Source organism: Arachis ipaensis, chromosome B8 (assembly GCF_059453495.1).
Source record: "Arachis ipaensis isolate K30076 ecotype BB chromosome B8, ASM5945349v1, whole genome shotgun sequence".
Taxonomy (NCBI): Eukaryota; Viridiplantae; Streptophyta; class Magnoliopsida; order Fabales; family Fabaceae; genus Arachis; species Arachis ipaensis.
The window spans coordinates 28,415,927-28,488,015 of NC_142443.1; the positions used below are offsets into that span (position 1 = coordinate 28,415,927).

Below are 72,089 nucleotides of genomic sequence, written 5' to 3' on the forward strand. Positions count from 1 at the left end.
TCCGATGGGATGATACATTGTCCATGTCCTTTGTGTGGGTTTCAATTTTTCCAAACTAGAGAGGATGCGTACGATCATCTTCTGATGAAACCCTTTCTCCCTAACTATACTTTTTGGTTACATCATGGTGAGAGGATCGTAGACGAGAGCTCCAGCAGTAGAGAAGAACTAGAACCTATTGGAAATACAGTAGATCAAATGCGTGACATGGTAAATGAGGCATTCAACTTCCCGAGACTGCAAGGTGATGATGAAGACTCGATGGATGAACATGTCGGAGATGGTGTGGAGGGGTTGCCGTACTTATCCGACGAACCTAGCCGCGAGGCTCGTGCCTTACATGAATTGCTTGAGGATGGCGAGCAGGAACTATATCCAGGATGCTCAAGATTCTCGAAGCTGTCTTTCTTGGTGAGGCTGTACCATATAAAGTGCATGTGCGGAGTGAGCGACATGGCTTTCGGGTTAATTCTAGAGCTATTGGGGGACGCCTTTGAGCATGCAAAGATTCCGAAGACCTTGCATGATGCCAAGAAGATCATAAAGAAGCTCGGTATTGAATACAAGAAGATAGATCCATGTCCAAATGACTACATGCTATACCAGGGCTGCGATAAAGACCTGTCTAGATGCAAATGGTGTGGAGCATCCAGGTGGAAGCTAAAGACTAGAAAGAATTCTTTAGTAAGGATCACCACCGTTGTCAAGAAGAATGGGAAACCTCAGGCGACGAAAATTCTTCGTTATTTTCCTCTGATTCCACGGTTGCAGCAATTATTCATGTCCAGCAAGACATCCGTAGACATGTTGTGGCACAAGAGAGAAAATAACCCTGATGGTTCCTTGAGGCATCCCAGGGATGGCGAGGCCTGGAAATAATTTGACAGGAGATTGATAAACCACTATTTTATAGTTTATATTGTGTTTAATTGTGTGGTTTTGTCATGATCCTTACCCACTTATTCATCAATTTAGCATGCATTTAAATTTCCTTCCTAATTTCAGTACATGTTTGAAAATTGCTTCCTAGAGACTTTAATTATTTATTTTTAATTCTCCTTTATTCCATTCGATGCCGTGATTTGTGTGTCAAGTGTTTCAGGCTTTATAGGGCATGAATGAGATGGAGATTGGAGAGGAAGCTAGCAAAAATGGAAGGAACACAAGAATTTGAGGAGATAACCAGCGAGAAGTGACGCGGTCGCATGGCTCACGCGACCGCGCGAAGGAGCACAAATCGCAGTGACGCAGCCGCATGGCTTGCGCGGCCACGTGGATTGGAAAGTGCAAGCGACGCGGTAGCGTGGACGACGCGAACGCGTGGAGAGGAAAAAGCGCAAGCGACGCGTCCGCATGGACGACGCTATCGCGTGACATGTGCGATCTGCATAATCTGCAGAATCCGCTGGGGGCGATTTTGGACCTTATTTCGGCCCAGTTTTCGGCCCGGAACAGCAGACTAGAGTCAGAGAATGTGCAGAAATAACACACACATTCATTGAGTAGTTTTTTCAGATCTAGTTTTTCACTCTCTTAGGTTTCTCTCTCTAGTTTTCAGAATTTTAATTTTCAATTGGTCTTAGCATTGGAACAGTGAGAAGAGTTATTTCCTCATCAAGACTTCATCATTCTAGTTTGTTCTCTTAACTTGGTTCTATTCTTCCATGTTCTTTGTTATGTTCAATTTTGTCATTCAGATACTTTTATGATTATTTAACGCAAGGATTATTTCTTTTTAATTCAATTTCAATTCCAATAATCATGTCTTCTTTTAATTCCCTTTCATGCGCTATGGATTCTTTATTTACAATGCGTGAGTAGTTTCCTTACTTGATGGGGAGTTGATTAAAAGGAACTCTTGAGTTGGAAGGATTGAAAGAAAATTTGTAATTGGGTTAAATGTTGGATTGCTATCCTGTCACCGACGCCAATCCCTTTGAACTAAGTGGGTTGCAACTTGTGAACAGATCTGGCATTCCCACTTGTTTGACTTTCCCTTACCTAGTAAAGGATAACCAAACAGAACAACCATTAATTACAAATTAATCTTACAATCACACCATCAATGATAGAGATTCTAACCAATCAATTCCCGGTCAAGGCTTTTATTTATATTATTTAAAAATCCCCAATTTAAATTCCAATTTACTTAGCTCAACTTCTTGGAACATCTGATTAATAAAACAGCACACTTTTCTGCAACTCGTTGGGAGACGACCTGGGACTTAAAACTCCCAGTAATTTTAATTTAAAATCTCTGTGACATATTTCTAAATTGATAAGCAGGTTCTCGGTGAGTTAAGAACTATACTTGCAACGTAACCATTTTAATAAATTTTTAATTCACTAGCTTCTGCTTCCCATTAGAGATATACTGACTTTTCTGGCGATCCGCGTAGTGTTCGCTTAGCCTTGGCCAGTGATGGCTTCAATCCTTTTGGAAACATGAGTTCAAAGTACTCAATATGGCTAGTGATTCTTATTCTGTACAACTTACCCCCTTGGATTTGCATTAAACAAACCAACTTTATTCTCTCCATGATTATTCCCGGTCCTAAAATGCCCGGCAATGACATAAATGTCTACCTACAGCCCCTGATCGATGAGTTGAAGCAGTTGTGGGCCGGTGTTGATATATACGACGCGTGAGAAGAAAACATTCAAGATGCATGCTGTGTTGATGTGGACTATCTGCGATTTTCCTGTCTTGGGCAATTTATCTGGCTAGAATACGTACGGTGGGAGAGCTTTCCCCACGTGCAATTTGGACGCTGAGACTAGGCGACTCACCTTCAGTTAGAAATGGTGTTTCATGGGTCATCGTCACTTCTTGAATCACGATCATAGATATAGATAGGACCGGAGTAGATTTGATGGCAAGGTAGAAGATAGATCCCCACCTGTCAAATTGACTGGTAGGGATATCTTGAGACAGTTCGAGGGTGTGCCCGTCTCACAGGGCAAGGTGCAAGCGGTGGGTGGTAAAAGAAGGCGCGGACAGCAGACCGTGGTGCAAGACGAGTCTCCCTGGGAAAAGAGGAGTATATTCTTTGATCTCCCATACTAGGAGGACAATGAATTACGTCACAACCTTGACGTGATGCACATAGAGAAGAATGTGTGCGACAACATTATTTTCACCATGTTGAACGAGAGTGGTAAATCCAAAGACCACCTAAAAGCTTGAAAAGATCTCCAGTTGATGGGAATCAGGCATGATATGTGGGCACTTGAAGGTGGAAAGTATCCCTCTGCAGTATTTACCATGTCGAATCCACAGAAGGATGTCTTTCTTAAGACCATCAAGAATGTAGTCTTTCCAGACGGGTACTCTAGCAACATCTCTCGCTGTGTTGATTTAAAACAGCACAAGTTATCGAGCTTGAAGAGTCACGACTACCACATTCTAATGGAACATCTATTTCCAATTGCGTCAAAACATCTATTTCCCACCCCAGTATCCGCCGTCATAGCTGAGTTATCAGCCTTTTTCCAACTAACATGTAGTAAATCAATAGATCCTCAGCAACTTCCTCTCCTTCAGGATCGTTTGGTCCATACCCTGTGTCACATGGAGATGATATTTCCACCTTCCTTCTTCACAGTCATGGTCCATCTAACAGTGCATTTGGTCAAGGAGTTACACCTCGGTGGCCTAGTGCATCACCAGTGGATGTACCCAATTGAGAGGTTAAAATCTAAATAAGCCTTCTCGACCTTTTTTATTAAGATAGTTTTCATCTAGTAATTTACCTGTTATGTTTTTGAAGGTACCTATGTCGTCTCAAGCAGTACGTGTTCCCAGAGGTTGGAAAGACAGTCGGGGCTGCTTCATATTTTACTCTAATAGTAACCGAAAACCTTCAAGCACATCGTTATGTACTGGTCAATTGCCTTGCTGTGGAGAAATTGTTAGAGTAAGTATAGAGCCTGAGGTCTATAATTATACATTGAGCCAATATGGTATTGATAGTATTGAACTTGAACAAACTTTCTGTATGTATAGTGAGTTCAGAGCCTTCACGAAGAGAAAACTGTGAAATAAAACAAGGTCCCAATCTCACATAGATAGTGTTGTGCATAGAGAATTTCCCAACTGGTTCAGGCACGAGGTAATCCTTTATATCTTAGGATCCTACTACCCTTTCATGCTATGTTGCCTCTAAGGGTTCAATGCCAGGTCCCATTTGGAAGCACCAGTCATTCAAACGAGTTGCAGTGGCTTGCCTGTGGTCCCCTTACTCGGGCTAGACGCTTTCAGGCTTACAACGTCAATTGATTTAAATTTAGAACCATGTCGAGGGAGGAAGGGATGAAAACATAGAATAGCGGGGTTTATGTTACTTCAGATACTAGAAGTTATGCAAGCAAACGAGATGTCAACGTTGCTGTTGGCGGTGTTGATGCGCGAGCATCTTTCCTATCTTTTCCTAGTGAATTTGCATTTAAATTGTTGAGTTTAATCAAGAATTAATTATCTTTTAGTCACTATGGATGCTAATTTGAGTCTTGTGCAATTCTATTTATTTTAGGTAGCATTCAGTTGGATTTGATGGAGTTTCTGGAGAAGAAGAGATGAAGGCGAATGATGCTGTCAACCCTGACCTCTCTGCACTCAAACCTGAATAACTCGAGCTACAGAGGTCTAATGGATGTGATTCCAGTGGCGTTGGAAAGCGAACTTCCAGAGCTTTCCAACGATATATAATAGTCCATACTTCTTCTCCGAACTCACTGCCAAGGCTGCGCCTAACTTGAGATTTCTCAAGTTAGGCGCAAGACACAACAACAATACGCGAGATTGGTCCTGCCCACTTCAAGTTAGGCGCACTAAAGCCCAAGTTAGGCGCAGCTTTACTCAACTAAACTCCAATTCATGCTGCCAAGCCCAAGTTAGGCGTGGATCCTAGTGAAGCCAAGTGGTCCCCATCCATCAATTGAAGATTTGCTGATTGCTATAATTAATTCTAATTTAAATTCAAATATTATTTTTAGGAAAAGATATTATTTTTAGTTTTAGATATTTTGATTTTAAATTTATTAGGATTAGTTATAAAAGGGAGAAACTTTCCTTCCCTAGGGATTCAGATCCATCAGATTGGAACTCAGTACATTTTACCTGAATCCTTATTTTCTCTTTACCATGAGCAACTAAACCTCCACTGTTAAGGTTAGGAGCTCTATCTATTTCTATGGATTAATTTAATTGATTTTTCTATTTTAATTCATGTATGGATTTATGATTTAAGAATTGTTTTCGCTTTTTATTTTATTAATTTGGGTGGAACGGAAGTATGATCATCTTTCTATTTGAGTTCTTGTATAACTTGGAAAGGCTCTTTACTTGAACAACAGCTTGAAAACATGTTCTCCTAAATTTTAATTATCTGGATTTAACGGGATACGTGACATATAATCCTTTTATTTTTGGGTAGTTAGAGTTTTTGTGGAATATAAACTGGAATTTGATCATCACCCTCTAATTGGAATTAATTGACCAAGGAATTGGCTGTTGATGAGTTTTAGAGGAGACTAGGAAGGTCTAAGGAATTAGGGTCTAGTCACATATAGTTTGCCATAAATTAAATCCTACATGATTAAAATAGTTAGTAAGAAAAATTAATCCAGAAAAATAGATAACTCTGAAGCCTTGACTATCTTCTCCATATTTTCTTCCCAAAGTATTTACTTGCCTTTCTTCAATATTCTTGATATTGTTTAATATCTTTTATATTGCATCTTAACACCAATTTTTGTTTGTCTAACTAAGCCTATCAAATACTATTGTTGCTTAATCCATCAATCCTCGTGGAATCGACCCTTACTCACGTAAGGTATTACTTGGTACGACCCGGTGCACTTGCCGGTAAGTTTGTGGGTTATAAATTCCGCACCAGGTGTCTCATATTACAGGAGATTAGTAAACATCATCAAGCTAAATTACAGTGGTCAATTCACTGTAGTCTTGTTCAAATGTCTTTGGGCAGACATCACGTCGGGCAGAGGCATACGACAAGATGTTTTGGGCCACACCTGTGTCAATTTTACCTCTGAGATTCACACCAGTGATTGACAAGATGATGAGCCATACATCTTAGCCTCCGAGGCGCGTCTTGTGTTCTACGTGGAGGATGAGGCTGACAACGGATGGAGTGTAGTAGTCCATATAAAGCCAAGAGATTTATTTGACATTGGTGAAGATTATGAACATTTTGAGGTCGACTTTCATCCCCAGTCTTGTATGACTAGCTTGCTTGGATTTGATGTTGAAGCCCTACGGTTGACATGAAACGGCGACTTAGAAGAATCCAGTAATGACGGCGTTGAAGATTGTGATGAGGCCGTCGAATCCTAATATACATTTCTCTATCATGCATGTAGATCATATTCATAGGAGATTCTGTATATACATTACTGGCATGATTCACCTATGATAGATAATGGATTGTATTTTAGTCTTATCCTTAGACAATAGATGTGAATTGGTCAATATATTTTAGTTTTTTTAATACCTTTTCCATACAGAAAAAGCCCTTTTATCCAACTGATTTTTCACAATGTTGTAACCTCTCATACAAGTCGTCTAGCAATCACATTTTTTTATTGTCCTTGTACATTCTTTTGATATCTGTTGCCTACCAGGGAAATTGGAGAGAAGAGGCTTCTTTTTAGTTTGCAGAAGCAGCTGGTTCGTAGAGAAGTTGATAGATGCATCTCAATTATCTTTGTTGGACCACGCAACATCCTTTGCAAGGTAGTTGTGGTTTAAAGAGTCCCGTATACAATCATGGATGGATGCCTTCTCTAGAAACAAATACCTCACTGTGGCCATTGGTCATGCGCCTGCTTCAATCATGAAGGTTTGGTTGCTGCTGCCCATAGAAATTTTGTCAGTCTCTTCTTATTTTTGGATGAAACCCGACAAAGATTTCAAGTGGTTATGTTAAAATTGTAGGAATTGCTTCAATGGGTTCGAAGGTACAAGGCTAAGTTTGGATTTGAGTTTATAACAAGTACGGAGACATGGTTCCTACAGAAAATACTCGATGAGGTAAAGGTAAATACTCATGTGTTTACTCCTGTATTTAACTATGTCTGACGTATATCAAACTTCTTCATTAGCAATAAGGAGCATATAGTATATACTTTTTATTAAATACGTTTTATGAAAAGGAAAATAACACATAAAATTTGACTTTGTTTTAAAGTTGGGAGCAATTTGTTATGCATAAGACAGGGAATGAAGTGTGGATGGGCTTATATATGTTGGCTGTGTCCGTTCCTAGTAGTGTTTTAACCTTGGTTTGTCTCACGTGTCACTGGAAGTGTATGTAGGGCATATCCCTAGTATGCGACAACTAGATAGGCCTTTTTTCAATAGGCATGGTTGCCTTCGAAAGCTGACTATAATCTTAGAAGAAATTATTGAAATTAATTTAAATATATAATGGATTAAATACATGTGTGATTTATTCTAGCTGCACTGGACTCTACCTAGTGACAAAATGATTTGTAGTTGTTTTATTCCTCTGGAGTTTGGTAAACTGGAAATGAAGTATTGCAAGCTCATGAAAGAAAATGTCTATTGGAATCCTATTACTTGAATAGCATAATAGATTGCCCTGTTTTTTAAAAAGGGTGAATATTGTAGCAAACTAACAAAAATGTTCCAATTAACCACAGGTTCTATTAGAACTCATTAAGTACATTCAACCTCTCTTGTATTTTGGATCTTTTTTTTGTTCAAAATAAAAATCTGATAATAGTATTGGTTTCATTTGTTTCTGTTTCTTCTATTTTAGTGGTCTGACCTTAGCACATAATGTTGAATTGCACTAAAATCTGCTTGATCAATGTGATGCTGTATCAAACCTTTAACTTTGTGTATAACAAGTCAATCCAGCACCAGTCATTTGCATGAGCATGCTTATAATTCAACTGCCAAATTATTTAACAAAATAAGTATATATAACAAAATAGTAACCAACATTAACCAAGAAAATAAGTATATATTTATAGTCAACCCCTCGTTAGCTTGTTTTAAATTTTAATGCTTTAATACCTTAATTGGTGATCAAGAAGAAGAAAAAAATTGCTACATAAAGTATGAGGTAAGGTCCTAAAACATGTAAAGTCACTTACATGGCCTATGCTTTTATATTACTATTATTGCTCAATTGCTAGTCTTTTTTTTGTACAAGTTTTGATGTTGGTAACGGTGAAGGTTACAAAATAGTTTACATCTCCTTAGTGCTAGTATTAATGTTACTATTTTGTGCAGGAACGCTATGAAAATACTCTTGTCATTGAACTGGATATTGCAGCATGGGAGGAATTCAAACTCATAGAACATGGACTTGAACGACTATGGGAACGTAAGAAAGACACGACATCTACGATGTTAATTTATCTAGATTATGTTCACACACTAATTCTTCATATTTTGGGTGTGTTTGGCTATGATGCAACTCTCAGGGTTATCTCGATCCAATATTCAAAAGGCATCCAAAGAACCGGGGGAGGTGGTTCCAGATTCAATGGAGGAAGAGGACGTTGTCTCCTCCGATGGTTCTCATGAGTAGGGGTGGCAAGCGGGGAAGCCCGCCCCGCCCCGCCTAGTGAGGTGATCCCAAAATCCCAGCCCGCCCCGCCTAACGGCGGGCTGGCGGGCCGGCGGGCTAAGCCCGCCAAATATCTTCTTTTTTTTACCTTTAACTATTAAATAATATATATAAAAGCATAAAAAAATCTCTTCTATTTTTCACTTTTAACTATTATAATTTCTAAAAGTATAAACAAATTATAATTTTTATATTCACAAACATTAATGTATTTGTAATTATAAATATCTAATAAACATAATTATAAACCAAGTTTTCATCCAAAACATGATTATAAATATTGTTCCCAAAGCAAAATAAACATAATTATAAATAGTCTCTAAAACAAAATAAACATAATCCAAAACACTCAATTTTCATCTTCATTCTCTTGTAAGTTGGGTTGGGAGAAGTTGGGTTTTGGCAAAAAATTATAAAAATACCCCTTAATAAAAAAAATACTAAGCCCGGCGGGAAAGCCCGCCCCACCCCGCCAAAGTCCGCGGTTTAAGCGGTGCGGGTTAGGTGGGCTTTTGCTATTTGGTGGTCCTAATTTCCCAGTCCAGCCCGCCTTTTTTAGCGGGTTACGCGGGCCGGCCCGGCGGGTTTAGGTCCGTTTGCCACCCCTACTCATGAGGCTGATTCTGCTGGACGAAAGGCTTCCGTGCTGTCCTATGACCTCAATAAAACGCTAGAAGAGAATGAATATCCTTATAGTAAAATGTCTCTTGGAAAGAAGAATGCATAGCACCTGGCTATATAGGCAACACGATACTTGAATCCTTGAGGACAGTGCTTTAAATATTTGAAGAATCTCGATTCACATTGTATAGGATAGCCGAGACTTGTTTGTTGATTTTGTCGTGACCTTATAACTATTCAAATTGTTATCAGAGATTGTTCTTATTGGACATTTTAGCATATAAGAGAACTAAGGAAATTTGATATTTAGTCAAGATTGGTACATTTGTTATTTTTTTGAGATGAAAGAGTTTTCAATTGGGTTTATCAAACAGAATTGTTGAAGATGAAAAAGTAACATAGTTTGTAGTAGCCATGGCAAGAAATCAACAAGAATTACATAAGTTTTCGGTCCATTAAAATTAATAGTTTATAGTTTTGACTTATTGAAGATGAAGGTAGAGACCAATTTTATGAGATTTATGTTATTAATAATTTTTTTTATTAAATTTCAATGACAATTTTTTTTGTTACATTTAATTTAATATCAAAATTAAAAATAAATAAAATATATGAAAAATTAATCTAACAGATATCAAAATTAAATTAAAAAATATTTAAAAATTAATTATTTCAAAAAAAAAAGAGAGAAAAATAATTGCATAAATAAGTTTTTATGTTTTGATATAAAGATATTTTTCATATATAGGTTTTTATTATTTGATATAAACATATTATTTGATATAGTCTGTTATTATTAAATGTATATAAAAATACATAAAAATAAAATTAGTTATGAGGACAAGTTATTTATAATTTAATTAAAATGTTTTAAGTTTAAATTTTAGAAATAATAAATAGTATTTTAAGAATGAAAGTGTTCACTAACTCTTTTTAAATTTTAAATCTCTATTATATTTTTAATATAATTAACAATGTTCAATGAAATTTATTTTAAGATATATATTTTTGTCCTTACTCTAAAAATTTTCGGGATCCGTCACTGCACTGATGTTATAACTTTTTGCTATAACTTTTTTCAATATATATGTTGTATTACTTTAATTATAATAATAATGATAATAATAATAACAATTAAGCTAATTATTAATTATTATTATTATTATTATTATTATTATTATTATTATTATTATTATTATTATTAGAGAAAAATCCAAAACAGCCCCTGAAAATTATCTCGAAAGACAACTACCTCGAAAGACAACGAGGCCCTTGACAAAAAAAAAACCAACCCAACCCCGACAATTACCTCGAAAGGACAACGAGACTCCTGTGCCAAAAAAAGTCAATGTTGTTTTTTTTGGCACAAGGGCTAATCAGTCCCAAAAAAAAGATCAGAGGCCGATTTGGGTGTTTTTTTTCTTGGGGCCTCGTTGTTCTTTCGAGGTAATTGTCAGGGGTCGAGTGGGGTATTCACTCTTTTTCATTATTACTATTATTATTATTATATACACTAAAGCACTAACAAACTTAATAACAACAGCCCTATATATATATTGCAATTCATATTTTGAATCGAGCCCGGTGCGCCCAAATCCTTCTCCCCCAATCCTTATACATCATCCACCACTCTAGCACTAACTCACAGCCGTGCACCCATTGAAGCAACCCCTCATCCAGAGAGGCTCTCACCTACCCCGCCAGTGCATGTCCTTGCTGTCGCCGACGAGGACCCCTCACTCGCGTCGCCGTCTTGGTAAGCACCAATATATCTTTCGACTCTAGATGTTAAAATGCGATTATGCAAGCATACTATTATGCCCTTTCAAACATTATTATCTCCTAATTCCTAAGTAATGTGGGCTTTCACACTGCCCAAAAAATGGGAAAGCTCTGTGTTAGTTGGCTTTCTCATCCGTCCTCTTACTAATTATTAATACTATCCATCATACAATCTGAATAGATTATTATAATGGTATCATTATTATATTAACTTCTCCAGATATAGCTCTTACTTTTTTATGGTCCTATATATATATATATTTTTTTTTCCTTTTATTGAATTTTATTTGGTTAAAATAAAAATAGCTAGTAGGTGGTATGGTATCAATTGAAGTGTTTGAATGTATTGTATTATCAAATGTACAGGGAATCAGCCTCTTTATAGAGGAATTACAGAAATAGAAATAACTAGAAAATAGGAAAAAAAGGAAAAATACTAGCCTAAAATAAAGGAAAGATTTCTAATCATAAAATCCCTAAAATTAAGCTAAACCCAAAAGGGAAAAGATTTATAATTAATTCTATTTACATAAAAGATTCAAGAAAGGAATTAGGAATCTGATTTTGATTTGATTTAGTCAACACTCCCCCTCAAGCTGGCTTGAAGATATCATTCATTGACAGCTTGCTTATTATGCTATCAAAAGTCTTCTTGGGTAATCCTTTAGTTAGAATATCTGCTAATTGTTCCGTGGTTGGAACATATGAGATGCAAATCTGTCCTCTCTCAATCTTTTTCCTAATAAAATGCTTGTCAACTTCAACATGTTTAGTTCTATCATGCAACACTGGATTATGAGAAATGGAAATTGCAGATTTGTTGTCACAATACAACCTCATTGGTGGAGAAATGGAAACTTTTAGTTCTTGTAGGATTTTCTCTACCCATATTGCTTCACATATTCCATGAGCCACTGCTCTAAACTCAGCTTCTGCACTACTTCGTGCCACAACACTCTGTTTTTTACTCTTCCAACTAACCAGGTTTCCGCCAACAAAAGTACAATACCCAGATGTTGACCTTCTATCCATGACATTCCCAGCCCAATCTGCATCTGTATAAGCTTCTACTTAAAGATGTCCATACTTTTTATAGAGTAACCCTTTCCCAGGCGACCCTTTTAAGTACCTTAGGATTCTAAAGACAGCATCCATGTGTTCTTGACCAGGTGAATGCATAAACTGGCTTACCATGCTCACAGCAAAGGCTATATCCGGGCGTGTATGGGATAAATAGATTAGCCTCCCTACCAACCGCTGATATCTCCCTTTGTCCATTACATTTTCTGGTTCAGCTGGCTTCAATTTTAAGTTAGGCTCTATAGGTGTTTCAGCAGCTTTACAACCAAGTAATCCCGTCTCTTTTAAAAGATCTAGGATGTACTTTCGTTGGTTCATAAAAATGCCTTCCTTAGACCTTGCAAATTCAATTCCAAGGAAGTATTTTAATGAGCCAAGGTCTTTGATTTCAAATGCTTTAGCAAGCTTCTCCTTCAAGTCTTTTAGCTCCAAAAAGTCATCACCTGTCAGAATAATGTCATCCACATATACAATTAAGATGGCAGTTTTATTAGCTGCTGAATGCTTATAGAAAAGTGTATGGTCAGCTTGGCTTTGAGTATAACCAAGTCCCTTCACCACCATTCCAAGTCGTTCAAACCAAGCTCTTGGGGATTGTTTCAATCCATAGAGAGATTTCTTTAGTTTGCACACTTTATTCCTCCCTAGTTCAGCTTCAAATCCAGGTGGAAGTTTCATGAACACCTCTTCCTCTAGTTCCCCATTCAGGAAAGCATTCTTTATATCCAATTGGTGTAAAGGCCAATTGTAATTCGCAGCAAGAGATAAGAGAATCCGCACAGAACTGAGTTTGGCAACTGGAGCAAAAGTCTCTCGATAGTCTACTCCATAGGTTTATGTATATCCCCTAGCTACTAACCTAGCCTTATACCTCTCTATGCTTCCATCAGCATTGCACTTGATGGTAAAAACCCACCTGCAGCCAACCAATTTTGTATTCTGTGGCAGATCTACAATCTCCCAAGTTTCATTTTTCTTGAGTGCATGCCACTCTTCCATCACTGCTAATTTCCAGTTGGGATCATCTAGTGCTTCCTCTATGTTCCTAGGCTCAAACAGATTTGTAATTTTAGAAGTAAAAGCTCGATGTTTTTTAGAGAGATTTTGGTAAGAGACATAATTGGAAATAGGATGGTTGGTGCTGGTTTTAAGTACCTTTTTTGTGCAGGTTCTGGTTTCTTTCCTAAGGGCTATTGGCAAATTATTATTAGAAGTGACAATTTCAGATTTACCTGGAAGTTCCTAAAGTACTACAGTTGGGCTGTCTTCCGGGTTTTCAGATTGGGTTGGTACAGAGATGATGGGCTGGTCTCTAGTCTTCTTGGGATATTTCCGAACATAACACCGAAGCTCCTTTTCTTGTGGTATTTCTTTTCCTGTTTGGATTCCAACTAATTCTGGCACAATTTCAGAATTGGTTTTTACATCTTGTTTTGCAATTGTTTCAGAATTTACTTGATTAGTGAAAGTTGTATCCTCAATATGTAAGATAGGAGTGGGTAAAGGTTCATGCAAAAAATTTTCTTCCCTTAGACTCTCTCCCTGAAGAGAATTTTTTTGAAAAAAGGTTTCATGTTCCAAAAAAGTAACATCCATACTTACATGAAATTTCTTGGTGTGTGGATTGAAACATTTATAACCCTTTTGACTTGGGGAATAGCCAATAAAAATGCATTTTTCTGCCCTTGGATCAAGTTTACTTCGATATGAAGGTGTATGTAAAAACACAGTGCAACCAAATACTTTTAAAGGTAAGTCAGAATGCAACTTGCATGCTGGAAAATTCTTTTTGAAAGTATCCAACGGTGTGCAGTAATTTAACACACGTGTGGGCATTCGATTTATGAGATAGGCTGCTGTTAGAACAGCATCTCCCCATAAATACTTTGGAACATTACCCTCAAACATAATGGCACGTGCTACTTCAAGAAGGTGTTTATTCTTCCTTTCAGCAATGCCATTTTGTTGGGGTGTATTGGGGCATGTAGATTGATGTTGAATACCTTTCTTTTGAAGAAATTCACCAAGATTTTTATTAAAGTATTCAGTGCCATTATCACTTCTTAATATTGAAATTTTTGTGTCAAATTATGTTTCTACCATTGTTGAAAAATACTGAAAAATTTTAGAAACCTCAGATTTTTCATGCATGAGATAGATCCAACATAGTCGTGTGTGGTCATCAATAAAAGTTACAAACCATTTTTTTTCAAATTGAGTTGTTATTTTTGATGGACCCCATACATCACTATGAATCAAGTGGAAGGGTTTAGATGCATGATAAGGTTGAGAGTAATAAGGAGCTCTATGGCTCTTTGAACGAATACAACTTTCACATTTAAGTAAGGAAGAATCAATATTTTTAAACAAACTTGGAAACAAGTGTTTGAGATATGGAAAACTAGGGTGTCCTAGTCTATTGTGCCAGAGAATTATTTGGTCCTTTATAGGCATAGAACTTATACCACTAAATCCTTGAGCTATTTTATCCTCCGAAATATCCTCAAAGTGATAAAGCCCATCCATCATCTTAGCACTGCCAATCATCTTCCCCGAAGTCCGGTCCTGAAAAATACCATGAGTGTCAAAGAATGTCACAGCACAATTGGAATCCTTGCAGATTTTACTAATAGAGAGAAGATTACAAGAAAGCTTTGGTACATGTAGGACATTTCTTAGGTCAATGTTTTTGGACAGTTTAATTGTACCTTTTCCAGCAATAGATGAAAAACTACCATCAGCAACTCTAATTTTTTCATTTTCAAAGCAAGGAGAATAAGTTTTAAATAAAGGGGAGAGGCTGGTCATATGGTCAGATGCACCTGAATCAACAATCCATGGTGCATTCAAGTTTGAGGAGGTGCAGTTAAGGGACATAGGAATACTAAAATTACCTGTTTGAGCCAAAGAACCACTAGGAGTACTAGACACAGAACTGGAATTTAACAGCCTTATGAGCTGCTCAACCTGTTCCTTACTCAATGATGATTTTTCAGCCTCATGAGCAGTGGGAGTAGGAGTGGTGTTCTCCTTCTGTTCAGGATTAATGACTGAGGAACTGTCAGCCATAGCTATAAATCAGAGGCACAGTGCAGAGATCCTGCTCTGATACCAAATTGAAGTGTTTGAATGTATTGTATTATCAAATGTACAGGGAATCAGCCTCTTTATAGAGGAATTACAGAAATAGAAATAACTAGAAAATAGGAAAGAAAGGAAAAATACTAGCCTAAAATAAAGGAAAGATTTCTAATCATAAAATCCCTAAAATTAAGCTAAACCCAAAAGGGAAAAGATTTATAATTAATTCTATTTACATAAAAGATTCAAGAAAGGAATTAGGAATCTGATTTTGATTTGATTTAGTCAACAGTATCCAAACACAGATACCAACACATTAGAATATAATTCCATGGCTAATTGCTTGTCTGAGTGAATACTTGAGTGTTATTTGTTGTATTTGATATTAGGGTAATTCACCTTTTTATTGTTATCATGAACTAAATTTTTTATTATTATTATTATTATTATTATTATTATTATTATTATTATTATTATTATTATTATTATTATACTTTAGTTCATGATAACAATAAAAAAATTTTACGATTTATAAATTTAATTCAGTAGAATAGTTATAATTTTAGTTTATATATTTTAATTTCATTTTTATAATTTTTCAATAAAAAATACATAACAATATTTTTTATTTTTGTATATTTTCTATGTACTCTTTACGTACTATTTTAATTTTATTATTGTATGATAATTGACTTCATGAAAAATTTTCGTTTTTCAGCAGCTAATTCTTTAATTATGAATTACGAAACTATACATCATGATTTGACTTTCATTCATTGTGATTCGTTTTAGCTGAAAAATAGGTGTCATTTATCTTTTAAGATGGCTTAGAAAGGTCGTTACACGAAAAAAACAAAATTAGGACCAGGATGTCAGCAACCTCACACGGCTCCATCTCCGGCTTCGGCTGCCCACCGCGATGACTCTGAAATGCTCCCAGACAGCGGTGATAGTGTCCCTGCAAATGCACGCCCATTCCATCTGCCACGCAGTGTACCAAGGTCTGCTCCACAAACGAGCACAACTAATATTCAGAATTCGGAGCCAGGCCACGTAAACTTGGTAGCTAATACAAATTATGTAGATTCACTTGATCAAGAAGCTTATGACCCCATTGTTGATTCTAGTGCTCAGCGTCGCAAAAAACACAAGACTACAGAGTTTTGGGCAGTTAAGATAATCGGTAACGTATTTAATAATTTTTCTTTATCTATCAGATTTAAACTCTATGCTATATATTAATTTCTTCGCATGCTGTCCACAATGGATACACATATGACGTATTATATTTGGCTTATAGATTCTGACGGCACAATCAAGCCGGCAAGACTAAGCGTGAGGGAGGCTATGGAATGGCCTAACGGTAGGAAGATCGTGCTCAGGTTCAACAACGCAAAGCAAGCAATTGGAGACGAAGCTGGACTGTTGAGTGGCATGCTTGGTCTGCTAGGATCTAACTATGGAAAATTTTCTACCTGTGAGTAAAGTTGATGTAAGATTACCACTAAAGACAAGGTTTATAACGAATGCATCAAAGGTAATCTAGTAACTCATTGGTACACAACATTACAATTTATTTAGCATTGAGTCTTTTTAAATCAGTTTCTAATTGCCCTTTGTCTCTGATGGACCAACAGGAGAAGTGCAGGAAAAGCGCGTCTAATCGATCAAAGCAACTATATACCCACACTGGTGGTTCGAAAAGCTTTGCATGGCGGATGGAAGAAGAGGTACTTTACTTTTTTATTCACTCACCTTAAAACTATTTCTATGACTTAAGTTCTCTTGATTGTGTGGAATATGGTGATGGTATAAACTTTGTTGATACAGTCAGAAGAACAAGGGAGAAGAGTCGGTAGAGGAGAGTTATGGATCAAAGTGCACAAAAAAATATGGCTCTTATATCAATGATGAAGCAAGAGTAATTGGTATAAGTACTACTTTTTATAATTGATCGATGAAATTATGATCTCTATTTTGGTTGTTTTATGTAAATAAACTTTTGAGACCAATTTTTTCATTTATAGTTGTGTGTTATTATAATGAAAGTGATACCATTAATCATCTTGTTTAGCGTGTTCTTGACATGAGATGGATCCATGATCCAAATGATTGTATTTGCTAATTTGTTTCTGTAGGAAAGAATTGAGGAGATTGAGCAACAGGATGAGTCTTCTAGATTGTTGTCTCAAAATGATTGCATTGCTCAGGTTTTCGAAAAAGAGAAACCTGGTAGAGTACGTGGTGTGGGTGTTGGACCGAATTCACGTGCGCCTATCAACGGAGTCCAAGTAGAGGAGACCTAGAGGAAGCTGTTAGAACTGCAGGCAGAGCTGGAATGCTAGAAGTTGAAGAGGAAGGCGATGGAGAATGCTCTGATTTATCTGTACCAACGGCAGGGTGAAGAGCTCCCACCAGACATCGCTGCAGGGATGAGTTCCATGAAATGATAGAGTGAAGAATAATGTATTAGGATTAGTTTTATTTTGGTTTGAAGTAAACTTTTTTTGAATTAGATTATACAACTCTTTGTAGAAAATTTGTCTTCTTCGTACTTTCATGAATATATTATTTTGTTTTGTAGATAATTTTTTGTTTTTGATACAAGTTTGGATTCTGAGGTTGAAAATATTAACTCTTAAAATAATAAAAAATTAAAAATGCCAAAAAAAATAGTTCTATAGTATTTAAAAAAAATTGTACGATTTATTTAAAAAAAATCCAAATTTTCTTTTTTTTTTTTAATTTTTCTTTATTTAGTGGCGGTTTTGAACCGCTGAAGAGTGTGAATTTATCTTATTGGTATTGCGGCAGTTTACAACCGCCGATAACTGTGCCGAAAACCTTATTTCCGTTTCGGGGCAGTTTTAGAATCGCCGCGAAAACCGCGTCCACTCGAAAACAACTAGGAAAATAGCGGCGGTTTTAGAACCGCCGGTAAACATGACAGAAATCGTGTCACTCGCATTTGCCGGCGATTTTTTGTACGATGGCCGCGAAATATTGATCTAGTGGCGGTCATACCGCCAATTACTAAAAACTGCGACCAAACCTAGTGCCGGCGCCAATATCCTTGGCGGTATGATGAACCGTCGGCCATTGATTTTGTGGTAGTTTAAAACAGCCGCTAATCAAGAAAAAAACCGCCGCCATTACGCGCCTCCCTTTTAGTGTTGAATATTGCTTTGATTGCTTGAGTTAATGAATTTTGTAGAAAATGATAAAAAAGAAGCAATAAAAGCACTAATAGAGGAAGCACACTCCCAAGGTGACAAAAGAGTTGGAAACAAACTCAAAGAGAAGCAAAGAGGATTTACAATCCTGACCTCTTCACACTCCAACAAGTATAACTCAAGCTACAAAGCTCTAAATGAGGTTATTCTAGCTTCATTGGAAAGTAGACTTCCAGAGCTTTCCAACCATATATAACATTTTATAGTGGACACTAGATTTGAGGGTTCAAATCGCAATTCATTCAGCGCTACATACCCGGTGTGTGGCTAGGCATGTCTGGGCGTGGCACGCCGGGCCAAATTTTCAGCAAACATGCCAGACTGACCTCTTCACCTTTAAAAGATCATAACTTGGGTTAGAGAAGTCCAAATAACATGCTTCCAGCGGCGTTAGAAAGCTGAGATCCAAGTCTTTTCAATGATATATAACAGTTTATAGTGGGCATTTAATTGGGGGACCCAAATAGATCAATATTTCAGCGAGTAAGGTTTCCCAAACCTTCAAAAGCCCAAAATGCCACTTCAATGACACTCCACATTGGGCCACTTCCAAATACTCAAATTCCTTCATTTATTCTTCAATGTTTCAAGCTTCCATGAAGAGAATTAAAATTTCATAAGCCCAAGTGAAGCCACAATTAACAATCAATCAAGGCCACAAGAATCATCTAGAAGTAATTAGGAAATTTGCATTTGATTGTAATTTCATTTGAATTTGTAATTTAGGTAGCTTATAAATGGGGCTTTAGATTCATCATTTTACACACACCATGGAGGGGTGGAGGTGACTCCACTCTCCTTTCACTCTCATCCTCTTCTCTTCTTCCATTTCTTTCATATACACTTTTGTAAATATTTAGTTATGAGCTTCTAATTTCCAACATTGGGAAAGAGAGTTCTATTGCTATTTGATAGATTAATTTATTTTTATTCTTCTTCTTCTCTTCATCTCTCTTTGATTTACTTGAAGGATTTTCGTTCTTCATTTAAGCATTCAATTATCTTGGGAAAGAGATTGAATGTACATGAATTCTATGTGAACCTTGGGAAAGGAATCATAGAATGATGCTTGAAAATCCTTCTCACACTTGAGTAGATTTGGGTATGGATGGGATATTATGACATTTAATCTATCCATTATTTGGGTCTAAAAAAGTGTGTGGTATAATTAGGGACCATTCTTCATCTTTTCTCATGAGCAATTAGACCAAGAAATTGGCTATTGATCAAGATTGGGGAGATTGAATTACCAAGACATTGGGATTCAATCACTCATGATTGCCAAGAGGTCAATGAGTTGCATGATTGAAGAGGAGATGAAAACTATTGATCCTAAGAATGCAATATCTCTTGATCTCAATGTTAATTTCATTCTTAATTCTTGTTATTTACTTCTTGTCTTTAATTCTTGTCATTTACTTATGCACATTTATAGCTTTATTTACTTTTACACATTTGTGCCTTCCAAGTGTTTGTAGAAATGCTTCACTTAGTTTTACTTTCTAGTTATTTACTTTCTTGCACTTTACTTTCTTATACTTTCCATTCCTTACAATTTACATTCTTGCACTTTAATTTTCAGCACTTTACATTCTTATCATTTACTTTTTTGTTCTTTATTGCTTTCATTTAATTTCAAGTCATTTACATTCCTTGTTTGCTTATCACTCAAAATTGAATCGTCTAACTAGAATAATTAATCAACTATTGCTTGCTTAATCCATTAATCCTCGTGGGATCGACCACACTCTTGTGAGTTTTATTACTTGATACGATCTGGTGCACTTGCCGATAATTAATTACGGAAGATACATTAATTTCGTCATCACCTTGCCATGCGAGATGCAATAAAGAATGTTCTTCCTGATGCGACCCATCGGTTATGCGGATCGCATCTTCAGAGAAATGCATGTGAAAATATAAAGAATCTTAATTTCCTAGGGATTTTAAGGGTCTTATATACGACAACAACGACAGCATAGACTTTGATCGAAGATGGGAAGCCATTTTGGATAAGCACAACCTTGTTGGGAATACGTGGATGAAAAAGACTTACGAAACTCGTGCGATGTAGTCCTATTATTTCTTAAGGGAAAAGTTTTTTGGGTACATAAGGATGACGTCACAGTGTGAAGGTATAAACTCTCTCATCAAATTTGACGTTAATTGCAAGAATACATTCATCAACTTCATGCATAACCTGGATAGGGCCTTAAAGGAGTATCAAAACAATGAATTAGTAGCTGACTTTAAGTCTCAGTGCTCTAAGCCAGTCATGATTACTTCGTTGGAGGCATATGAAAGATTTGCATCATGTTATTTCACTCGCAACATTTTTAAGGAAATTCGTAATGAGATTCAGAGGGCAGAGGCTTTGAATATCAAGGTATTAAGCATGGTCTCGGACAAGGTCGAGTTCAATGTGACTGCTCTCGGAGACCCAACCAAAGATCGACGGGTGGAATTCGACAGAAGTAAAAATCAGTTCGCGTGCTAGTGCAAGCTGTTTGAATCATGTGGCATTCCTTGTAGTCACATTTTCTGTGCCATGAAGTTTGAAAACCTCCTTGTGTTTCCGGAGTCTGATATACAAAAGGTGGACTATGAATGCAAAGAATGAATTTATTAGCCCAATAATACCTGTGAACGAGAACGTTGAAAGGGTCTTAAAGTTTTGAGTTGGTGCATTGGCATCCAATTGCAAAAAGCTGTGTGATAATGCTTGTAAAAACGTTACTGATTTTATGAAGTCTAGACTGAGTTTGTGAAGCTAATTATTCGCTTGCAGTCACGCAAACATGGCACATCCACTCCAGAACCGAATGTGGAAGGCATCAATGATCTGTTTGTTGTCAAATGTAAAGGTGCCCCTTTCAAGAGGTCTTCTTGGAGGAAGAAGAGAGCATGCTTTTATTTCCACAAGTACGGTCATTACTACAAGCGCTGTCCAGATCTGATGCATGATAGTGAGCAAGGTATCCCTTGCGAGCAATCAAATAGGAATGCATCAGCCAAGGTTGATTTCAGCCAACAAAGGTATGCTAATTCTTCGAAGTTGAATTCAGTTAAGTCTGAAGACCTATCACGACCTAAGACGAAGGTATGATTTTCTTATTACAATTGAGTTGATGCTGGTGAAAACTATTTGGTAGGTGTCCATTTCAAAAACATGAAATTATGTGATGGTTAACGTCTATGTACGCATGTTTTTAAAAAGGGTGGAGCTAGTAAATTTATGGCCAAGGATTTGAGGAAATGGAATGGTAAACACAACACGTTTTATGAGGTTATTGCTTGAATCTCAACCTGTTCTATTCTTCCAATTAATTGGGTACATAAATGTACATCATGTTTTATGAAACTTTTTTGTTTATTTTTTAAAATAGTTGAATCTCCATGAAAACAGGGTATCCATGGATGGGATGTCCCACAATGGAGTAGACTCCCGAAACTTACACTATGCAAAATAGGTGTGTACAACTCCTTTTAAACAATACGCGGGGTCTACCATGATGCGTTTATGCCAGATTATGATTTGTGTATTAAGTACTTTATGAAATCAAGAGGTCAATCTATCACACCAACAGCAAGGACACTCATTCACAAACAATGAATGCAATAAACATGACATGGACGAAACAAAAGCCACAACACACGTACAGGATGATGTCGGATTTCCGTTACCTTTGTCAATGCTTTATGGATAAAGTATCCTACATGGCGTTGTTCGAGGCTATGCATAAGAGAAGTTGATTACATTGGAACAACCGTTTTCAAACTTTCGTGCAATACTAATATAGGGTCAATATGTATGGTTTAATGTAGTAAACTAACGGCACGAGTTATAGAAAATATGTTTGGATTTGGTTGGGAATGACTCATGTCTTATTTTACAATGTATGAACAAATCCAGACCACCAAAGGAATTGTATACGGCGGGGAAAGTTCAACCTGGTCCTTCTAGGATCAACATTGAAGATATCAAACATTGGATAATTAGGCTTGATTCATTTGGGGTTTAGTGTTTACAATTGTTTAGTGTAAAAAAATTTTGTGGAATCCTCTAATAAGTGGTGGTGATGAGTATAAAGAGTTTGATGACAATAATGACAAAAAGGAAATAGTAAAGGTAGAGGGGTTTTCAGGGAAGAGGGGTTTGAACGCAAGGTTCTGAGTTCGGTTTATTTGTATTTAGCCATTTCCTAAATCCGTTCTAATGTAACCTTTTTGCTTGAAATCATTATTTTATTTTATTTTTTTGAAAAATATAGTCACAAAACAACACAACAAATAGGTAAAAAATTTAAAAATAATTCTAGTAACTTAACGACCTGGAAATTCTTTCAACATGCTCAGTAACATCATAAAATTGGTAAAAGTAACGAAAGACGATCATTGAAGATGGAGGTGTGCAATAGTACGCAATCACTAGTTAAAAACTAATTTGTCTGAAAGCCATAAGTGTATTAATCCCCAATACTGCACAAACAAGTAGAAGTACCAAAAAGGATAGTAATGTTACTAAATTATCACCTACTACATACTGAAAGTCTTAGCAAAATATACGCAAAGATATTGTAAATTCAGGGACAGGAGACAATAAGCCCTTGATCTTGGAGCATCCTATCTGCATCGAACCTAGATGATTGTGAGCGGATCAATGGAGATGACCTCAAAGACCCCTACACCGCTTGGCTTGAAGTTGCACAAGGAAGCAAAAGTTTTCCATGCTCCAGAAATAACCCCGAAGCTACCATTTCTTTTTCCACTGTATCTTGTGTATGTAGCTTCAACCTCTATGTGGTCGTGGATAAGTAGGAGAGGGTGCCTCTGAGCAGTGAAGTGACTAAGATGCGGGACATTGGGCTGATGATAGCACATGATAAATTAGTAACAATTAGTGCGTGTAATGATTAAGGTGGAATATATCATTAACACAAGAGGTTGCACATAGTATAAGCTTACCAACAATCAAGAAGACAACATTGGCCCAGTTAGTTCCATAACAAAGAAGGGCCACTTGGAGGATACCCTTGCAGCAACATCTTTAGCCTTCTCTAAAGAAGGATTGTTGACACATTTTGCAGCTTCGAAGTTACCTTTTCTTTCATATGGCTGTTCTTCCAGAGGTCGGGTTGGTATGAATTCTCAATGCCACCAAAATCAAAGATTTAGACCTGGAATTCTGAGTTTTTTTGTGTTTGAAATTGAGCATAGAGTCCAGATTGATTTGGCACCTTTTGTAGAACTCCAGCTAGCCACGCGTCAATACAATTTTTCTATTTTGATTTGGTGTCCAGAAGCACCGAAATGGGCGTTCATACCATCAGAGACCACAAGGTTCATGTATGGGGTACGGTTTGGAAGTTGATCCTATTTTGGGACCATCAAAGAATGTGTCACGTCACAGTGAAGGAATTGTGTCAGCATCTTAATGGTAGTTCGATCAATGCCATGAAACATGTCCAAACATTTAGTGGTCATGCCTGCGGACTTCCTTCGACTATCCATGTTGCATGCGACAAAGTATGGAATGTTATGAATTATAGTATTATGGTCACTCGACCCAGTCGAGGCCTCGTTTTTGTACGCATGCAATATGGTCACTAATTTATGGTAATATGTTGTTGCTCGTTGTCCTAGACTAACCATCACCTACCATGGAATATTAATTAATGGCCTTCATATTATGTGGCCTATGGATACCACTTGGTACGATTTAGAGTTGATTAATCTAATAGAAGAAACTTGATTAACCTAATTATAATAGGGAAAAAAATAAGTTAAATTGATTAATATTAGTTAAAATCAGGTAAATACATAATTAGTTAAATTACTAAAAAAATATAATATGACATTAAAAATAACATATAAAATAACATATTTTAGTACTCTTTTTAAATACTTTCAATAATTTTATTTTTATTATTGTTTTAGGTTTGGGGGATGAGGGTTTAGGGATCTGTGTACGGGATTTAGGGTTTAGGGTTTAGGTTATATGGTTTGGGGAATGGGGTTTGGGATTTAGAGTTTAGGGTTTAGGGTTCAGAGTTTGGGGTTAAGGGTATGGTCACTAATTTATGGTTTAGAGTTTAGGTTTTAGGCTTTATGGGTTTATGGTTTATGACTTAGGGTTAAGGGTTTATGGTTTAGTGTTTGGGATTTAGGATTTGCGGTTTAGTCTTTAGGGTTTAGGGTTTGCGGTTTAGTGTTTAGGGTTTGGGGTTTGAGATTTAGGGTTTACAGTTTATGGTGTAGAGTTTAGTATTTATTGTTTAGGGTTTAGGCATTAGGGTTTGGGGTTTGGGATTTGTGGTTCAGAATTTAGGGTTTAGGATTTAAGGTTTAGGGTTTAGTGTTTACGGTTTAGTGTTTATGGTTTATAGTTTATTGTTTAGGGTTCGGTGTTTGGGGTTTAGGATTTAGGATTTAGTGTTTGAATATTGGGATTTGGGGTTTGAGTTTTAGGGTTTATGGTTCAGGATTTAGGGTTTAGGGGTTCAGAGGTGTATGGTTTAGGGTTTAGGGTTTAGGGTTTAGTGATTATGGTTTATGGTTTAGGGTTTAGGATTTAGGGTTTATGGTTTAGTGATTATGGTTTAGTGTTTAGGATTTATGGTTTAGGGTTTAATGTTTATGGTTTAGGGTTTATTTATTATGGTTTAGTGTTTAGGGTTTATGGTTTAGGGTTTAGGGTTTAGTGTTTATGGTTTAGGGTTTAGAGTTTAGTGTTTATGATTTAGGGTTTAAGGGTTTTGGTTTACAATTTAGGGTTTATGGTTTAGGATTTAGTGTTTATGGTTTAGGGCTCAGGGGTCAGGCTCATGGTTCAGTGCTGAGGGGTTTATGGTTTAGGGTTTATGGTTTATGGTTTAACATTTAGGGTTTAGGGTTTATGGTATAGAGTTTGGGGTTCGGGTTTCTTGATTTGGGGTATAGGATTTAGGGGTCAGGCATTAGGGTTTTGGGTTTGGGGTTTGTGGTTTACAGTTTATGGTTATTGATTTAGGGTTTAGGGTTTAGGATTTATGATTTAGGGTTTAGTGTTTATGGTTTATGGGTTATGGGTTAGAGCTCAAGGCTCAAGGCTCAAGACTAAAGGGTTTGGTGGTTTAGGGTTTATAGGTTTATGGTTTAGACTTAGAGTGTGTATGGGTTTAGGATTTATGGGTTAAGGGTTCGGGGTGTTATTATATTGTAATTTACGTTTGGAGAACGTGGGTTATCTTTTTGGTTTTGGGAAAATAGTTGGTAAGTTGATTCTCCTAGAACTATATAGGTGATGGTAAAAAGAGAAATGCAAAAAGTCAATAAGCAATAAATTAGATGAAGAGTGTTCAAGACAAAGAATAAGACGTAGAACTCTATGGGAGACAGGTAATGTAATACAACATTAATGAAAGGGAATATAACTCATAGGAAATGGAAAAAATATACTCTTTCTTCGCGTTATTGACCCAATACGTGTATGATATTCAAACCTAGCTTTTGTGGCTAAGTTGATGGAGTCTAATGTTGCGTCAATTAATTTTTTACTGAACGGTAGTTGGAAAAAAAATATCAAGTTTATGATAACAACCTAAAATAATTATCTACATACAATTTTGATAAAAATAGATCATACATATGAATATGATAATTAATATTTTTTGGAGATAATTACTTTTTTATCATAATAAAAATGGATCAAAATTTTAATTAGTTTTACATGCAGACAAATGATAATTAAATTTTTTGGAGACAAGCATTCATTACTGAAATTAAAACACTTATAACTAATGAATGACACAGTTGCATGAAAACTTTAACTAGCTTTGAATAATACAAACAATTCAATGTTGGTTAAATAAATCAACTAATGCATGGAAAGAACAACACTTAGTGAAAACTACAAATTTTAGTCGAAAGTATGGAGCCTTCTGTTTAACCAATCAGAAAATAGAGTTTTAAATGAAATAAATCATTGGAAAAATGTTAGGAAAGTTTATTATCTGACTACGTTAACAACTTCATATATTAGGGGTCTAGAAATATCAATCTGCTGTCAGAACTCCTTGAATAATAAGGTCTAGCCACCATGTTTGTTATTATTTTAAGAAATTGTGGTTGGTAGTGGAGTGCAACTCATTAAAGCTACATGTTTCAATATTTTTCTTGTTTATTTTTTAAAAAAAATTTACAAAACCCAAACATCCAATGGTGGGCAAAGGGAAGTGACACTCAACACAAAAGATAGAAAAAGGAGATGACGAAGCAAAAAATAAACAAACTAGGAAAATTTCAAGGAAAGTCGTCGATAAGGAAGTCATAGAACTGTCATCCAGGTTAGAAATAAAATGTATTCCAATAAATTATCATTCATATTTTAAATTGAATCCTAATAGAATATCGACAAATTTTATGTGTTGTTTATCGCAGTCTCCACAGAAGCACCATGCATGACCAGTGCCTACATGTAAAGTTTAATAGTGGAACCGATAAAGATATTGGCGAGGACTTCGGTAGAATTACCGCCGAAGAAGGCTCCCTAAAAGATGTAGTGACGCAAATGTCGACCATGATGAATACACTGTCTAACCTGATTGCTTTCCTGGCCAAAACGTGTTATCCATTGTTCGGAACTATGCTACACACGTTAATCTTTGAAATGGTCTGGCCGATAACTTCAACCCTACATTAATGCCTGTGATCATGAGCGGATTCAGTATGCCATCAGGTACACTTGAGAAGAATCTAGATTCATCCAAAAAGAACATATCCAACATGTCTAGTATTCAACAAGGCGCAGATTCAACTTCGCATCAAGATATGGAGTGTTGTTCAAAGTCTTCGAAGTGTGAACAAACCACGCCCGGTGAATACGTAATTTGCCGTAATCTGTTCTGTGATGATGGTACTGAAAGACAGATATAGAACTAATCATACCGAATAGCGTAGACAAAGTTGTGTATATTAGCTACTTCAACTCAGATGATCGCAAGTTGCCACTAAGGAAGGAGTTCGCAAAGATACTTGCAGTGGGTTATCTCCTATTAACGTTGTATTATAGGTCTTCTGTGTTATATAAGTATTAATAACTAACGGGTAACTAATCATTATCTCAGTGGATGCTTGTTCTGTTTTGTCCCTCAGATGATATGGCATTGTGCAAAGACGAAGTTTCAGTCGTTACGTACGTATTTGGTTTAAATTTGATAGATGATGATATAAATTCAGAGATAATTTCACAGACAAACTTGTGACACGCTAATAAGAGAGTCATGTATACTCTACTACCAAACAAACCATTGGTGGATGAGGTATGGATCTCCCTCATTACCATTATTTAATTTCGTGAAAGAATTTATAACCATACAAACATGTTGTAGTAAGGGAATAATTGCGTTTATATTTTTCTTAATGGTCGTCAAACCTCCAATGCTAAACTAGATAATAAACTTGACATCAAGCATGATCATGGCTGATGCACGTAAGGACACCAGGTTTTCCTGCATGTGGTTTTTACCGACTACATTTTTGGTGAGTGCAAACAATTGTTCATGGGTTGGTTTACGTTTATTTTTGCATTATTTGCTTATACATATACTGGTAAACTCAAATTTTAGCAATTTGTCCTTAATTGGAGTCACTCGCCAAAGACTTTGAAACACTATTACGCTGAGAAATCCATGGGAGAGTTTGAAAACCTATGCAAGGTAAGTTTGTACTTCATGGATCACAGTACATGTTTTTGTTAATACTAAATTCTTATTTGAATATCACTTATGTGTGTAATAATGTTAGATTTTCGTTCCAATGAATGAGGATAACATGCACTGGTACCTAGTTGTAATAGACATAAAAAAAAAGGCACCTTATATTACTAGATTCTAAGCCATGCATCTCAAGCAAAACCAGGCGCCGTCGTAGTGTCAAACTAATGGTAATGCTCTAACACTTCTAATGACAAGAACTAGAGATTCTATATTACTTGAACACTCAAAAGACTTGATACATATGAAATAAATTTTACTCTCATTATAGGCTTTGTTTGTTGAGGAGATGCTTGATGACTCAACCTTTTATGCTTACCAGTCAACACACAGACCAGTAATTTCAGATTTTCCTATAATAAACCTTGTCGGGATTGGCAAGCAAAGGGATGACTTGTAAGATACCAAACAATTTTATCTGGCTAGTTGATTTCTAAAGAACTGACCAGACATTTATTCTTTTGTTAGTTTGTGTTGAATAATTATTTTTTATCACAATTTAAGGATGCTACAATGGTATTTATATTGTTAATGTACTATACACTGCTTTTTCTTCCAGCTTTGTTTATGGACCATGATATGCTAAATAATCCTGTTTCTTGTGCTATGATCCTTTACGGTAAGAAATTAACGTAATTATAGATTATAACAAAATGTTTTTAATGTGCAAGGAATGATTGTGGTGTTTGGGTGGCTACCTGGATGAGGGAGTGCCAATGGCGGGATGACTACATAATCCATGTAATTAAAAAATTCGATTCATGGTTTCGTATACTCTTTTAAAATCTTACGTATGCTTACATCAAAATTTTTTTAACTCAGGTAAATGATAGCACAAATTTGCGGCTGGCTATTGATCTCATCATGAAACCGTTCAATTTAAAATCATAGGAAGTGCTTCAAACATCAAAGACATACTTCAGTGAAATATATAAAAGGAGGAAAGAATGGTTAATGGGAAAGGAAATCTGCTCTGAGTTCTAACTATGTCCTTTAAATAAGTGTTTTATTTACTTAGTGTGGTCATACTTTAATATTTGTAATAAGTTATGAAGACATGTTATGGTTGTTTTTGCAGTAATTTATATTAGTTTTCGTTTGTATTGCATTTATTATATGATCAAAAACTTGGTCTTGCAACTCATTTGGGTTAACGTGATGAGCCGGTTACGTCATGCTCTCACTGTTATTTATATCCTTCTTGTCAAATTTGATATGCAATCTAATATTTTGATCAAGCTTCGACCCAATAGTAACCTCCTACTTAGGTAGTGAAACATAAATAACAAGAGTGTACATAAGCTGCATAAATCATCATATTGGAATGGAAATGGTGATTTTTAGGATGATGGATTATAAGGCTCTAATGCTTGATTATGGTACTTTTTTATTTAAAGGGTATAAATTTGACCATCAGATTTATTAGATGCCATGAATTGGATCCTACAATTTACTATTTTTTTTAAACAAATGCCACCCTCGGATTTGATTTAAAAAATTTTTAAAAACAACTTGCAACGTAATCGGTAGGTCTGATTAATGATTCTAATAGCAAAATAAAGACACATTTTAAACCAATAGAATTGAATTGTAGCCGTTTCTCTTCCATAATGAAAATGTCTAGCCAGTTGTTATTTGCAAAATTAAGAAGCATATAATGAAAAAATAAGATTTAATCAAGTTTGTTGGAACTCCCACTGAATTTATGTGTTCGCATAGGCAATGAAAAAATGTTGGGAGACGAGAACCTTTTCTGGTCAACAACAGGTTATTCTAACTCATAACAATGATACCGGTAATACAATGTTCTGCCATCCCAATTTTGATTGGATGTAACATCTCACACAATTAATCGCTTGGACAAATTTAACTTCATATCTTATAAAACAACCGAGGACTTCTAGCAAATAAACTACATCATACATTTACTTACCAAAAAGCTACACTGCCAACCATGCCTAGAGAAGAAATGAGTGAATTCCAACTAAATTATCTTCCATTACCGGTTATTCCGGATGAACTGCTTCAAGAAATTTTTTTGCGAAGTAGTGCCAAAGTAGTAGGAAGATGTATGTGCTTGAATAAATTCTGACTCCAACGCCTAAGCCAACCGAACACATGCTTAGAGCACATGCGAAGACAAGTTGTGTTAGATCAACATGTTTTGTTTTATGTTGGATATTCAATACTCTTAATGGGTTCAGATTCACTAGTCATAGTGGATGCTGTTTCGGGAGAACCTATTAATGTTTAGCAACCTTTCGGAGTTGGCTCTTTTGGGTGGTTTCGTATCGTCAGAACGTCAAATGGGAACATATGTGTCAAGTTCTCCTGGGACCAAAACGACACAAGACTTTTAGTATGGAATCCAACAACAAGACATTCTAGAAAAATTTTGGACACCCACATGGAGCACGGTAGATCATATTTCTCTATTTATGGTTTTGGTTATGTCCCAAATTTAGATGCTTACAACATCATACATATGTGCAAAAGAGATATTTCTGATCCCTACATTTTTTTCTCTAGATATTGTTCAATGTGATCTTCATGGTTTCACTGTGTTAATTGTCTGCCTGGTGTTGAAAAAATTGACCCTAACTCTGTTTTTCAAAATGGTCATTCATACTGGATAACTGGTATAGGAGATAGTTATGCTACTCCAAAGTCTTTTAAGTTACAGTCTCAAATATGAATCTTTTAGTGAGGTCTCTATTCCAGTAGGAGCATTATATAGCAATCACAGTTTACTGGTCCACAAGGACAAACTTGCACTCCTCGCTCATACACAAAATAAATTTGGTTATGTCGCATTAATTTGACGCTTGAATGAAGACGTTCGTGAAAACAAAATATTCGAGCAATACTACAGGTTTGGAAGTCGAACCATAAGAGAAAATCTATTACTATTCGTGGATCATAATCTAATTCTGTTAGTTAACAATTCAAAGGAAAGAGATTTACTCCTGAATTCCAGGTACAGAGAGCTTATGTTGACAGAATATGACATTGAACATGGCACTAGGAATCTATTAGTAAGGAGAGAATGGCCTACCCTAGAAACACCACACCCTATAACAGTTAGGTCTACGCTCAAGTATTTTGAAGGGATGTTTCCAGTGTAGAAATTAGACACAATTAAATCATTCAGATTTAATCGATTATAGAACTTTCCTATGAACATCTATAACTAGTCTTCTGATTAGACATCTATATGGTTGTTTTTTGGATATCTTTTTACTTTTTCTTGTAATAATTTATGCTATTCGTTAAGCTCTTTTTTTTAATGTTTTAAATCAATTTGTTGAATTGAGTTTAAAATATGTCACTTTTTTTTGTTTTTCATTGGTTTAAACTCCTTTTAACTAAAAGTTTTGTTTATGTACCAAATTGTTTTTATCTAATTTTATGTCTCGTGTAGTGTTCTTCAACTAAAAGTGATTTATAATAGTGTTATCCTAACCACCTTACTATAAAGATTACGAAACTTATATCAACTTAACGCAGTCATATTTGTTATCAAACTCAACTTTGGCACAAACATTTTACGAAAATAATCTACTAAAAACTGTTATTCAATCAGAAATTTAAAAGGGTAAAGAACTACAATTATCAGACATATCCATAAACGGATAAAAAAATTACCTGAATCAAAGGTGAAATTGCCTCCAAGGGTTAGGAGAATCATATAGCACATGCTTGGGCTTAAATTTCCAGATGAAGTACAGCTTCCTCATATTCGAGCCACTAGATGAAGAAACTTGTCATGAAGATTTTTTTTTGGCACTGGCCCACTTTACTTGTACAGTGACCTGCACTATAAAAATGAATATTTTTTACGGGTTAGTTCACAGAGCACAAATCCAAGCACAACATACACATATTATTTTCTTAATTAAACTAATACTGGGGGAAAATTAGGGAATACCAATTCCTCTCCTATCCTACACCTTTGTTCCAAACAAGAGATCAATGGGGATGACAATGAATACACACGGTCGAAATAATTTAGCTTAGTATGCAACAAAATTCGACCTTTACCTTAGTATGCAACAAATTTTGACAAAAAATGACAACATATAAACAGGCTTTTAACTAACTACTTGAAATAAGTAAAAACTGAACTTACATGATGGCCACAGGTCTCATGCCAACCATTCTAGGAACCACAACTGTGTTAGAGGATAACCCAACCTAACCTTTATATAGTCAGGCCTGCAATAACCCACACATTATTGAATATTACTAGATCGGAATGAAAAATCATTTTTGTGAAGTTTGGCGATGAACTAGAGTAATAAAGACCCTATTCAGGTGTCAATTATCTATTGTGGTGGGTAGATAATTACTGTCAGGGGAGTCACATGAAAATCTGTAAATTTTGTCAAATTTTATGCCTGCGACTCTTACAGACTTGCCAAACATTGAATTATAAGATGATTGCATCGTTAAGCTTTCATGTCAGGAGAAAAAAATTTATTATTTCTGGTATTTGGACAAGTTACTCCAAGATAATAGCAATTTTATCCAACATTAATTTATGGACGAACTAGTATAACTAACTCACAAGTCATAATCACAGACCATATCATATACATGGATCTATATGTTGAATAAGAATACGTCAGTATATACATAATCAAATTCTAATACTGAACTTTCGTCAATGAAAGTTTATTTCAGGAAACCGCATCACCAGTTTTTTTTTCTTTTCATTTCTCTTAGTTTTGCATTTACATTATAGAAGAAAAAATCACAGACTGTCATAGATAAATAATTTGTCTCGAACTATCTCCAAACAAAGAATCATCAATGATCTTTCGTCACCCTGCAGCAATTTAATAACAATGTCATAGTGTAGTTTTCAACAAACACACCAAACATGGAAATTAATTTTAAGTTACTAAACCTTTTAGAGGTGCTTATGGTTCTGGTTTTCTTCTTATCATCCGACTTTGTTGATGAAGCCTCATTCTCTCTTGTAGCTGCTTCTCTCTTCATTCTCTTCAACTCTACTTCCATGGCGTTTGTCAGTCCATCAACTTTCTTTGCAAGCATCTGAAAAAAAATATCTTAAAACTTTAGTTCAATTTCAAAAGAATGATTATGTGACAAGGCATTAACTAATGGCTATCAGCATTATCTTAATTTCTTCATCTTTGGCTTGCAAATTACTGTCTTCAACTTCACAAGACTTCCTCAGATTCACGACTTCTTTTTGAAACTTATCATACACAAAACATGAGACCACATGTTCACTGCAAAATCATTTGGTATCTTGCTTTTGGAATCTTCATCTACCACAACAGTGTTTCTAATTTCTGCTACTTCGTATTCATTACTAAACCAGTTCAACTTCATGTCGGTGTTCACATGTGTCTCGTTCTCCTTTTCACCACCATTAACAGCTTTGCTTCGCGATGCCCATATCCCTGTTACAACATTTTCAGCAGCACAACGTCTCTTTCTTGCGGGGCTCCCCTGTTTTAACATCCAAGCAGCATTGTCTTTGAACATTTTTTCGTATTTGGCTGCTGAAACAAATAGCTTCCAACAGCAGATCCCCTATGTTGTGATGTGGATCTCTTTCTCAGTCCACTACTGGTAGTTAGGCAACCTAGGATGTTAGATTTTACTTCTTTAGAAGGATTATAAAACGCATTCAAATTGGTTGCGTTATTTGAGAATTGCTTTAAGCCATCTTTACAACAGTTATTGCTTCTTCTGTTCTCTAGGTTTACTATTCTTTCCTCTAGATCAGCCATCATGTTCTCCAGTTCTTTTTTCCCCAAATGTTCTACAACATCATTTGGCTGAGTGTCACCCAATGCCCTTGTTGGCGCCACGCAACCAAGTCTTACAATGTGCTCATCAACCCACACAAAGAATTTGCAATATGTTTGTTTTACCTAAATCGATTCGAACACAATGAAAATGTGTTGGTACAAAACACTCATATTCATTCTAATCCACATATATCGCTATAATTAATCCCTAAACTCAATCTCAAAAATCCTTTCTAATTTTAAACTAGTTTTGATATCAGATCAGGTTCGATGTCAAATCATTTCAAAATCAATTTATTTCTCTAATTCGATTTATTTCCAATAAATCAACTTATTTATAAATCTCAATGATTTTTCAAAATCAACCAGCTCCAACATTAAATCATTTATAAAATCAACCTAATTCAACATCAAACAGGTTACGAAATCCGATCATTTTCATATCCAATTCTCAGGCCATTCCCAACAATTCAAAATCACATCCACAAAAACTCAACAAAATCCAGAGTTTAAACCACAAATCCAATAAATCACAATTTAAACCAATTTTAGCATAAACTTAGTATGCATACATGAAGAATTGCGAGCTTACCTTTAATAATGGGCATCCAAAAAATTGCCTATTCGGGTTCGTGTTTGTCTTCGACATGTAAAAGATGGCATATTTTTCGCAGAAGCATTTTGGGGCCACACCATCTTTTACATCCCCAGGTTACAGCGAACATGAGTTTGCATATCTAACTATGAGTTCGTGTCGTCCGCCGTCTCTACCTCTGCTTCGTCTCGTACTTGAGGAGCATGCATCACTGGCCATCAATCTAATTAACACCACCATGAACAACTATAATCAACTACTGGATTCGAAATTGAAATAGTCTTCTTCCACGAACAGTGTTTACAGAAAGTGAGTAACATAACAAAAAAAATAAAAAAATTGGAAGAGAAATTCAAAAAAATACCCAACTAGTGATGGATCCAAGATAGCCCTAACAGAAAAATCGACAACACAGGTTGTGGTTGTTCGAGCGAACAACCAACGATGTCTAACGCAGTTCAATCCTTTGAGCTGCCTCAACTACAATCTATGGTTTGTCGGAATAACTTAACCCAGCCGGTGAGACACAGAAGAATACCAACGCATGAACTAGAAGAAGAAGCAGTAGGCTTTACAAGGGTATTTCGAAAGGGTTTTGCTGTGGGTCGTCGGATCCTAGCCGGGGAGGGGATAAATTAGGGTCTTCGAGGAATTAACCACTGTTTTTATTATTTTGAAACATTTTGTAAAAATTAATTATTTGCAAAATGCACCCATTCATATTGGAGTACATATACATTAAGGGTGGTATAATGCAAATAACATAAAATACAATGCAGTATGAAAACTTTTAATAAATCCATTAATAAATTTTTGAAAATTTTACTTGATCAACGGCCGTAATGGTGACACCTAATCAAGGGTAAACAACCCTCACAATTCTATAAGGTTTGGAAGAAATCACCATTATAAAATCATATTTGCAATTAGATAAATGCAAGACAAAGAATTGCCAAATGTTGCACATTTAATAGAATTTTTATAACTTGGACAGCAAATTCGAATTAGATTGGATACAATGTTATGAAGCATTATTGGAACTGTCATTAGAACTTCCCAAGCATGTAGTTTCTTGGATTTGCTATTTTATATGCTAATAATTATTTGAGTAAATATCTAAATTGATCTTTAAAAAATTTTAGATAAAAATTTTTATTATTTAATATATTTTATTCATTAAAAATTTTAAAAATTATTTTTGTTAGACAAATTGATCTCTTTGTTATTTTTAATATGCTTGTTAAATAAATAAATCTCTAACAAATTTTATTATAAGATAATTTGATAAAAATATAACTATAAAATAATTTTGAAAACAAAATGACGAAGAATGAATTTTATTCGATGGGAATACTTTTTTATGACTTATAAAGAATTAATTTATTTTTTGGTAATCGAATAAAAATTTATTTGGGATTAAAATATTTGATATAGAATTTTTTGAAGACCAAATCTAGTTTATTCTAATAATTTAAATCGTTAAATGATGGGCCCCCATTAAGAAGTTCACATTCCACAAACCATAGAAAATTTGAAAAGAGGAAAAATAATGGAGAATTCTTTGACACAAGCTCGTTCTCACAGCCACCACTTCCATTTCCACACCAATTGCTTCACAAAAACCATACATACAGAAACTAAGAGCAGCAAAAACAAAACCATCTTTTTCTTCTTCAAACCTTCTTCAAAATTCCAATCCCTCACAACCCAAGCTCGCCTTGCTTCCTCTATCCACCCACTGTCGCCACCGCCACCATCCACCAACCATGCTGTTTGGGACTCAAAGCACACCACCCTTCTTGTGGAAGCTTACCATGTTCACCGTGGACTGGGAATCTTGCTCCGGAAACTTGATAGCATAGATGGTGACCCTCTTAGGATTCTTACTGAAGACGGTGATTGGCCCAAAGAATACTTTTGGGCTGTTGTCAAGTTCCTCAAGAATGCATCAAGGTTTTCGGAAATCCTTCAGGTTTGGGACTTCTGGGACCCCTATCACTTGCAGTTTCTTGTATTTAGTTTATTTATTTATTTATTTATTTTTTTTTTTTTGACAAAGTTTGAAGCTTTGCGTAAAGCCGTAAATGTTCTTAAAATATTTAATTGAAAATAATGTAATTTGGAGTCATAATGATTTATGGGTAATAAGTGAGAATATGATACGGTTCCTTATGTGACTACTGACTATGATAAATTTATGAAAAAGACAAAGTAATAAATCTATGAATTTTTAGGTGGGTAGTGCATTTAGTATGGATAAAACACTTGTGCATCATAGTAACTCATTCATTTGCTTGCTATGTATGTAAACTCTCCACTTATTTATGGATGAACTAAAATGAATTGATGTACACATGTAAATCTATTGTCAATGTCTGGAATCTATTTAATTGCCTTTTGATGTGTAAAAGGGTTTTCTTCTTCCTTCTTTTTGGATTAATATTTCATAGTTCCTTAGCATCTTGCAGTAATTGATTCCAGGGTATTTGTGAATAATAGGTATTTGACATGTGGAAGAACATTGAGAAATCCCGGATTAGTGAGTTAAACTATAACAAGATAATATCCCTGTTAGTTGAAGGAGGGATGATGGAAGGTGCCATGTCTACATTGCAAGAGATGAAAATTCATGGTCTCAAGCCTTCTTTGGACACCTACAATCCGATTATCCACGGTTTCTCCAGAGAAGGTAAATTTGGCGAAGCTTTGTGTTTTCTTGATGAGATGAAAGAATTTGATTTAGAGCCAGACACGGAGACTTATGACGGATTAATACGAGCTTATGGTAAATTTAAAATGTATGATGAGTTTGGTAAGTGTGTGAAAAAGATGGAGTTGGATGGTTGTCCTCCTGATCATATCACTTATAATATACTTGTACAAGAGTATTCACATGGTGGGGTACTCGAAAGGATGGAAAAATTATATCAAAGAATGATTTTGAAAAGAATGCGTTTGCAATCTTCAACATTGATTGCAATGCTCGATGCTTACACCACATTTGGAATGGTTGAAAAGATGGAAATGTTTTATAGAAAATTGTTGAACTCAAAAACACGTCTAGATGATGATTTGATACGAAAAGTGGCTGAGGTTTATATCAAGAACTACATGTTTTCTAGGTTAGAGGACCTTGGATTAGATTTACGTTTAGCATTTGGTGAATCTGACCTTGTATGGTGTCTTCGCCTCCTATCTTATGCATGTCTTCTGAGTCGAAAAGGTATGGATATAATTGTTCAAGAAATGCAAGATGCCAAGGTTCATTAGAATGTTACCACTGCCAATATCATCATGCTGGCTTATGTGAAGATGAGAGATTTCAAGAGCTTGAGGATTTTGCTCTCGCTATTGCCAATGTATCGAGTGAAGCCTGATATAGTCACTGTTGGAATTGTATTCGATGCAAACAGAATCGGCTTTGATGGTAGTGGAACTTTAGAAGCATGGAGAAGAATGCGGTATCATTACCGAGTTGTAGAAATGGAAACAGATTCTCTGGTTCTTACTGCATTTGGTAAAGGCCATTTTCTAAAAAGCTGCGAAGAAATATACTCTTCCCTTCACCCAGAGTATAGAGAAAGGAAAACATGGACGTATCATGACCTTATTACTTTAGTATCAATGTATAGTGGCAAGTAACATTCATTGTATGAAAACAAAACAGATAACAAAAGAGATGGAGTATGTAAAACAGATAACAAAAGTTTCAATGTCTCGCATTATTGTTATTGTCCAGTTGGGATTAGGAGGTTGAAAAAAACACTTGTAACTAGCGGTTTAGGAATTGTAGATTTATCATACATTACATTACAATCAGCTCTGCAGCTTGTAATATTTTCCGTTTTCGGGTTGTTTCTCCCGGATTTAAAATGTATAACAAGAAAAAAGTATTTACACTCTTACAAGACATGTTTTCCTCTCCAACAATATGGGACGTTACATGGGCAGAAAAATGGTGATATGATACCAGGTAGTTTATGCATTTTCTTTGCCCATTATCATTTCTTCTATGTAAGGTAGTGCTTTGAAGGTAATAGGTTGTGTTTTTTTTTTTGTTGGACCAAGGCAGGCTGGCATGCATCTCCATGCACCACAAATACTTGCAATCCCGCTACCACCTCCTAGACATGGGCCTGCACCTAGAGTATATAAGTGAGGTAGGGCTGCTTGTGCTCGCATTGGGACTAACACTAGTTAGTGTGATTATGTGAGGGGCAATGATGATGATGAAGATGGCGATCATGAGGTAAATACATATATATAGAATCACTATGATACTTGGTAATGGAATTCCAAACATGCTTACCATTTTGAAACCTAAGCTATCTGCATCTATTATCTACAGTGAGGGTCCTCAAAAACGATTCTATTTCTTCTAAGAGCCTCTTGTTACCCACATGAAATCCCCATGAATCCATATCTATGTATGTCTCTGATGACATTAAATCAATGAGATAGCTGTAAACGTCTCCCAGATCATAAGGTGTGGTGAGGACCTGCTTTATTGGTTCAGACGGGAGACACTCGGAGTTTGTGTAAATGTGCTTTCTGCATTCCTGTAGACAATAGAAATGGCATAGCTATGACATCTAATCTAGTTGTGTAAAATGCACATATTTTAAACTTCATGCGAGTGTAATAAAGTTAACCCTAAATATAGAGCATATGTAGTTTAAACTTATAGACATAAAAATGGTAGTTACCTGGAGCATTTGACTTATAGTTGCAGTTTGCTCAGTACTTAAGAAGTCTGATTTGAGTAGTTCGTGAAGTAAAACCAGAGTTTCCGAGCTCAAACTACTTGCATCAATGCTATTAAGTATGCCAGATATGCATGAATTGTTAAACAGTATCTATATGTATGGCAGGTCTTTGAGTTTTAGCAAGTGACGGAGATGCTAAACGAGGAGATACCAAAGACGCTGTCATCTCTTCCATAATCATTCTGCACCAGTTGCTCTTTCCATGTAGTTTTGTTTGATTTTCCAGCTTTTCCCATCTCAGAAGCATTGACAGGCAAACGGCACAATTTGTAGCCACTCTCGCGTCATCATAAAAAACTAGGCCTTCCAATATACTCTTTATGGACATTAAGTACCCAACGGAGCATTTCAACTCTTCATGTGTATTGTTTATTTGATTTGATACTCTGTTAAACAACTCTAACAGGCTATAAGAAGCAATAATCTTGACCACAGGAGAACCAAAATGCAGAATTCTGCACAAATCATGGCAGTGGATGCCAATGAAGGGTAGGGGTTCTGCTGAATTTGTTAAAACAAAGAAGTTTTGCCAATCCACAACCCCTTGAACAGTGGCATGCAAACTAGAACAGAAAAATTAGCATCTAAAACATAATTGATGAAAAAAATATGTAATATTGAGGTCGATATGGTGACATTAATCAGAACGAAGAGGATATGTATAATTTATCATTTCATTATGCTGATACGAACTTTTATACCTTCTAATAGCGAAGTAATGAAGCAAAAGAACAAAGATTAATGTTTCTCCAGTGCTTGTTCCCTCATCATGGTCAACCAAAGCAGGTCCCTTTGATGCAGCAGCACAGACTGCAGTATTGACTACAGATATTATGCTAGTGTTGAAAAGAATAGTCTTTGATGCCTCTTCAAGTGCTTTACTGGTGGAAAGATGCAAAATCATGGAAAGAATACCAATTGCAAAGAGACTTTCATTACTTAAAACATCAGAATTTTCTGGTGGAATAAAATACTCCATCATCTGCAGAATCAGTAACATGCTGTTAGAACAATCACTGGACAAATCATAGTGTTACAAGTAGTTTGTTCACAAAAAAATGGTAGCATCAATGCACATTTGCATTCAACCCTTCTCTGACTGTGGTTTTGCTATTATATATTCCACTTCAATTTAGTTACTACATTTTAGACTCTCAATTCTAATATTTCAAAATCATTCTTGCAACAGATCCCCAGATTGTTGTTTTTGGCCTGTTACAGTGTTACCTATTCATATTATCATACTTTTCCAAATTCAAACATGAGCATCGCAATTCACAAGAGTTATGTTTTGCAGTCTAGATCCTTCAGGATTTTAAATGTAGAAGTTTGGCAAAATGACACCCATATGATCAGAACTCGATAATATTGTCATCATTTGATAGAGACTACACATGGAGGATCACTGACTATACTAAGTCTGATAAATAGCTAGGACTAGGAGTAAAGGGAACTAGAAAGTCCAGGTTCCAAAATCCAAATCCAAAGCTAGCGTAAATTGCAAGGACTAAAATGATAAATTAACCAAACCAAAACTAGAATATCTAAACATGGTCATGATTAATTTATATAATCTCTAAACAACTTTAATACTCGAAACAAACTTTCTAACAATAGGAAGCAATGTGCCTAAGTATATACCTTCATGGTTACTGCAATCCAACTCTGATCAGCTGAAAGTGCTTCAGGATGCACTGAACTCAAAATGTTAAAAACTAAAAGCAAGATGGACATGAAAGTTGTTTCTGAGAAGGTATTGCTCGAATAGCACCAAGTCCTGATTGTTGACCCTATTCCATGCAAAGATAGCTGGTCAGAAGCAGCTGGACAGATGTGAATTAAGGTTGCCATAAGATTTAGAACCGAAATCACATCATGTTCTTGACCTTCTTCCTCAAAGAGCTGTGCCAATAAGCATATGAAAAGTCTAGCTCCATAATTATCTTTTTCAGATACTAACTCTGCAAGCGTCTGTACATCTATAGTTTGATAAATGTTCCCAATAATTATGTCACCTCCTTCTAAGTTGTAGCTTCTGCAGAATGCTAAAATTTGATGACCCAAAGATTCGACTATATTCTCTTGTTGAAACAACCACCTCAATGATACTGTGTGAATACTTCCAGAAAGTAAATCCCATTCATCATTCTTTATGAGCCGAAACAGAATCTCTTCAGCTTCTCGACTGTAATGAATTCCGTGGTTCATCTTGCCAAGACCCCTTAACAATCCGTACAGATTTACCAGTTGTGTCACTATCAAGTTATCTTTGGTTGGATCATGAAAATCACTTCCATTCAGAAGAATATATTGTTCAAGGGAAGCTAAAACCAACTTCTCATCAGCAATTCTGGTAAATGAAAGTCAAATAAAGTTGTTAGGGAAACATAGAAGTTGATGAATTGTCAAATACAGAAATACGAATAAAATGAAATAGACAGTTCAACAACCTTATATCATATAGTGTACGAGTATACATAATCAGCAAAATAGCAGTTTGGCAAGAGGACAAGTTTAAATTGTTACTTCTCCTCTGCCCAAGTAGAAAGACTAAGTCAACAGGATCGGATGGTAGGTCCAATGCAGCATCTCTAATTGGTTGTCCAGAATCATTTCCCTGGAGAGAATCTATAAGGGAGCTGAGTAACAAATATACTCTATATTTCATCCTATCTCCAGTAAACAAACCCAAACATCCAAATGAAAAACTGAACCAACTGGATGAAATCAGGGACTCTGCAAATTCCATGGCATCATTACTAGAATGCAAAAGTATCAAATGAAAAGTTTCAAGCACAGCCAGGACAATTTCCTCTTCCATTTCATGGATGCCAGATACGAGCCAAGGAAGCAAATGTGTTCTACATATATCTAGAATGCAGCTTCTAAGTGTCAGCTTACTAGAGTTGATGGTGTTCCCATCATGACTGTATGCATATGCCTCTTTAAGTAGGTACAGACATTGCAAGATTTGGTTAATGTCCCTTTCAGAGATGCAGATACAAGATAATGCGGCATGTTTCACTGCATCCTCAACAGATTTTGGCAGATCTAAATCTCCATTACAAGATGGAGATCTGATAAGGACCACAAAGACTGAGCAAGCCATTATAAAAGTATCAGGAGTCATACCCATCTCTCCATTAGAATTCTTTTTAAGCATTTTTATCAAAACAAGAACCAACTCCTCCATTTGAGAAGATGATACAGCTCCAGGACACTCAGAAATGCATTCATAAATGAGCTTCAAAGTCTGGTATTGAGCTGGGTGAAAAGGAACTTCAGCCACATAATGTAATACTGGAATCAGAGTGTGAAACCCAATAACAAGCCTTAGTTTGAAAGCTTCCTTAGCAGTTGATAAAAAATCAAGTACCTGAAGGCACATCCTAACTACAGGATCCTTACAATTTGTTCATAAAAATGGAACAACATAAGTCACTTATTTGTAACATGAAGAACCAAATTAAGAATCGCATTTACAAACTTTAAAAGGAAAAAGGTGAGCTAAGCTAAACTAGACCAATCAAACTCATCTAGGTAACTGACTATACATTTCATTCAATCAGCAATGAATCCAAACTGTAACTGATAGAAACCGGTTTGGTTTAGTTTACAAGAGGAAAGGCAAGTATTCTACTTGCTGGTTTTTAGTTGTTTTAGTTCATAATTGCTGTGAATTAGCTATCGGGTTGTTTCCTTTGAGCTTCACTAGCAGGCATAAGGGCAATAGTTCTTAGTCCTAGCTGCTGCCTATAAATACTAGTTGATTAGTTAATTTTAATTTTATGAATTTTCTGTTAAAACTGTTAGAACTAGAAAGGAAGAACTCCCTCCACAGTTGGTAGTTCCAACCTTGTATTCCAACAAGGGAATTGTGATTTGCAATCCCTAATCATCAATAAAGCCTACCGTTTCTGCTACTCCCTGAACCTATCACTAACGCATGGACATACTAGTTAGCAATTTTTAGGTGTACTTACCTGAATATCTTAATACTTCAAATACATAATCTGCAATGTTTTCTTCTACCATGACATGAATCTGATTGTCTAAAGTTCCAATGGAAGACAGATAATGAAATAGTAAATCCAGAGTGCTGATTTGGACTTGACTGTTCGATGAAAGCAGTGGACCTTTGATGGCTTCTGCAAGCAGATTAACCAGAGATAACTCCTTGGCTCCCTCAATGTTTTCTTCAGAGTCAGCTCCATCAGAGTAAGAAAGGTGACAAGTATCATATGCACCTTCTTCCCTGAGCAAATGTCCTTGAGCCAACATAGTCAAAAGTGCTAATCAATAATGAAGGAGAACTGTTAGTCAAAGTAAAACAATACTGAAAGTTATGTCATACTACAGAATGAGTCTTTACTGTTGCTAAAGCCGTTTGGATGACTAACATTAATTACTCATTCATTAATCCAGCAATGTCTGCTTAGCATATATACTCTGTAGCTTATGTGTGCATAGTCTTAGAGAGATACAAGCAGAAAACCAATCTTATTGATATCATGATATACAGATGATCATATATGAAGTTCTGCATAATATGGCAAACTTTTTGTGTCTTTATATCGTCAGCGTGTAACAGCACCAGGGGCTAGGGCCTCCTAATTGCAAACATCTATTAGATTGTATCATCTTGTTTGTAATGAGTTTCAATGCAAGAAAAGAGTAAAAACATGTTTTGGAGAATGCCAATGGTATCAGCTCCTTAAGATGAAAGCATGAGGACCAAGTAACAGAGAGAAATGAGAGAGCTTGGAATTGTGAATGAGAAAATAGACATGACAAGCTAAGTAAGACAAAAGACATGTTAGTAAACTCTAAATGAAATGAGAATGAACTTCTAACTAACTACACACACCAAGACCGACCTAACTAACTGCATGTTGAACCAGTGTAACTGCCAATAACAACTATCATAGAAATTCTTGATGTCAAATCTTACTAAATGTCCAAAACTGGCCTCGTCACAAACAAAACAGAAATACTGAAAATTGAAACTTCAGCAACAAACAAAAAGATTGTGAGATTGATAACAGACCAATACAATTCAAGCGAACATCATCATTTTGAGACTTCATGAGAACGTCTCCCAATAGGTACAGGAGCGTCGGACAAAAGGGAACTAAGATATCAGTGTCATCTCCCTCAGTAGATGTATTCTTAAGAGCATACAGTTTGTAAAGGACAAAAAGGATCTCGCCACGGATCTCATCACTGCACTGAGGAAGTAGAGGGCTTACAACATCCAAATCAAATTTGAAAAAACTATTATGCATATCAGAACCAATACAATTGTTTACCTTGGCAATTGAAGACCGGTAACAAGAATGGTAATGAGGCCGTATACATCTCTGATATGTGCTATTAGATCATCATTTTCACAATTCAGAAGAACCCCAAGGCAGTGTATCTGTACACTCAAACCACAAAAAAAAAAAAAACGACAGTCAATAAATTTTTCCCTTCATTGTGTCAAGAATAATGGAAATAAAAACTCTTCTACAATGTTCCAATAGAGTAAAAAAAGAGGACAACCCGGCGCATAAGCATCTTGCGTTAAGGCAGGGTCCGGGAAGAGTCGCACCAAAGGGTGTAATATATGCAGCCTAACCTGATAATTACATCAGTGGCTGTTTCCACGGCTTGAACTCATGACCTGGAGGTCATATGGACTGTTAATTGTACTTCAAGACTGCATAGAGTCATATGTTAAGTTTAAATTTGTGGTCCGCCACCAAAACAACAACCATGACTGCATCCACAATCACAGAAATTACAGTGATTGTGGCTACAGAGATTTCAGTCAGAGCAAAATCTCATAGTTTTGGAAGCCTTGGAAATGCATATAAATTCATAACAACTTCAATTTTAGTCCAATTTCCCCAATTCAGTAAATGCAACATAACAACAATCACAATTTAAAAGCATCACTAGATAAATAATTCGTTACATGCAAAAAACATATCACCGCATTACATTTGATTTCATGTAAGGTATTTAAACAAATAAACTGTCAGATGAAACCAATAATCCAAAACTTATATGATCGGAAAGTAAATCAAAATTACCATGTGCAACTGACGGGAGCTCCAGGCCAGAGTACCGGAGGCAATCCTATCGAAAACCCGACCGACGAACTCTTGTCGAACGGAGGGATCATTGGATGCGCAGAGATTGACAATGAGGCGGATAATCTGCGCAGCAATGGGCTCATCGTCGAAGGAGGAGAGGGCAGCGACGAGAGGAGAGAGGAGGAACTGAGGGTGGAATGCGAGCACTGATAGGAGGAAGGGAGGGTGAGAGAGGGACCGTTCGATCTGGGAGAGAGCATAGGACACGTGGACGGTTGGGGAGAGAGGGTTTGAGACTAGGTTGGAGAAGCAGAGGAGGCAGATGGAGCCGCCGAGCTGAGTCCGGAGATTTAAGGAGGAACGGTGGCCCTGGGAGCATGAGGTGTCGTTGACGAAGACAGTGTCAGCTTCTTCTTCGAAATCCAAATCCACTTCCTGCGAATCGTACATTCTCGTCCGGGTTCAAGCTCAGAAACGATGAGGACGAGGCGTATGTTCAAACTTGCTTTTGGCGCCAAAGTAACAGCAAAATGTGCTGAGGCATGCGGAGATCCGAAATGTTTATTTTGTTTATTTATATTTTAGGGCAAATAACCCATATAAACAAAGCATTGGTTAAATTTACACAATTCTACCAAAATAAAAAACGTTACAAGTTCCACCAAGAGCACATTTTTTATATAGTTCGAATTACACTAATTCGAATTACACATTTATAGTAATTCGAATCACACTGATTCGAACTACACACACGCACTCAAGCACTAATTCGAATCAAGTTGATTCAAATTACACACAGAGAAAGAGACACTAATTCGAATGGGCTAGGTTCGAATTACTCCATGTTTTGCCTATATAAGGAGTTCGAACCAACTTCATTCGAACCACTATTTCAAATTCATACCCCACCAAATCCTAGAAAAAACGACCCAAAACGACTCCAACAAAGGCTTGAGCAGAATATTTAGCTGATGGGGGATAATTTGGACAGACTTTATCGATTAGATGTAGTAGCCTATATAACTGGTGTCATCAACAAAGAGGTTAGTGCCAACTTGTTCTTTTAAAATAGGAGGACTTAATTTTTTTTATATATTTATTGTTAGTGGTTTTGATAGTGAATGATGTTAGTGGCATTGTTAGTGAATGATTTTAGGGGTTTTATTAGTGGTTTTGATAGTGAATGATGTTAGTGGTTTTGTTAGGGGTTTTGTTAGTTGTTTAGGGTGAATGATGTTAGTGGTTTTGTTAGTGGTTTTGGGGGTGGTTTCATTAGTGGTTTCGTCAGCGAATGATGCTAGTGGTTATGTTAGTGACTTTGTTAGTGGTTTTGTTGGTGGTTTTGTTGGTGGTTTTGTTAGTGGTTTTGTTAGTGGTTTTCTTAATGGTTTTGTTGGTGGTTTTATTAGTGGTTTTGTTAGTGAATGATCTTTTGTTAGTGAATGATTAAAGTTATTTTTTATTTTCTGGAACATTATCTTTGCAGCCCCAGCGATGCATCTCGAGCATGCAACGGCAGCAGGGTATGCGTATGGACGAGAGGTACATTCCGTACTTACAGATGGCCGGCTTATACCATCTTGCGAGGCTGAACGAGAGATGGTTCATATTGGATGAGCCCCTGGTCAGTGCGTTCGTTGAGCGCTGGCGTCCAGAGACGCACACGTTCCATATGTTGTTCGGGGAGTGCACTATTACACTGCAGGACGTGGCGTACCAGTTAGGACTACCGATCGATGGATGTTATGTTAGTGGTTACCTGACAGATTTCCAGACGTACATCCAAGGTGGTCGGCCAGCTTGGGTGTGGTTCTAGGAGTTGCTGGGTGTGTTACCTCCTGTGAACTAAATCCAGAAGTTTGCAGTGAACTGCAGCTGGTTCTAGGAGACCTTCGGAGAGCTCCCTGAGGGAGCCGATGAGCCCACAGTTAGGAGGTATACCCGGGCCTATATCATGATGCTGTTAGGGACTCAGCTATTTGCTGATAAGTCCGGCATCAGCATTCACATTAGGTGGCTCCCCTACGTAACTAGGCTTGAGGACATGGGTGGGTACAGCTGGGGATCAGCTGCTCTCTCGTGGTTATACCGGTGCATGTGTCGAATGTCAGGGCAAAATTTGCGGCCACATATTGAATACAGAATGTACGGTATGCAGCAGGTGGTAGCCATCCTCCATCGGGAGCCTCAAGTGCAACCTTGATACCGTTGTGCCTATCTGATATCACCAGGATCCCCGGTTGCGGGGTCACGTGCTGGCGGAGATGGGATAGAAAGAACAACTAGGACTCCGCATTCTCACTCTCCACGAGTGCAAATGCAATAGGCAGGATGTTGGAGTTCCCGTCCTGTGTAATCGCAATGAGCAACGTACCCCCATATTTACCGTACAAGTGCGTCCCGTCGATACTCACCAACAGCTTGCAATGCCGCAATGCCTCAATACATGGTGGGAACATCAAAAAAAGCCGGTGAAATAGGCTTGCGAACCGTCCACCTGTCCCCCCAATAGAACAGGACTCGTTCTCAGCACTGCAACACTACCAGGCATCGTCAGCTGCACTCCCAAGACCCATCGCGGCAACTCGTTGTATGACTCATCCCAATCTCGGTAAATATGGGCCACGGCCTTCTTCTTGACCAACCAAACCCTCCTTAAGTCGGCCTGAACCCAAAGTGTGCCTCCGTCGCATTCGGCACCCTCTCCACGATACCAACCTCTCCGCCACCACTGCAGTTGAGATCAACGGCGAACGACGGGGACGCGACAGGCTCCTCCCTAGGTGCATTCACGGGCATGGACGAACATGCACCAATGGGTCTCGAGCTAGAACCGGCTACGGTGCCTAGAGTTTGGGTATTCCGGTTCGAACCTCCCGAGCTAGATACCACATCAACCAACTTTGCCAACAACTCAGGTGTCCTGACCTCGAAAAACTGGCGACGACAATGGAACAGGACTGCAAATCCTCGTCAGTCCCTATAACAAAAGAATCGTACTTCATGTCATCTCTAAGCACTGAGATCGGAATGCGGTAGAATAGCTTCTGAACACGTTTCACGCCTTGCAGCCCAAGTTTTTGTATTATAGAATTCAAGAAGTCATCGAATCTCGTCGTTGGTCTCATAAAAATACTCAGAGGATCTTTATCAGTAAACTTCACACCGGAGCGTGTCTTTCTCTTAATCGACCCTCTATAATGCACCAACACTACAAAGCTCTCCTCACTAGCCATTTAGTCTCACTCAAATGAACTCAATTCACGTTCACACCATATTTATACACGTATGGGGCTTCTTAATTTGAAACAGCCCAATTCGAATTACATACACATAATTCGAATTAGATACATTTGAACTATAATCAGAATTCCTCACCATGTAATTTGAATCAGATAGATTCGAACTTCTCCTTGCATGGTTCGAATTAGTTTGATTCGAACTATTTACACTGCAAGCCTAATTAATGCATGTTCAAATAAAACACACATATGCATATGATGTATGCTTGCCCATTTGGCTGATGAGTCTCATCTGTCGGTTATAAAGCCAAACCTGACATGTCTGGTAGCTAACCCTGAACAGAACACCAAACATGGAGCAAGTGGGATAACGCTACAACCCTTGCATCTTATCAGCGTACCTGGAGCAGAGAACAACCTCACCACTACTTGTTACCCAGGCGGTGTTATAGTTCTCGACCCAGAGCAAGTGGCGACAGAACTCAGCCCTTGCATCTTACCTGAAACCTCAACTCTCCCAGAGCAAGTGGATAACACCACTGTGGTGCGCAAATTTGTGACTCACACAACTGAACCGGCAAGTGTACCGAGTTGTCCAAGTAATACCTCAGGTGAGTGAGGGTCAAATCCCACGAGGATTGCTTCGGAGGTGCTTCTTCTTCTGGATTAACACGTCATACTCACTACTCCAACGATGGATGATTCATTCAATGCCAAGGATATAAGTGATTAAGCCATTGGTCATGGTCATTAATCTCCTCAGGTCCAAACCAAACACCCGAACAGGCTAGATTAATTTGGGAGAGGGTGAAGCGCACGCAATTCAATCTCTTGGTGATCCTACTCAAAACGCCACAGACAAGGTCGGATCTTCCGAATCAGAGGATGATGCTCTATGATTCTAGCCTGTAGAGCCACAAGAACCTCAATTACCCCTGACTAACGAGGTTTTATGTCACATACCCCGATTATCCCAGATAACTTATTGGAACCTGTGATGCATTCTCAAGTTGTAGCTCAATACTATCCAGGTCAGGACTCGTAAGGAACTCATGTAGAATCAAGATTCATAAGGATGAAGAACAACAATGCATCATAGAATAGAATCAAACATAGATTGAAGTAGAAAAAGTAATTGCATTAATCCATAGGAATTAGCAGAGCTCCTAACCTTAACCTAGGAGGTTTAGTTGCTCATACTGTACAGAAAATAATATGTAAGGTTGGAAGGTTGTGGAGAGAGAGATCCTAAACAATGGTGATCTTCCCTTATATATACTAATCTAAACCTAAAAGGACATTAATAATAATTCGAAATTACAAAAATAGAATAGACTAAGCTAAAGGTGCAAAAGTCCACTTTTGGGCCCACTTGGTGAGTGTTTGGGTTGAGCTTGGCATCCAACTTGAAGAAGTGGGTATTGAATGCCCACTAGGGGGTAGATATGCTGCTTTCTTGCTCCCCTTGTGGCATTGAACGCAGAGTTTGGGCATTCAACGTTGGCTTGAGTCCTTTTGGGGCGTTGAACGCCAGAAAGGGGGTAGTTTGGGCGTTCAACGCCCAATTTGGGCAGTCTAATTCAAAGAAAAGTATAGACCATTATATATTGCTGGAAAACCCTGAAAGTTAGATTTCTAACACCATTGAGAAAGTGTCATTTAGACCTCTGTAGCTCCAGAAATTCCCATTTGAATGCACGGAGGTCAGAATCTGACAGCATCTGCTATGCTTTCCTTGTCTTAGAATCAGACTTTGGCAAAACTTGCCAAATTCACCCAAAATTTACCTAAATTCATAGAAAAAATACAAAAGCTCAAAGTAGTATAAAAAAAGTGAATTTTGCAATAAAACCTACTAAAACATAATAAAACTTAACGGAAATTACTGAAAACAGAAAGAAAACAATGCCAAAAAGTGTATAAAATATCCACTCATCAGAACACCAAACTTAAACTGTTGCTTGTCCTCAAGCAACCAAAACAAAGTAGGACCAAAAAGAAGAGAAAGATACAATAAGTCTTAATGTTTTTTCAATGAAGCTTAGTTCCAATTAACAACCCAATAATTATCACTAAATGTTAGACATTATGGCTCTAGTAATCCATACACTCATTTCTCCCAAGGCAAGGGGTAAAAATTACCCCATAATCAAAATTGGCATTTCATCAAACACATAGTGGGCATAAACATAAAACATGGTAAAATTGGAAAAATAATGAAAGCTATGAACCACAAATGATAACAAGCAACAAAAGCAACTCAACAAACATAAAAAAGAGCATCAAACATCAAATTCATAAACCAAAACTCAAAATTGTAAAACTATGTATCTATAGACAAGAGAAGTTGAAATAGGAACAAGTGTAGAACAAGTAATGTAAATAAAAGGGAAATTAAAGAAATACTTACAATGCAATTGCTATAATCCAAAATCAAACTTGAAGTATAAAATGCTACAAACCCTAATTAAACCTAAGAAAGAATTTTCTAATCTACACTCCTCCTACTCCTACTATGTAAAACTATGGAAAATAAAATCTAAGTCCTAATGCCTTCATATGAGATGTTTCCCCTTCAGATAACTCTTGATTTCATCCTCAAGCCTTTAGAAATAGGCCAAAAAGAGCCCCAAAATGCGAGTGCACATGCAATTTTAATGAAGGCACGCACTAGTACCTGTGCGGACGCACAGATGTGTGCGTGCGCACAGGTCGCTGAATTTGCACTTGTGCGTACGCACAGATGATTGTGCGCACGCACACTTCGCAATGCTTTGGATTCGCTCTGCTTGGGTTCTTGTGCGTACGCACAGATGGTTATGCGTACGCACGCATGCTGATTTCCTTATTGTGCATACGCACGCTTGCTTGTGTGTACGCACACATGGCTGTGTGCTTTTCCTTTGTTTTCTTCATGCTTTCTCCCTTTGTACATGCTTCCTTCCACTCTTGCCTTGCCAAACTTGCCTCTAGGACCTAAAATCACTCAACAAACATGTCATGGCATCGCATGGCATAAAAGTGGGATTAATATCACTAATTTAAGCTCAAAAATGCATGTTTTCACATTTAGGCACAATCTAGAGAGAAAACACAAAAGCATGCTATTTAAGTGAATAAGTGTGAGTTTATGCGATGAAATCCATCTAATTATAGCCAAAATATATCATCAAATATGAATTTATCATCCTACATCGGACCATGGTGCGCCATGTATGGAATCCTTGTCCATCTTTCTTTTGTTTTTCTGTTATCCACAGATTTGTATAAAATTCATGGATCATTATTATTCCAACATTGGTTCTAGGGTTGGCCAAAATTTTCCAACCCCTCATTCGAATCTGCTCTTAGATTTTCAGATATTCATCTTCTTTTAACTCAAACTTGACTTTTGGAATCACTGTCTTCTTGCACATTACCTTATAGTAATGTTCCACATGAAGCTTGGAGTAGAATCTGTAAGGTTTATAGGCAGTTGTTGGTGGATCGCTTTCTTTCTTATTTGTTGATGTGGATCTTTCACTTCTTGGAGCCATGGATTGTAAATAATTGAAAGAGTAATGCTCTTACCACACCAAACTTAAAAGGTTTGCTCGTTCTGAGCAAAAAAGAGAAGTGGAGGGGACGTATGAAGGAGGAAGAGGGGTGTGAAGGAGGTAGAGAGATTTGAATGTGGAGAAAGAGCATAGAGGATGGGTCTTTATAAATTTTGAATTTTTAAAAATATGATTAAAGAAAAAAAACAAGATATGATTGAAAATCAATTTGAATGAAGAAAGATTTGAAAAAAAATTTGAAAGAGGATCATGTGGAAAGCGAGGATATTCATAAAGAAAAGATATGGAGGATAAGATATTTATTAAAAAGATTTGAAAAAAAAATTGAATTGAAAGAGATTTGATTCGAAAAGATAAGGGTGGAAATTAAGTTGTTGAAAGAGATATGGTTTAAATTCAATTTTTAAATTAGAAGAGATAGTGATTTGAAGAGAAGATTAATGAAAATATATGGTTTTGAAAAGATATGGTTTGACCAAGTCAACCCCTCCTTCCCTTCCTTAAAAATTCGAATGCCTGGCACACCCCCTCAAAGGCGTTCACCGCCCAAGTCTGGCATTGAACGCCAGGTGGTGTCTCTCTTTTTTTTTATTAGGGCATTCAACGCTAAGAATGGGCATTGAATGCCCAAGGGGGACCACAAAATGGTCCTGAGCCTGCCCCTGTTTAATTACAAATGTTAAAAAGCAAAGGAAAACTATAAAAATTAATAAGAAATGAACAAAAAATGAATATGAATGAGAAAAAATAAAAGGACTAAGACAATAATACACTACTTATGGTTGAGTTGCCTCCCAACAAGCGTTTCTTTACCGTCATTAGCTTGACCTTACAGTTGTCATGTTAGCAACAGTGTAGAGCTCTCTTGCTCCAGATTGTCCCTTAGATAATGATTGACTCTCTGTCCATTCACTATAAATCTTTTATCAGAGTGTCTGTCTTGGAGTTCTATATGACCAGAAGGTGATACATTAGTGACCATAAAAGGTCCCGTCCATCGGGACTTGAGCTTCTCAGGGAAAAGCTTGAGTCTGAAATTGAAGAGTAAAACCTTCTGACTCGGCTCGAAGACTCTGGAGGAGAACTTTTGATCATGCCATTTCTTGGCCCTTTCCTTGTAAATTTTAGCATTGTTAAATGTAGCTTGTCAGAATTCATCCAATTCATTTAACTAGAGCAATCTTTTGTCTCCTGCAGCCTTGGCATTAAAGTTGAGGAATCTGGTTGCCCAGTAGGCTCTGTGTTCCAGTTCCACTGGTAAATGACATGCCTTGCCATAGACCAACTGGTAGGGTGACATCTGGGCGTCATCAAGCTTCCGTGCCCAATCTCCTCTAGAGGTACTCATTGTTCTTTCTAGGATTCTTTTGAGCTCCCGGTTGGAGACTGGTGCACAAAACTGGTTCTGCACGTTTCGTACAGATAGATCGGCAAGTATACCAGGTTGTCCAAGTAAATTCTTTCAACAATTTACACTATATTCCATAGCAATGATACAAGATAAATAATTCAATGGCGTGAATTGAGACTTGAGGTAGGTACTAGCTACTTATATACATCCTTCTATGATGAATGAATTATTTCACAAAATAATGTCAAAACTTTTTAGGAGCAATCGTCGCTTAGTTTGGTGTAGGGTTTAGGGTTATCTGAACGAGTTAGGGCAATTGTAAGAAGGAGAAAGCTAAAGTTTGGAAGAGTAGATGGGGTATTGCAATTGTAACTTAGTAATTTCAAAGGGAGTTCTCTGAATTTTTTTTTTTGAAACCTTTTGGCCACGCTTTTGAAGCATATCAAAAGAGTTGTAAAAAATTGCTACACTTTTAAAATGACCTTATAACAAAACTCTGTCGCTACGCTTTAAAAGTGTGCCTGTTTTTCTCTGCAAAAAAATATGGCCAAATCTCGAATCAATTGTCACCCTCATAAAAGCGTGACCATTGACCCCTTTTACCATGCTTTTGAAGCATAGTAAGAAAAAGCGTAGACAAATCTCTATTTAGTCGCTACTCTCGTAAAAGCGTGGTCATTAACCACTTTTGGCCATACTTTTAAAGCATAACAAAAAAAAATGTGGCGATAAACTTTTTTTCTTGTAGTGCAATATCCTTTAGCCTCTCGCCGGACATAATTTTTATATTTTTCTGCATTTAAAGCAAAGAAAGTTTTTATAGACCTACCTAAAAAATGAAGTCCAACAACTAAATTAATTAATTAACTAATAAATATATTGATGGTATAAATTAATTAATCAACTAATAAATATTATATAGTATTGTTATATTGTTTAACTATTCATTAAGTATTATTTTATTTATATCTAATATTTTTTTATACCGTCTTAGATGATTAGCATGAGGTAGGAAATCAGGAATTGAGTATGTTTAAGTACATTTTATTTTATTTGAATTTTTTTTATTTTTTAGTTAGTGCTATTGTTTTTTTTATTTTGTTAAATTTTTCTTTTTAAAAAATATTATTATTTCAAAGTATACATTATAGGAGTTTGTATTTTGTCATTCATATTTGTCAGATTATCAAAATAAATTATACTATTTTTATGGCCAATAAATATTTTAACCAATATTTAATAGGGCCAAAGTTTCAATTCGCAACAAAAATTTAAATTGACAAGCTCATGTGTAAGGTATAGAAACCAAGGATATTTTAAATAAAGCATCATTTGTAATCAACTGATGAGTTATTTTGTTTTCGTAAGAAGGTGATAAGTTATTTTCTCTCATATTTTATTTTGAATTTTATTTTACTATAGCATTATTCTTATATTATTTATAAATATATTGATTATATAAATTAATTAGTATGAGGTAAGAATTAGGGCAAATCACTTAAATAAGCTAATAGGAGCTCAAAATTACACAAATCAGCCAAATGCAAAAATAGTTCATGAATCAACCAGAGACACATATCTATGTAATTCGAATTAGGTTAATTCAAACTTCATCTCCATGTAATTCGAATCATACTGATTCGAACTACCTACACAGGCACACACCCACTAATTCGAATCAACCTAATTCGAATTACACCCACACTAATTCGAATCAGGGTGATTCGAATTACACTCACACACGCTGCATATAGTAATTCGAATTGGTTAGATTCGAATTACTAATGATTTAATTCTACCCATTCTTTTATTAAAAAAATTAATAATTGATTAAAAAAATTAATAATTTAAAAATTAAAAAATATATATTTTATTTCATGCATTAAAAAAAAGCTAACAAAATATTTAATTACGAGACTTCTTTAAAATATTAATGAGCTATCAATTCGAATTTCATACAATACTCTTTTGTCCATTTTTAATAGCTTATGAATATTTTTTAATAAATTTTTTTAATAAATTTATTTAAATTATACCACAAAAAAATATTTTATTCTATACAAAATAATTTAAAAGAATAACTTAAAAGATGTTAGGAGTACTATAAAAATTTGTAATATCCTAATGACTTAAGACATTAAAAAAATACTCTACATAGTCAATAATAATTTAGAAATTAAAAAAAAAATATAGTTATAATCAGTATTTACCTAAATTACTAAAATATTACAAATTTTTATAGTACTCCTAACATTTTCTAAGCCATTTTTTAAAATTGTTTTGCATAGAATAAATGACATTTTAAGCCATTTTAAGCCATTTTAAACTATTTTCTATGCAAAACAATTTAAAGGAAAAATGACTTAAAAATATTAGGAGTACTATAAAAGTTTATAATATTTTAGTAATTTAGGTAATACTGGTTATAACTATATTTTTTTTTATTTCTAAATTATTATTGGCTATGTAGAGTATTTCTTGAATGTCCTAAGTTATTAGAACATTACAAATTTTTATAGTACTCCTAACATCTTTTAAGCCATTTTTTTAAAATTATTTTGTATAGAATAAAATATTTTTTTGTGGTATAATTTAAATAAATTTATTAAAAAATTTTATAAAAAAATATTCATGAGCTATTAAAAAAAGAGTATTGTATGAAATTCGAATTGATAGCTCATTAATATTTTAAAGAAGTCTCGTAATTAAATATTTTGTTAGCTTTTTTTTTAATGCATGAAATAAAATATATATTTTTTTAATTTTTAAATTATTAATTTTTTAATTAATTATTAATTTTTTAATAAAAAAATGGGCAGAATTAAATCATGAGTAATTCGAATCTGGCCCATTCGAATTACTATGTACAACGTGTGTGAGTGTAATTCGAATCAGGGTGATTCGAATTAGTGGGTGTGTGCGTATGTAGGTAATTAGGCTAATTCAAATTACATACAAATGCCCTCTTACATTGGTTGAACCTTGTAATAATTATTGGTTTGGTTGAATCACGTAAATTTTTTTTCAACTTGGTTTATATGGGTGATTTGTCCTAAGAACTACATGGGTGTTGTTTGGGTACATCTTATTTTATTTGAATTCTTTTATTTTAATTAGTATTGTCGTCTATTTTATTTAGTTAAGTTTTTTTAAAAAATATTATTATTTAAGGTATCTTATATTGATTATGAAAATTCGTATTTTATCATCTATATTTATTGAATTATTTAAATAAATTATATTATTTTATATGATCAATAACTATTTTAATGAATATTTAATAGGATAAAAAGTTTCATGAAACAAATTTTCCGTCAACAGAAATTAATGATGAATTTACACTCCATGGCAATAGATCTGTATGTTTAATACTCAAATTTTGATGCACATGATTAGGAAGATTTTAAATAAAATATTATATGTAATAGTTTACTACAAACAATTAAGTTCATTCATCTAGTAAGAAATTACATAATTCATACTAACATCCTAGTAAGTTAATTCTCTCTTTATGATCATAATTATTTTAAAATTTGTTTAAAAATACTATTCTTAATTTCTTATATTGTTTGTGGATACGTTGATCATATAAATTAATTAATCAACTAATAAATATCATCAAGTATTGTTATATTTTTTTTAACTATCTATCCAATTTTATTTTATTGATATCTAAGTATTATTTTATCAGCCTTGGATAATTAACATATGGTAGAAATTGAGTACGTTATGTTTGGACACCTTTTATTTGAAAATTTTTTTAACCAGTACTATCCTTCATTTTATTTAGTTAAACTTTTTTTTAAAAAAAAATGTGAGCATAAAGTAATGCTCATTCATTAAAGATGTAAAGTTCATGCGATCATACACCTATTCTTTCCAAATTTAGTTTTTTTTCAAAGACATTCTTTTTATTTTATTCCATAATTTAGTTGGAATGAATTGAATTAAAATAAATAATATTGCAAGGATCTTGTGGCTCTATACAACGATTGAGGCTCATTTATATTTGTGATAGGTTTGAATAGATATATAAAATTTTTCTATATATACAAGTCGTCCAAAAAAAATGATGGTAAATTAGTAATTTTTTTTTTGGCGGTAAATTTAGCTATCTTCCTTTAAGAATTATGCTTAATTCGCACAAGCACAGTTCTACAATACCCACCAAAATGGAAAACGGTACAAAAGGGTCCCTGTCTAACTTTCTTCTTTTAATAATAATTTGCGCGTCTACTTTTTATTGCCTTTTTAATTTAATTATATTAAAATGAGAAGAAAACTATAGAGAGAGAAAGGGGGCAGGGAGGACATGCTTATGCTTGGTCTTCCCACGTGCAATTATACTTCTTCCAAGTGTCAATTTTCTCCTACAATTTTCTGTACGGCACCACAGAATTCTAGGGATCACAAAAGATTAAAGCCTAATTTCAGACTCTATGTTGGGATATCTGTCCTTAATTCTCCTGGTTTTAAGCTAGTCGTGGAGTGCACATGCACATCTTGAGTTGTTAATCATAACTTTAAGTCATTAGTTATATTTGAGAGAAGGTGGATACTACTATGAAGATGTTACAATTGTCTTTATGTGAAGATGTATCTTTTTTATTATTAGATGATAAATTGAAGGGTTTGATTTTGATATGTTACAAAAGTGTTATTTTTTTTTAAAGTGTGGCCAAACAAATAAAGCACACTTTTAACACAAGACTCTTTATAAGAAGATGTTTTTAACATCTTCATTTGAGTAGGTGCCTTGAGAGAATAGTCCATCTAATCTCTTAATGATGCGAATCACAATTTAATTTTTAAAATTTTAATTGTATTTATTTAATTTTTAAATTTTATCTGAAAATTTTTTAGACACACAGACATTAATGGAATAATATCGAATGCCACACTAAATTTATAGAACGATATCATATTAGTTTTAGGAAAAGTCTAGGGCCAGCAACTTTGTTAAATTTTGGCCAACATATAACCAGCAAAAAAAAGTGAGCCATTGGATAAAATTTCACATCAATCTCACACTAATCTCACACCATTAAAACCATCATTGATGACTATTTGATGACTACAAATCACAAAAAATTACTGACCCCTAACATTTCTTATAATTTTAATATTCAAATATTCTAAAAATAATATCATAAATAGTATTTATTAAAAAAATTTTTTTAAAACAAATAATATAACATTATTTTTGGACAATTTAAACGCTAAAATCAAAACTCTATTATTTTACATATTATAACGTGACATTTGATTATTTATGTCAGTACTTTATTAATATTTATGTATCAAAAATGGTTAAAAAATTAATATGAGTTATGTTTATAAAATTTAAATATTAAATAAAGATAATTAAAATTTTAAAAATTAAATTAAAATTAACATACAAATTCAAAAATCAAATTAAATTAAGTATTAACTCATTATATAATTACATTATTAGCGTTTCCTTCAATTAACTTCTATGTAAATTAAGTAAAGAAAAACAAGAAAGAAAGGGGGAGAGAAAAATGCTTCTAATAATTTTATTGGTTTATGATTAATAATTACACTAGTTCTGATTATTTAAAGAGTTGAATTTTGATAGAAAATTTTTACAATATCATCATTCAATTATTATTTATTTAAATAATTATTTAAATGGTAAGTATAAAAGTAACTTGTATAATTTGATATGATATTATTTAATGAAATATCTTGAATTTTTTATACTGAAAATACATGAACATTAAATCTTTATTTGAATAATACTTATGTTTGCATGAGATGGAATAGTACCCAATACCCATGTTGATTATTGACGGTGGAGAGGGAGAATAATTAGCCACTTAAATAATGGTTCCTTGGTAGAATTGTGACTCTAGTAATTATTTTGATCTTATATCAATATTAATCATTAATATTTGAACTTAAAAAAGAAAAATTAAGTTGTGCAGTTGGAAGAAAGAAAAAGGTGCTAGTGTTAATAGCATTATCGAATTGGTGGATATAGAGTTGAGTGATCGTAAGTTTAAGTGGTTCAAGGGGTTAATCGTACAATCAAATTGATAGAATATTGGTGAGTTTGGTTTTATAGTTATCATTTGGAGCACTTAGTTAAAAAGGAATGACAGAATTTTCAGAAATCAAGAATCAGGTGTTATAGGAATAATTAACAGGTCAATTAAAAGTTACAAAGAGTAAAGTGATATTTGATCTTTTGGGTTTTTGATGGTTTTTGTCAGAAATAATTAAAAATTAATTTATTTTATTTATTTAATATTTTTCTGTTGAGACGTTGATGTTCCACTTTGTTGTGTTGAGCTTTTTATTTTAAAAGAAAAAGAAGAAAAATTAATGTCATGGGTTAACAAAACCGTACCCTAAATAATAATTATGTGGAATTACAACCATATGTTTATTCCAAAAGAGGGGGACGTTGTATAAGTACCTATATTATTTTAAAACTTAAAAAGACATAAACAATAGACATAGTTAACATGCACTCCGACTTTCCTCCTAATCATTATTAGTGCTTTCTAAGTACTATCCCTTTTAATATAAAAGCATACAAGATATATAGGTGCCAGCATGAAATGATGGGGTTACCCCAAAATTTCAGAGGGGGAAAGAGGCAGGAACAAGAATGCTAGACCCCCATGTGAGTCTGATTTGGGAACAAAGCAAAGAAAGCTTACAAAGTGTTTCACATGGGGTGAGAGAAGAGGACATGATTCTTCTTATTACATTACCCTTATTCTCTTCACAGCTCATCATTACCCCCAAAGTCTTCCATCTTCAATTCCCACTACACACCACCATCCCCATAATTAAAATATTAATCTGCCCTAGAGATCTCTTTTATGTAACTGCACCTACTGAACAATTGAATGATCCCACATTGCATGTCTTTCTTTACTTTTTTTTTCTTTTTAATATATCTATTATTATTATTACTATTATTTAATTAAAAAATTCAATAGATTTAGTATCAATCATTTTCTCAAGATATGATTTTTAAGTTCTTTAAATACTTATAAATATATGTATATCTGCTATCAATAAATTATGTCAACTATTTTTTTTTGCCATTTAATATTTTAATTATTATATACCAATAAATAGAGAAAAGGACAAATAGGTCTCTGACCTTTTGTCCTGTGGACATTTTTGTCCCTAACCATTGAAAAATACTTTTAAGTCTCTGACCTTCACAAAATTTGGACGGATCAGTCCCTCCGTCCAAATACATCCGTTAGAGACTGATCCGTCCAAATGCCTCCATCAGGGACTGATCCGTCCAAGTTTTGTGAAGGTCAGGGACTTAAAAGTATTTTTCAATGGTCAGAGACAAAAATGTCTGCGGAGCAAAAAGTCAGAGACCTATTTGTCTTTTTCTCTAAATATTTTTTATTAGATGTTTACGTTTGAATAATTTGTCTAGATAATAAATAGTTAAATTAACTATGTTCTTATTAATATAACAATATAACATTTTCTTAAAAATGTTTTACAGTAATAGTATATAAACACAATTTATTATGTAAATCTTATATGTACATCAAAGGCAATTTACTTATTTAAAATCTTTGGAAGAAAACGCTATCAGATTACAACTTTTTAAAACACTAAACGCAATTACAACTTTCTTATTTATATGTAAACGGTGACACTATGCCGCGAATTAGGGTTTGCAAGTAAATCGCTACACTCTGTCACGGTTTACATGTAAATGGTGCAAGCGCATAAACTGCTACCCCACTGTAGGTATGGCGCAACAAAATCCGAATTGTGTAGATTAGTACGCTTAGGTTACTTTTGACGTGAAGGACACGGCTTCCTAAATAACCCAAGAAGAACTCCAAGAGTTGCGTAATTCCGGGGCCTTGTGTGGAGGTGGCCCAGAGTAAGCAAAGTACAATGTTTTCGTCTCAGGGGATTAAGAACACATATGCCAGATAAACATGTCGTCTCCCCGGTGGCCAACTGGTTATGGGTGTACAAACCCATGTTCACTACTTTGGGCGTCCGTCTTCCTTTTTCTCCCTTTATCATGGGATTATTGAACCGATGTGACGTTGCCCCGTCATAACTCTATCCGAACACTTGGGCAACCATTCGTTGCTTCGAGATGGTGTGTGAGTACTTGGAGCTCTCGGCCTCTGTCAACGTATTCCTTTACCTTTTTCTACTCACCATCCCTACTTGAGAGGGCAAACACAAAAAGGGCTATATGTCCTTCTGAGCCGTGCAAAATCGCCGAATCTTCGGACTCTTCGAAGATTCTTTCCATGGGTTTAAGAGTATTTACTTCAAGGTCTGGCTAGCTCAGGGTCACCACCCTTTTTGGCTTACCTTGGAGGGTGAGAGGCGAATCCCAACTTATTGGAGCTTCGGTGCCGGCTCTGACTATCTAATAAAAGTGTCCTACGAGTGGCTAAGTTCGGAGGACCGTCAGATTGCAGACATCTTGTTAGCGATATTTGGTACCAAGAATCTTAATCCCCACTAATTGATGGGCGATCGGGAATCCGGTCATGAGTGTGTAGGTAAAGCTTGAACTTATTCGTTGTTTCGTTCTCACAATTAGCTTGTTTGCTTTGCTTGCTTAAAACTTTCTATTTTCCCGACTTCTTAACTTACCTTTAATTTTAGTAGTTGCAATGGCTGCCGGGAATACCTTGATAGCTCATTTGATGACACACTTCTTCCCTGCTGAGGATAGTGACAATGATAGTTCGGCGACCCCTTCGACCGAGCACGGACCTCAGGTCGTCGGCGAGGGAAGTGCTCAGTCTGAACCTTAACCTTCTCCCGAGGTGCTTGTTGAGGAGATCCCTGTCACCAATGAAGGGGAACGGGGTGGAGAGGTTCAGGCCGAGGGTGATCCTGATCTAACCCTCACTACCAACCCCAAAAAGAGGAAAACCCTTGAGTTCGGGAAGACTCTTACTGTGATGGAGAAAAATTTTGATGCTGGCTATTTCATCGATTCTCAGCTTCTCCCGGATACCGAGGAGTTCTTCCGGGACGATGACCTAACTGCCCAGGTGAGGTGGACGTACCGCAGCTTCCTCCAGGCAGCTGCCATTGCTAGGAAAGTAGAACCCATGCTGGCACAGGACCAGGTCTGGGAGGGGAAATTCCAGGCTGCCCGAAAAAAAATCACTGACTTGAAAGCCCAAGAAGAGTCTCTGAGGGCCCAGCTTGCCGAGGAGGAGGAGAAGACTAAGGAGAGTGCTGTCGAGATTAATCGCCTGGTGGAGAGTGACCTTTCACTCTCCAGCTTACTAAACACTGCTCAAGGTCGGGCCACCGTAGCTGAGGCAAAGGTGAAGGAGCTGGAGGAAAAGCTTTTCGAGGCCACTAAACGAGATGCCTTGGCTTTGAAGAAAAAGAACAAGAAAATTTTCAAGGATGCTCGAGAAGTGGTCAAGGCTACTGAAGAGGGGATTACGACTCAAATCTCCCTCCTTACTCCCAACCTTAATACCTCTTTGATTGGGGCCTTTAAGATGGTTCAAGACGGGAAAATTGTGGACATTCTGAGGAACTGAGGCTTCTTTGTTAAAATGTGAATTTTGTACTTTTTATTTGCATTTTCTTTTATTGAGCTGATGTGGTACCCCCGGCTTGTAACTTTGAAACAATTTCACTTTTATTGTGGTTAAGTCGTTGTTGTGACTTTTGGTACTATCGACTATAGATCGTTAATAGGCTAACGCGATGCCTTTTTTAAACTACCGTTTTCATTCATAGAATGTTTTGGTTCACTTGTTGCTTCTTTGCTTGGCCGTTAGGCCGTAAAATGCTATACGTTGGATATCTGTTAGTTGCAATCACCAAGGCCTCCGGGGTGATCAGTCCCGGGTTGCCGTTTTTATAAAACAATAATAAACTACAAGTATGACTGAGAATAATGTATATTAATCACTTGATTTTCCAATAGTAGGTCTTGTTAAAAACCCCTTGTCGTTACCTCGTGTGGATGGTAGGGGAAAGAGTGCCTCCTTAATAATCAAACAAAAGTACAAACGTGTGAAAGAAAACGAAACATCTAACAAGGGATTGTAAAATAAAAGATAACAAGAGTGAAGAAAAAAAACCGTTAGGTTGGGACCTCATTCAAGAGTAGAACCTCTTCAAGTTCGCCACATTCCACGTTCTCGGAACCTCGGTCCCATCCAACCACTCTAGCTTGTATGTCCCTTTCCCAAGAACTTCTCTTACCCTGTACGAGCCTTCCTAGTTGACTTATAGCTTGCCTCCTCTCGGAGTCGGTGGGCCAATGTCGTTACGTCGTAACACCAAATCACCTTTCTCGAAGTTCCTGTTTAGCACCTTGTGATTGTAACATAAGGCTATCCTCTGTTTTAGTGCAGCTTTCGATAATTGTGCCGTTCTCCAATTTCCACAAAAATAATCGCGTCGACCCCGTAAGTAAGTTGGAAAGGCGTCTCCCCGGTGGAAGACTGCGATGTTGTCCTATAAGAGCATAAAACGGAAGCTAGTTTGTCTGTCCAAGAACCCTTTTGCTGGTCAAGGTGCTTTTTTAACCCATTGAGGATAACCTTGTTCGCCACCTCGGCTTGACCGTTACTCTAGGGGTGTTCCACCGAGGAAAACTTTTGCTTGATCCCCAAACCAGTTAAGAACTCTCCAAATTTTCTATCAAAAAAATGCGTTCCATTGTCTGAGACCACGATCTCTGGAATCTCGAACATTGCAATTACTTGTCTCCAGAAGAACTTCTGGCAATTTGTGGACAATATGCTGGCTACTAGTTCTACCTCCACCCACTTTGTGTAATAATCGATTGCCACAATGAGGTACTTAACTTGTCTTGGGGCTACCAGAAACGGGCCCAGAAGGTCGACTCCCCACTGGGAGAAAGGTCGGGAGGCCAACATGGAACTCAGCTTTTCTGCTGGGGCCTTGTAAAAATTTGCATTCTCCTAGCATTTCCAGCACTTCTTCACGAATTCTTGGGCATCCGTCATCATAGAGCTAATAATATCCCGCTCTTACGAGCTTTCTTTCCAATGCCTTTCCTCCAATGTGATGGCCACAACACCCCTCGTAGACTTCACCTAGAATGTAGTCTGTCTGGTCGGGGCGCAGACACTTCAACAGGGGCTGGTTAAGTCCCCGTTTGTACAGCTGTCCGTGAACCACTACATATTTGTCAGCCTCTCTTCTTATGACTCTATCTTCTTTTTCATTTTCAGGCAGTGTCCCATCTTCTAGGAAACGGTGGATCGGGTCAATCCACAAAGAAGGGTTTGGGGTCTGGGTCATGCAAAGGGCCACCGATGGTTCCTTCATTAAGCCTTGGATCAGAGCCTGCTCCCCCGAACGCCTGGTTGGAAGCTTCGTCAACATGGAGCTTCCACTATATGCCCGGGTTTCTAGAAGAATCCTCGGTCACCTCTAGCAAAAAATATGCCATTGCCTGAGCCTTGATTGTGTGTCGAAGCTTGTATTGGATGTCATACTAGGATGGCTTTATCGCCCAAGTCATCATATGACCCACTAGGTCAGGTTTCTGCAAGATTTGTCAGATGGCTTGGTCGGTCCTTAGTGTGATCGGGTGCCCTTGGAAATATTGTCTTAACCTCCGAGAGGAGATCAATAGAGCATAGACTAACTTCTCCAACTTGGTATACCTCAGCTCCGCTCCTTGGAGCACCTTGCTAATGAAGTATGCCGGTTGTTGGAGTTTGTCTTCTTCCTGAATTAAAATGGCCGCCATGGCCTCCTCCGTCACGGCTAGATAGAGGTATAGGGTCTCCCCTTCTTTTGGCTTTCCGAGCATTGGTGGTTTCGATAGGATCCTCTTGAAGTGGTTGAAGGCTTCCTCACAAGCTGGAGTCCATTCAAAGGCGATTCCTTTCTTCATTAAATTGAATAAAGGGAGGGCCTTTGCTGCCAACGCCCCGAGAAAATGGGATGAAACTGTGAGCCTACCGGCCAATCGTTGAACATCCTTGATGCACCGTAGGCTTGTCATCCGAAGGATGGCTTTGCATTTATCTGGGTTGGCCTCAACTCCTTGTGGCATGATCATAAGCCCCAAAAACTTCCCTGCTTCCATTGCAAACATGCATTTCAGAGGGTTCAGCCTCATATTGTGCTTTCGAAGCGACCCGAAGACAACTTCTAGGTCGGCAACCAAGTTGCTTGGTTCGGCTGTCTTTACCAATATGTCATCGACGTATACCTCCACTGACTTGCCGATAAGCTCTTTGAAGACTTTGCTCATTAATCTTTGATATGTGGCTCCCACGTTCTTTAGTCCAAACGGCATGACCCTATAGCACTAGGTCCCATTTGGCATTATGAACGCCGTTTTCTTCTCGTCGGGGCAGTGCATTGGGATCTAATTGTTCCCTGAGTACGCGTCCATAAAGCTCAGAAATCGATACCCTGAGCTGCATCTACTAGGGAATCGATGTTTAGGAGAGAAAATGAATCTTTTGGGCATGCCTTGTTAAGATATGAATAGTTGATGCACATTCTCCACTTCCCATTGGCTTTCTTAACAAGGACCACGTTTGAGAGCCACGTCGAGTACTCTAATTCTCTTATGAAACCAGCTTTTAACAAGCTGGCCGTTTGTCTGACCACCTCGTTAGCCCTTTCTGGTGACATCTTTCTTCGTTGTTATGCCACTGGCTTGGCGTCCGATCTCACAGCTAGGCGATGCAACATGAAATCGAGGTCCACTCCTGGCATGTCATCTGGGGTCCAGGCGAATAAGTCATTGTTTGCTCTGACGGCCTTGATGAGAGATTCTTTTAACTCATGGGGGAGGTTCCGATTTATGAAGACAAACTTGTCCTCCATGTCTCTCACTTGAAACTTATCCAAATCTCCTTGAGGCTCTGGCCTCGACTTGTCGTCAACCCTTGCATCCAAGTCTGCCAGGAACACCCCAGCTGCTTCTTTTGACTTCTTCCTTAATGAAAGACTGGCATTGTCTCAAGCGACTACTATTTTCAGGTCTCCTATGATAAATCCTACAGCTCCTCTATCCATTACGAACTTCATCATGAGAAGTTTCGTGCAAATAACAGCCGACAACTCGTTGATCATTCACCTCCCAAGATCACATTGTATGCTATGGAATCTCTTAGGACCACGAACTCTACTATTGCCGATTTTCTGTTCTCCCCGGATCCAACACAGATCGGAAGAGTGACCAGCCCGTTGGGTCTTATGTAATTATCTCCTAAGCCAATTGACCCCATGTTGATGGCTTTCGAGGTTGCCTTCTTTAAGCCCTAGGGTGTCGAACACATTTCTAAACATGATATTCGAGTCTGCTCTGATGTCCACTAGAATTCGCTTGACGAGGCCCATCCTAATTCTCGCTGTAATCACCATTGGCAGGTCCTTAGGGAGGTCATGGCACCAGCGGTCTTTCGAGCCAAAAGATATTTCGAGAAGCTCTTCAGATTGAGTATTAGGCCTTCCCGACGTCACTGCCAGGACCTTTGCATCCTTCTTTGCTGCTGATTTTGACTTGGGTGATACATCTCTTCCGACCACAAAATTGATGACTACAATCGGAGCATTTTTTGCATTATCGGGAAGCCTTTGTCTTAGCTTCACAGTTCGGCTGCGGTCCTCCACGAACCATTCTCGCTCTCTCCTTCTCGGTTCTCGTATGAACTGCGAGAACTCGGTCAGCTTACCTTCTCGAATGGTCTGCTTTAAAGCATCCTTCAGATCAAAACAGTCTTGGGTTTTGTGTCTAAAACCCTTATGATAGTCACAATACAGGCTTTTGTTTCTGCCCATTCTATTCTTGAGCTACCGAGGTTTAGACAATATGCCTTTGTCCATAATTTGTTGATAGACTTCCACAATAGGTGCCGTTATAGGGGTGTAGTTAGTAAACTTACCTACCCGGGGAAACGGTTTGAATGGTTTCCGGATGTTCCCTCCTTTAGCGCCTCTTTTGGCTTCTCTAGGTACCCGATCGAACGTGCTGGCGGGTTAGGTGGCTGCCGTTTATTGGCGGCCACAACTTGGCTAACCTTTTCATTGTTAATATTCTTTTTCACCAAGTTTTGGATTTCTTGCATGGTTCAGACAGGCTTGGTAGTGAGATGCTTCCTAAAGTCCTCATTCAACAAGCCATTTGTCAAGCATAAGCTCGCTACCGAATCTGTTAAGCCATCAATCTCTAGACATTCATCATTGAACCGGTCAAGGAATTTTCTCATTGGCTCGCCAGTATGCTGGGTCACACCCAGCAAGTTGATCGGGTGCTTGGCCTTAGCTATACGTGTAGTGAATTGCGCTAGGAACCTCTATGCGATATTCGGGAAGGCCGTAATGGATTCTTGCGAAAGCACATTGAAATAACGTATCGTTGGATCTGCCAGGGTTACAAGAAAAGCACGGCACCTTACAGCATTATCAACACCCTCCAGGTTCATTCTGGACTCAAAGGCTGTCAAATGTTCCTGAGAGTCTTTTGTCCCATCATACCTCGTGTCCGTAGGCTTGTCAAAGTTTTTCAGCAACCGAACCTTGAGGATAGAAGGGTGGAAAGGGGTTGCCCACCATAATGATAGGGTCGTGCCGTTTCCTTTCTCTGTCTCTTCTTCGCTCACCCCAGTCTTCAGACCTACTGCGGGTGTGAGTGAGGGACTGAGCTTCGGTTTTGTCATGCTCATCGTCCCTTCTAGGGCTTCTTCTACGCCCTTCCAACCTCCTAGTTGGGGACTGGGTTTGCGAGAGGCTCGGACGGGCATCTCAGATGTGTTCAAGATGATAACGGTCCCTCGCAACAAGTTCTCTCTCTAGGTTCTGTACTCTGTGCCTAAGCTCTTGCATAATCCTTGAGCTATCACTACCCGTACCTCCAAACAGACATTCCTCGTGAGGTCGGGAGTGGGAGTCTCCTTGGTACGAGGGGGCTTGGGGCACTCTTGAGAGGTTCCTGAGCTCACTTTGTTTCGCAGGCGGGCTCCTCCCTTTTCCCGTACTTCCTCCGAACTGGGGAAAAGCTCCATAGGCGTCAGGTCCCCACAGACGGCGCCAATGTTTGGTAATGTGACTGGAGCAACCGTGAGATGGGGATTTGGACCTGGGTGTGAGCTTCTCAGGGAGGATAACCGTCAGAGTCGTCGATGGGTCGGTGGGTAGGACCACCTGCAAGGGCACTCTGGTGCGTGGCAGAAGTTAGACCAATTAAGAGAATTTTAATAAGAGAACAGCGTTGCAAGTATAGCCCTTAACCAGCTAAAGTCCGCCTCACCAATTTAAAAAGGGTCATCACAAAAATTAGAATTAAAAATACTGGGAGTATAAGTCCCAGGTCGTCTCCCAACGAGTTGCAGGAAATAGTGCTAATTTATTAATCAGAAATTTTTGAGAAGGTTTGAGTTGGATAATGAGTAATTAAAATAATTGTAAATTAAAATAATAAAAATAAGAATTATTATTAAAATAAAAAGCCTTGACTGGGGAATTGATTAATTGAAAGTTCTATCCTTGTTGAAATCTTCTCAAGTGTAATATAAAGAGGTTGTTGTTTTCACTTAGTTAACCCTTATTAAATAAAGGCAAGTCAAGTGATTGAACTGACTTTTATCCGCAAATTCTAGTCCTTTCCCTTGGGAAAGTCTAGCGTTAGTAGATACAAAATTAGCCAACAATGTCCAGTTTAACTAAGCACTTGAGCATTCCAACTCAAGTGTCTCCTCTTAATCAACCCCCATGTCAAGTAGAAAATCTACTCCATTGACATGGAATTAATATTCATAAAAATATAAGAAGACATAATTGAATAAAATAATATAAAATAGAGATTTAAAATTAATTAAAAGTAAAAGTAGTTCTATGTATTAATAAATCCAAAATGCAACATACTTATTTGAATAGGGTCAATGATCAACTAAAAAGAGTGAAGGATTAAGGAAACAAACTAAAGTAGTAACTTCGACGGCGGTGATGATTCTTCAACATCCAAAATCCAAAGCATAAACTATCAATGTAAAGCGAATCTAGATTTAGATCTAAAAGTAAAAGTAATCCTAATATCAATGTATCTCAATGCGTGTGGATGTCTATGGGTGTGTGTCGAAGCGTGTTGAGTCTCTTCACGTTCTCTCACTTTTATCTGTGTTTCTGGGCCAAAAACTGGGTTAAAATGTGGCCCAAAATCGCCCCCAGCGTATTCTGTTATTTCTGCAGATCGCGTAGGTCACGCATACGCGTCGTCCATGCGTTCGCGTCATTCAGCGATTTTCCTTGTCATGTATTCGCGTCGTCCACGCGTTCGCATCATTCGTGCAGACTCCAATCCACGCGTTCGTGTCAGGCATGCGTTCGCGTCACTGCGATTTCTTTATTTTGAGCGCTCGCGTGAGCCATGCAGTCGCGTCAGTGTTCGCTGGTCATCTCCTTAATTTCTTGTGTTCCTTCCATTTTTGCAAGCTTCCTCTCCATTCTCTGAGCCATTCCTGCCCTATGAAGCTTGAAACACTTAACACACGGATCACGGCATCGAATGGGATAAAGGAGAGTTAAAATGTACTAATTAAAGGCTTCTAGGAAGCAAGTTTTCAACCATAAACAATACTAGAAAGGAATTATAAAATCATGCAATTCATATGAATAAGTAGGTAATGGCTTGATAAAAACCACTCAATTAAACACAATAGAAATCATAAAATAGTGGTTTATCAACCTCCCCACACTTAAACATTAGCATGTCCTCATGCTTAGTTTAAGGAGATAAAATAAATGAGTAGGGAAATGCGAAACTCATGCAATGCAATGCAACCTATATATATGAATGCAATTATATGATTCTTGTCTACTTGGTTAAAAATAAATAGGTTCTTCAAGACAAACATAAATCAAATTCCACTAATTCAAATTATATAGTAAAAACAGGTAAAATTGTAAGAAGATAGCTCATGAAAGCAGGGAACATAGAATTAAGCATTGAACCCTCACTGATGGTGTATGTGCACTCTAGTCTCTCAAGTGTATAGGGTAATCACTCTTTCCTTCTCTAATCATGCTTTCTAAACTTTGTTCTTCACCTAACCAATCAACAATATTTAATATACCAATGCAAACATCATGAGGTCTTTCTAAGGTTGTAATGGGGCTAAGGTAAGGGTAAGGGTATATATATATATGGCTAAGTGAGCTATAAATATGAATCTTTGACTTAACCTAAGCTTTCACCTAATATACATATACTCTATTTAATTCTAATTCATGCCTAGCTACCCATAAATTCCCACTTTTACATTACATACTCATGCATCAACTTTCTTTTAATTTTTATCACATATGCATTGGAGCTTTACTTAACTTAGAATTGGGGTAATTTTGTCCCCTTATTTATTTAAATATTTATTGAATTTTTTTAGATTTTATTATTATTATTATTTTGTAATTAAAAGTAACATATCAATGCATATGGATTTTTAATTTTTTCTGTTTCACATGAGTAGGTACCCAAATTCCCATTATTTTATTAAGGTAAGAACATAACATATTCCTTTACTAACCCATGTTCCCACAATTTTCCCATGCTTAATTAACACATAATCTCTATCTTAAGCTAACCGAAGATTCAATTTGGGGTGCTTAATTGTTTTTCTGCTTAAGGCTAGTGATATGGTAAAATATAGAACAAATGGGGTTTAAAAGGCTCAAAGTGGCTGACAAGGGTAATTTAAAGGGTAGGCTTATTTGGGATAAGTGAGCTAAACAAGTAATGGCCTCAATCATATACATGCATATAATATATTAAACATTGGACATATAGGATGGAACAAAATAAAGATTACAATCATAGAGAAGTGAACACACAGGAATAAAATATTCATGGTTAAATAATGTAACCATGTAATTAGGCTCAAAATCTTACGGGTTGTGTGTTCTTGACTTTTTAAACTATGTTCCAAATACAACTTCAAACAAATTTAACACAAAAGTTTTAAATTGGTGAAATTTTTTAGAAATAGAGTCTTAAAAAGAAACTTATTATTTTTCAATCAAGTAGAACATGCATGCAACTAATTATTACTATGCAATCTATCCTATTCTACAAAAGAAAAACTAACTAAATATCCTATTTTATTGGTGTTTTAAGGAAAAGAAATTACCTCCAGAAGTCAGGTACTGACTGACCTCTCCATACTTAAGGCTTTGCACCGTTCTCGGTGCCATCTGTCAGGAACAAAGGGGGGCTGGTTGCAGTATCTCCACCATCGGGACCGTCATGGCTCCCTGTGCTGGTAAATGAAGTGGATTTCGGGGTGTCTGGGTCTTCTTTAGGTGGGTGGTTACCAACAAGTAGCTCATTGAGGTATGTAAATCTGCGCTTGTTACGGTGCTCTCTTTGCTTCCCTTTCTGGTCAAGCCGGTCTAGCCTCTCAAGTATCTGATGGAGCAGTTGGTTTGTTGAAGGTGCTTGTGATGTAGAAGAAGAAGGGATATCTTCTGCTGGTTCTGTGCTCTGGTTGATAGTGGCTGCTGGAGGTCTGATATACTTCTTGTTAGGGACGTATTGA

General features: G+C 36.6%; 1 protein-coding gene and 2 pseudogenes across 2 annotated transcripts; 2 read left to right on the plus strand and 1 right to left on the minus strand.

The window, feature by feature from the left end:
- The first annotated feature begins 20,235 nt into the window (after nucleotides 1-20,235).
- LOC148547537 (protein FAR1-RELATED SEQUENCE 5-like) lies at nucleotides 20,236-21,524 on the plus strand (annotated as a pseudogene).
- A 14,557-nt stretch (nucleotides 21,525-36,081) lies between these two features.
- On the plus strand, nucleotides 36,082-38,463 carry LOC107613780 (pentatricopeptide repeat-containing protein At4g14190, chloroplastic-like). The gene is made up of 2 exons (XM_088497612.1): nucleotides 36,082-36,523; nucleotides 37,051-38,463. The coding sequence occupies exons 1-2, from the start codon at nucleotides 36,101-36,103 to the stop codon at nucleotides 37,819-37,821; spliced, it is 1,194 nt and encodes a 397-aa protein (XP_088353738.1). The 5' UTR covers nucleotides 36,082-36,100; the 3' UTR covers nucleotides 37,822-38,463.
- Nucleotides 38,331-45,870, minus strand: LOC107610802 (protein PUTATIVE RECOMBINATION INITIATION DEFECT 1-like; annotated as a pseudogene). The gene is made up of 9 exons (XR_015896909.1): nucleotides 45,395-45,870; nucleotides 44,627-44,736; nucleotides 44,365-44,540; nucleotides 43,301-43,609; nucleotides 41,768-42,728; nucleotides 40,959-41,667; nucleotides 40,019-40,299; nucleotides 39,258-39,880; nucleotides 38,331-39,110 (listed from the first exon to the last, which is right to left on the minus strand). The product of XR_015896909.1 is annotated as a protein PUTATIVE RECOMBINATION INITIATION DEFECT 1-like (transcript).
- Between the last annotated feature and the right edge of the window lie 26,219 nt (nucleotides 45,871-72,089).

What these genes read in the sequence shown, in the direction of transcription:
- LOC107613780 (XM_088497612.1), top strand. Translation starts at nt 36,101, where the DNA reads ATGGAGAATTCTTTGACACAAGCTCGTTCTCACAGCCACCACTTCCAT. An exon ending in GGTTTTCGGAAATCCTTCAG is followed by an intron (nt 36,524 to 37,050) that starts GTTTGGGACTTC and finishes TGTGAATAATAG; the next exon opens with GTATTTGACATGTGGAAGAA.